Source organism: Heterodontus francisci, chromosome 41 (genome assembly GCF_036365525.1).
Source record: "Heterodontus francisci isolate sHetFra1 chromosome 41, sHetFra1.hap1, whole genome shotgun sequence".
NCBI classification, from domain to species: Eukaryota; Metazoa; Chordata; class Chondrichthyes; order Heterodontiformes; family Heterodontidae; genus Heterodontus; species Heterodontus francisci.
Genome location: NC_090411.1, coordinates 31,781,963 through 31,850,839, shown reverse-complemented (window position 1 = coordinate 31,850,839; position 68,877 = coordinate 31,781,963). Strand labels below are relative to the sequence as shown.

The 68,877-nt window shown below is 41.6% G+C and overlaps 8 protein-coding genes across 8 annotated transcripts; 4 read left to right on the top strand and 4 right to left on the bottom strand.

Annotated features, from left to right (window-relative positions):
• Positions 1-3,400: 3,400 nt before the first annotated feature.
• Positions 3,401-5,244, bottom strand: LOC137353565 (ferritin heavy chain, oocyte isoform-like). Its single transcript, XM_068019931.1, has 4 exons — positions 5,182-5,244; positions 4,255-4,401; positions 3,909-4,034; positions 3,401-3,553 (listed from the first exon to the last, which is right to left on the bottom strand). Exons 1-4 carry the CDS (start codon positions 5,242-5,244, stop codon positions 3,401-3,403), a joined length of 489 nt encoding a protein of 162 aa, XP_067876032.1.
• Positions 5,245-12,823: 7,579 nt separating this feature from the next.
• Positions 12,824-14,878, bottom strand: LOC137353563 (ferritin heavy chain-like). Its single transcript, XM_068019930.1, has 3 exons — positions 14,777-14,878; positions 13,314-13,439; positions 12,824-12,979 (listed from the first exon to the last, which is right to left on the bottom strand). The coding sequence occupies exons 1-3, from the start codon at positions 14,876-14,878 to the stop codon at positions 12,824-12,826; spliced, it is 384 nt and encodes a 127-aa protein (XP_067876031.1).
• A 3,014-nt stretch (positions 14,879-17,892) lies between these two features.
• Positions 17,893-20,673, bottom strand: LOC137353436 (ferritin heavy chain B-like). The gene is made up of 4 exons (XM_068019725.1): positions 20,572-20,673; positions 19,012-19,158; positions 18,316-18,441; positions 17,893-18,060 (listed from the first exon to the last, which is right to left on the bottom strand). Exons 1-4 carry the CDS (start codon positions 20,671-20,673, stop codon positions 17,893-17,895), a joined length of 543 nt encoding a protein of 180 aa, XP_067875826.1.
• Positions 20,674-28,471: 7,798 nt separating this feature from the next.
• Positions 28,472-30,471, bottom strand: LOC137353562 (ferritin heavy chain B-like). The gene is made up of 4 exons (XM_068019929.1): positions 30,370-30,471; positions 29,435-29,581; positions 28,978-29,103; positions 28,472-28,627 (listed from the first exon to the last, which is right to left on the bottom strand). The coding sequence occupies exons 1-4, from the start codon at positions 30,469-30,471 to the stop codon at positions 28,472-28,474; spliced, it is 531 nt and encodes a 176-aa protein (XP_067876030.1).
• Positions 30,472-35,782: 5,311 nt separating this feature from the next.
• LOC137353561 (ferritin, higher subunit-like) lies at positions 35,783-46,052 on the top strand. The gene is made up of 6 exons (XM_068019928.1): positions 35,783-35,884; positions 36,826-36,972; positions 37,567-37,692; positions 44,481-44,627; positions 45,488-45,613; positions 45,897-46,052. Exons 1-6 carry the CDS (start codon positions 35,783-35,785, stop codon positions 46,050-46,052), a joined length of 804 nt encoding a protein of 267 aa, XP_067876029.1.
• A 2,267-nt stretch (positions 46,053-48,319) lies between these two features.
• On the top strand, positions 48,320-50,459 carry LOC137353560 (ferritin heavy chain B-like). Its single transcript, XM_068019927.1, has 4 exons — positions 48,320-48,421; positions 49,451-49,597; positions 49,843-49,968; positions 50,307-50,459. The coding sequence occupies exons 1-4, from the start codon at positions 48,320-48,322 to the stop codon at positions 50,457-50,459; spliced, it is 528 nt and encodes a 175-aa protein (XP_067876028.1).
• A 4,172-nt stretch (positions 50,460-54,631) lies between these two features.
• LOC137353559 (uncharacterized) lies at positions 54,632-62,552 on the top strand. Its single transcript, XM_068019926.1, has 8 exons — positions 54,632-54,733; positions 55,651-55,797; positions 56,018-56,143; positions 56,782-56,929; positions 60,316-60,422; positions 61,287-61,433; positions 61,677-61,802; positions 62,397-62,552. Exons 1-8 carry the CDS (start codon positions 54,632-54,634, stop codon positions 62,550-62,552), a joined length of 1,059 nt encoding a protein of 352 aa, XP_067876027.1.
• Positions 62,553-66,273: 3,721 nt separating this feature from the next.
• On the top strand, positions 66,274-68,411 carry LOC137353558 (ferritin heavy chain B-like). The gene is made up of 4 exons (XM_068019925.1): positions 66,274-66,375; positions 67,362-67,508; positions 67,752-67,877; positions 68,256-68,411. Exons 1-4 carry the CDS (start codon positions 66,274-66,276, stop codon positions 68,409-68,411), a joined length of 531 nt encoding a protein of 176 aa, XP_067876026.1.
• The last annotated feature ends 466 nt before the right edge of the window (positions 68,412-68,877 follow it).

The window sequence follows — 68,877 nt, the reverse complement described above, 5'->3', positions numbered from 1 at the left end:
AGGTTTTGGGAGATTAGGCTTGATGATGTCACTGCTTTTGAGTTCCTTGACCTTCTTCAAATCTGAAAATGTCTCGTTGTTTAAAGTTCTCATTTGAATTAAATGAAAATTTGTTACTTTCATTGAAGTGGCTCTTCATAAACTGGCCAAGTTTGTAACTTGAAGGGAACTGTGGAGCTGATACAATAATCAAAGCAATCAAAACATCTTGAATGAATGGAGTGAACATTACTGAATACAGCGTCACCCACAGACACGTCTCCATTTGCTGTAGTGTGTTTTGGGGCAGGCTTGATGGACTAGCTGGTCATTTCCTGCCCGTCAATTCTGTATGTTAGATGAGTCCTTTTTATAGTCAACTTTTAATGAGGCTAAAGATTATTTGAATCTGTTGGAAACACTGAGACTCAGATCTTCTCTAACTCTCTGGCTCATCATAGATTCAGACTGCACAGAAGGAGGCCATTTACCCCATCCTGCCTCTGCTGGCTTTTTAAAAGACCTATCCAATTAGGCCCACTCCCCCACACCTACCGATAGCCCAACAATTGTTCACCTTTTCAAGCATATATCCTCTTCAAAATTAGTATTAAATCTGCTTCCACCACCCTTTTAAGCAGTGCACTCCAAATCACAACAACTCGCTGTGCAAAAGTCTTTGACTAACTGACGGACATCATGTGGTCACATAAGGGCCACCTAGGTGGACCCCAGAGACTTTGATCAAGGCCTGTAGTTACTGGTTCTTAGGGAACTATTGATTGATCCTTTCCACAGGACCTCTAAATTCAATATCACTTCCTATAGGGAGTAGAGATGTTGATCAGTATGAAAAGCTCAAGGTGATGATAAACAACCTTTGCCATTTGTGAATTTTCACACAACAGCAAAGTTTAATAAGGTGACTGAAATGTCTTGGTGTGTTATGCAACCTACACCAGAGTGTGCTATTCTCATTTTTAGTTTCTTTCGAACCAGAACCCATTAGCGTTACCTTTCCTTTACATGGTTTCTCCCATCACATAATCCATTCAAATAACACAGAAATTTCTACTCCTTAAAAACAAAATGTGTTTTCTCTCACCCATCACTCAGGGAGCTGTTACCACAGCTGAGCTGCTTTGCAGTCAGTCTATAAGAAACTTATCAGCATGGAGTGTGGTGAATATTGACCTCCTAATTTGGTGAGATGTGAACAGTTTACCATTAGCCCAGTTGTGACCTCAGGATGGGGAATGCTTGCACCAGTCCAGCATATTAAGCTTGTATAGAACCTTGGTGCCGAGGGACAATTCTGGGATCCATAATTACAAAATAAGAGGCACGAAAGAAGGTGCAAAGAAGATTTACAAGATGATAGCAGACGTAATACATATCAGGAATGGTTAGTCAGGCTGAGGTTCATTTCTCTAGAAAAGAGAAGACTGAATGGTGAACTGATAGAAGTCTTTAAAATTCTGAAGGTGTTTTGATAGAGTAGTCTTAGGAAAAATATTTCCATTTATGGGGAGTCCAAAACTAGAGCCAGGAATATAAGATAGACACTAATAAACCCAACAGGAAGCTCAGAAGAAATCTTTTAATGTTTAATATGTGGCAATTGCTACCACAATGAGTAGTTGAGGCAAAGAGCATAGATGTATTCAAGGGGAAGTTACATAAATAGTGGGAGAAAGGAATAGGCTCTGCTAATAGGGCTAGGAGGAGACTCATAGAGCATACACACTGATACGGAGCTGTTGGGCCAAATAGCCTTTCTCTGTACTGTAAATTCAATGTAATTCTTAAAACACAGGCACCTGTAAAGCTTTCACATTGTGCCAGCTGAAGATTTTGTTTTGTCTGAAACATGAAGCCATCAAACCCATTAGCATGCAAATCCGACCCAAGTCATAGAATTGTAGCACAATGTATGAAATGTGCTGACAATACCCAAAAAGTGCCTTTAAGAGATGCAAAGACATCTACGTGGAATGATCGAAGACTGAATTTCATTGCTCCCAGTGCAGGACTCAACTAAATTCCTAAAATTGACTTGTAAAGAGTGAATTATTCCATCAACACCATTTGATTCTATTCACTGGGGTGAAGGAGACAAATGGAGATCCAACAGGATTCAGAAAGGATGATTGCTCTTTGATATGAAATGCACAATAGGACTAAACACAAACTGTTCCATTTATGGAGCAGCTGATGTTAGTTTTATAAATTAATGGAACAGGCATGTGGAGGGAAAAAAATACACTTTCCAGGAGAAATATCTATTCACCGTTCTGCTTTGTGCATTTAATGAAAAACATTTATCCTTTCAATAGCATTACATATGTCGGTGTACAGTTTTACAGCTACTCTTCAGCCATCAACACTTGATTCTTGTGGGAAACAAAGATACTGAATGTTGAGTGGGGTGCAGTGGGAGCCCTCCCTCCAGCCCAAACTCAATAGGTATCCATATCTTTCCAATATGCAGATAACCAGCTGATTGGAACTTAGAATTCCTTATTACTGCTGCACCACCACCCCCCACCCTTACCCAATTGTTGGCCCAAGCATTGGAGAGTTCAGATCAGTCCTGGTCTGGATGACTCTTATTTACTTCTTTGCCCATCAAGCTTACTACAACATTATAGAGTAGCCGTATTTTACTTTAGTGAGTTCCCTGCCAGTAACAAACAGGTATGGGGCAATTTACTATCATGTGCTTTTTGATTAGCATGACCAGCTAGAAGTTTTTGTTTACTGGCTTGAAGTGATGTAGCATTAATTTACTGGAAACTGTTTCTCTTGCTGCAGAATACAAAGCTTTGATTTTGTTAGAGAGATTAATGATAGTTGTCATTTATGGACAAAATGTTAATGCAGTGGGACCAGGTGCTTTTGTTCAGTTAAGCCTCAACATCTGAAACATCCCTCAACTTCCTGGAAGATAATCGAGACTTACCTCTGGCCAAGCTTTTGAGTACAGGTGTAATACCTCATATGGCAATGCCAAGGTTTGACTGAATCGCCTTTGAATGCTTGAAGCTACATTATGGCATTAGTCTCGAGTCTGTTTGCAACATAGCAAAATACATGAATATAGTTTGCAAGCTCTGCAGAACTTCAACTATATCAACATGTGTCTGATCAACTACTATTACCCCAGGCAGAAAAAAAAAATAGGCATGACCCCTTTGCAAGTGTTAATTTGCTTTACATTAGACAAGAGTAAGTGTGAAATCAGCAAAATGAACCACTACAAGGAGACAAAATCCAATATCAAGTTTATTTTCAGCTAGTGACAGGTATTACATTGCACAGTCAGAGCCAATGTCTCATTGCTCTTTCCAGTCAAAAGCCATCATTCCCCACTATTGAGATGGAGGACTAAACACAAGATAGTTTCCTGCAGTCAGTTCAGTCACTCTTCCCCCAGTGTGTGCTTGTCAAACAGGTACTCTCCCATGCCATTGTCAGGGGCTCCCAGTCTCTTCAGGTTGGTGATGTGATCTCCAAGCTTCTTGATCATCTTCACTTGCTCATCCAAGTAGTGAGTCTCCAGGAAGTCACATAACTGAGTGGGCAGGAGGAAAAAAAAAAATATTAGTTATGACCAGCAGCAGATACCAAGGAATGTCTGACTTTTGCTCAAAATTTGGATTTTAAAATCCTCAGACTAGTGGATAGTCAAGAGGTGCAATTAATTTTGACATAAAATTTGTTCTGATGCACAGGAATTACTGTATAATAGTTGCTTAGATCCCAGGACCACTGAGACACATTTAGTTGCCCATATTCACAGTAGGTCAACCTCCCTGCCCCCTACTCAACCCCTTAGGGAACCCCAGTGAGACACCCCAACACAACATTGAAAATGGAAATCTGAACAGGAACAAGGTTCCACCACCTCCACTTTATCCAAAACTTACATGAGGGTCAGTGTTGCTAGTGGAGAGTTTGTGCAGATCCAGCAGACTCTGGTTCACATCCTTCTCCATCTGCAGAGCTCTCTGCATTGCCTCCAGACCATTGCTCCACTCATCCTGCTCTGGCTTCTGAAGAGGAAAGTCAGACAATTCACTTACAATGGATTAAAACAAAATACATGAGAAAGTACAAGGAAAACAAGGGGTGGAGAAGTAACCAATCATTCCATGGTTTAATACAGTCACTGTATATTCAAGAAACAAATTGGAACCAATTGCTTAAGAAAAGTTTTTGAAATGTCAGTCAAAGGGGTTCCAAACAGGAGGCCAATCATTCATTGAATCCAACCTTGATGTCCTCCAAGATGATTCGGCCTCCACATTTATTCTGGAATTTCAGCAGTTTCTCAGCATGCTCCCATTCCTCATGTGACTGCTCCTTGAAGAACTCAGCAAAGTGACGCAGGGCAACATCATCCCAGTCAAAGTAATAGGACTGTGGAGAGAATTTAAACAGCTTCATGCTAGACATAGATCATAATATAGAATTCAAGATCAATTGCTCAATTTCCCCAGTTAGCAAGCTCTCAATCTTTGACAAATGGATGTTAAATTGAATTTAGCTAGTTATTTTTTGAACATTCAAGAGAGGAGAAAGCCATCCAAAGGGATGAAGATTAAATGAGTAAAGATGCAAACACTTTGGGATTATATTTCCATATCAAATCAAACTAAATTCCACTGCTGGATAAATCACCCCTCCTCCCAAATCATTCAGATGAGGATACATTAAGCCAAGGCCCTAAGGTCCTCTCTTTCACTGGATATCAGAGAAATTCTTTAGTGTCCTACCATTCATCTCAACCAGAGACACAGAATTAGTGATTAGGTTTAAAACAAACTTCACACATCCTGGAGGCAGAGAAGAGTTTTAAGTCATTATTCTCTAGGCTCATGAAAAAAAAAAGTTACCCCATTGAAACTAAATGTGTTCTAATGTCAAAAGTCACTTGATCAAGTTTGTGCTCATTAATTACAAACTCAGGCAGCAGCTACACTGGTTTCTTATATTAAGCTTCTTAATAAAGAGCAGCTACTACAAGGAGAAGTCCATTAACTCAACATCTTCTCATACCATTTGAACCATTCAGTGCTCAAAGACTTTCCTCCACCCAGCCAGGGAAGGGAGTCAAGAGAAATCTAGTTTCAAGCAAGTTCATTAAATTAGAGAAATTCCAACTTTTCAGAATGCAGTGACAAGGAATACAAGACTCACCATGGACAGGTAAACATAGGAGGAATAGAGCTCCAGGTTAATCTGCTTGTTAACAGCATACATACTCACTCGCCCGCTAGAAACTTCCAGAACTTATACTTTCTAACACAAGCTCTTGTATTTATACTACTGGGAGAGGCTGCATTCAAACAGGGAATGACATTACCAATGATGATTGGCTATCAGGAATTTCCCATGAATCTATGCACCAGTTAACAGAGGAGGGGAAATTGGGGGGAGGGCAGTGATACGCAGAGCCCAGGAATACAGGAAGTTTTGAAAGAATAGTCTCAATGATGTCACAGCTTTTGGGTTAATTGACCTTCAAATTTGAAGATGTGTCTTTGTTTAATGCCTGTATATGAATTATGTGATAATTTGTTACTTTCATTGAGGTGGTTCTTTATAATCTGGCCTGATCTGGTTCTTTTGCCTCATGTTGGTGTTTCTCTGTTGACATCCGGTTTCATTGCAGAAGTTGTCCAGTGCTGGATTAGGTGATGTGTTGTTTTGGATTAAATCTCTGTTTTAGATGGGCAAGACAGGGTGGCAGTGATTCCCATCCGGAACCACTAATCACACTACAGGCACGAGTCTCTCAGGAGAGATGTCACCAATGGGCACAGTTGATCCACCTGAACAGAAAATGTATCCAGGTATTTACACCTGTTCTGGTCAAAAAGTATCCGAGATGCAGTGAATGTCCTGCGGTCACAAAGGGTTTCGACCAAACTGATGGACATCACATGGTCACTCAATGGCCACCCAGGTGGATAGCAGAGACGTTGTATAAGGCCTGTGGTTACTGGTTCTGTGGGAACTAATGATTGATCCTTTCCACAGGACCTCTTTGAATTCAGTATCACTACTTGTAGGGAGTAGGGATGTCGATGGCTATGAAAAGCTCAAGGCATTGACGGCATTATAATGTTACTGTTCCTGGTCTAGTAATCCAGAGACCTTCACCAATGCTGTGGAGACAAGTTCAAATCCCAGCATGGCAGATGGGGGGAATTTTAAATTCAATTAATAAATCCAGAATTAAATACTAATCACATTAACAATAATGAAACTACTACACTTACAAAGCATCCTAGAAAATCTAAAGCAGCTGTTTGGTTTAATCACAAGAAGGAAGTTAGAACAGGATTGTTAGCTTATGAAATACTCAAAACTGCCCTGTCAGCCTTAAAATAAGTTTTATTCTTCAACTTAATTGGTGCAATACCACATCACTGGGAAACATCCATTGCATTTTAACAAAGTTGCAGTCGCTGCTATTTTGAAGAGTTAGAGAAAGTGGTCATCAAGGCAGAGAAGACTCAGTCCCAGCAGTAATACTTACTTAGGTCTCACTCTCTAACATTCGCTCCCTAAAACCTACTTTGACTAAGGCTTTGGTCACCTCCCTACTCATGTGGGCTCAGTATCAAATGTTGTTTGTAAAACATTAAGATTCTTTTAGGACTTTTGCCAATGTTAAAAAAGGTGTTACATAAACCAAGTCTGCTTCACCAATGACCTTCTGAGGAAAAAATATGCCATCCTTGCCTGGCAGCTTACATGCAACTGCAGACCCACAACACTGGTTGACTCTTAACTGCCCTCTGAAATGACCTAGCAAGAGCAACTAGGGATGGGTAAACCTTACAAGTGACCCTCATATCACAAGGATAAAAAATGAATTTCCTTGATAGCAAAGATCAAAGGTGACTGATAACTTCTTTGAGATGCAATAACATTAATATGGACTGACTGAGGACTGTATTTCTCAACTAAGTTCCTAAAATTAACCTGTTGCAACTGTAATTATCCAATGCTTACATTCAACACCGAACACCTAATCCTGCTGGGGGACTTTAATGCCAGGGTTGGGGCCGACCATGACTCATGGCCCTCCTGCCTTGGGTGCTTTGGCATTGGAAGGATGAATGAGAATGGACAGAGACTGCTTGAGTTGTGTACCTATCATAACCTCTGCATCACCAACTCGTTCTTTCACACTAAACCCTGTCACCAGGTTTCTTGCAGGCACCCAAGATCACGTCGTTGGCACCAGCTGGACCTCATCGTCACAAGGCGAGCCTCTTTAAACAGTGTTCAAATCACACGCAGCTTCCACAGTGCGGACTGCGATACTGATCACTCCCTGGTGTGCAGCAAGGTTAGCCCCAAACCAAAGAAGCTGCATCACTCCAAGCAGAAGGGCCGCCCGCGCATCAACACTAGCAGAATTTCTCATCCACAGCTGTTACGCAAGTTTCTAAATTCACTTGAAAAAGCCCTCCAAAACACTCCCACAGGGGATGCAGAGACCAAGTGGGCCCACATCAGAGACTCCATCTATGACTCTGCAATGACCACCTATGGCAATCGTGTGAAGCGGAATGCAGACTGGTTTCAATCTCACTTTGAAGAGCTGGAACCTGTCATAGCCGCTAAGCGCATCGCACTGCTGAACTACAAGAAAGCCCCAGCGAGTTAACATCCGTCGCACTTAAAGCAGCCAGAAGCGCGGCACAAAGAACAGCCAGGCGCTGCGCAAATGACTACTGGCAACACCTATGCAGTCATATTCAGCTGGCCTCTGACACAGGAAATATCAGAGGAATGTATGATGGCATTAAGAGAGCTTTTGGGCCAACCATCAAGAAGATTGCCCCCCTCAAATCTAAATCAGGGACACAATCACTGACCAACACAAGCAAATGGACCTCTGGGTGGAACACGACCTAGAACTGTATTCCAGGGAGAATGTTGTCACTGAGACCGCCCTCAATGCAGCCTTGTCTCTGCCAGTCATGGACGAGCTGGACGTACAGCCAACAAAATCGGAACTCAGTGATGCCATTGATTCTCTAGCCAGCGGAATAGCCCCTGGGAAGGACGGCATTACCCCTGAAATAATCAAGAGTGCCAAGCCTGCTATACTTTCAGCACTGCACGAACTGCTTTGCCTATGCCGGGACAAGGGATCAGTACCACAGGACATGCGCAATGCCAATATCATCACCCTCTTATAAGAACAAGGGTGACTGCAACAACTACCGTGGAATCTCCCTGCTCAGCATAGTGGGGAAAGTCTTCGCTCGTTGCGCCTTAAACAGGCTCCAGAAGCTGGCTGAGCGCGTCTATCCTGAGGCACAGTGTGGCTTTCGAGCAAAGAGATCCACCATTGACATGCTGTGCGCCCTTCACCAGCTACAGGAGAAATGCTGCGAACAACAGATGCCCCTCTACGTTGCTTTCATTGATCTCACCAAAGCCTTTGACCTCGTCAGCAGACGTGGTCTCTTCAGACTACTAGAAAGGATTGGATGCCCACCAAAGCTACTAAGTATCATCACCTCATTCCGTGACAATATGAAAGGCACAATTTAGCATAGCGGCACCTCATCAGACCCCTTTCCAATCCTGAGTGGCGTGAAACAGGGCTGTGTTCTGGCACCTACACTGTTTGAGATCTTCTTCTCCCTGCTGCTCTCACATGCGTTCAAGTCTTCAGAAGAAGGATTTTTCCTCCACACAAGATCAGGTGGCAGGTTGTTCAACCTTGCCCATCTAAAAGCGAAGACCAAAATACGGAAAGTCCTCATCAGGGAACTCCTCTTTGATGATGATGCTGCATTAACATCTCACACTTAAGAGTGTCTGCAGAGACTCATCGACAGGTTTGCGGCTGCCTGCAATGAATTTGGCCTAACCATCAGCTCAAGAAAATGAACATCATGGGACAGGATGTCAGAAATGCCCCATCCATCAATATTGGCAACCACACTCTGAAAGTGGTTCAAGAGTTCACCTACCTAGGCTCAACTATCACCAGAAACCTGCCTCTCAATGCAGAATTAAACAAGCGCATGGGAAAGGCTTCCTCTGCTATGTCCAGACTGGCCAAGAGAGTGTAGGAAAATGGCGCACTGACACGGAACACAAATGTCCAAGTGTATCAAGCCTGTATCCTCAGTACCTTGCTCTACGGCAGCAAGGCCTGGACAACGTACGTTAGCCAAGAGCAACGTCTCAATTCATTCCATCTTCGCTGCTTCCGGAAAATCCTTGGCATCAGGTGGCAGGACCGTATCTCCAACACAGAAGTCCTCGAGGCGGCCAACATCCCCAGCATATACACCCTACTGAGCCAGCGGCGCCTGAGATGGCTTGGCCATGTGAGCCGCATGGAAGATGGCAGGATCCCCAAGGACACATTGTACAGCGAGCTCGTCACTGGTACCAGACCCACCGGCCGTCCATGTCTCCGCTTTAAAGGCGTCTGCAAATGCGACATGAAGTCCTGTGACATTGATCACAAGTCGTGGAAGTCAGTTGCCAGCGATCGCCAGAGCTGGTTGGCAGCCATAAAGGCGGGGCTAAAGCGTGGCGAGTCGAAGACACTTAGCAGTTGGCAGGAAAAAAGACAGAAGCGCAAGGAGGGAGCCAACTGTGTAACAGCCCCGACAACCAATTTTATTTGCAGCACCTGTGGAAGAGTCTGTCACTCTAGAATTGGCCTTTATCGACACTCCAGGCGTTACTTCACAAACCACTGACCACCTCCAGGCGCTTACCCATTGTCTCTCAAGACAAGGAGGCCAAAGCAGAAGACATTTAACATTTGAATTCATCTGTAGGAGTGAAGGAGACAAGTAGAAAACCAATAAGAGAAATGATTCTTATTTGGTATGAAATGTACAATATGCCCAGATACAAACTGACAAATTTATGGAGCAGTTGCCGGTATTGGGTTTATAAATTGGAGAGAATTTTTTTTTTGTGGGGCAGTTAGTGTCAGTTGGGAAGGAGGAGAAATATTTCTAACTCATTTTGGGGAATTTGTGTTTGCTTTGTGCATTTAATGCAAACTCCACACAGGCAGTACCCAGAATTGAACCCGGGTTGCTGGAGCTGTGAGGCTGCGGTGCTAACCACTGCGCCGCCCTACATTACTGAATACGGTGTCACCCACAGCCACATCTCCACTTACTGTAGTGTGTTTTAGGGCAGGCTTAATGGACAAGCTGGTCATTTCCTGCCTGATAATTCTGTATATTAAATGAGTTCTTTTCATGGTCAACTTTCAATGAGCTAAAGAATATTTGAAACTGATCGAATGAGATTCAGATGTTCTCTAACTCTCTGGTTCATCATCGAGTCAAACAGCACACAGAGGTCCATTCAGCCCATTATACCTGTGCTAGCTCTTTGAAAGAACTATCCAATTAGTCCCACTCTGTTCTCTTTCCCCATATTCCTGCAATTTTTTAATGTTTAAACCCAATTCCCTCTTCAAAATTTTTATTGTCACTGCTTCAATCACACTTACAGGCAGTGCATTCCAGATTGTAACAGCAGAGACTTTGTATAAGGCCTGTGGTTACTGGTTCTGATGAAACTATTGATTGATCCTTTCGACAGGACCACTATAAATTCAGTATCACTACCTATAGGGAGTAGGGATGTTGATCAATGTGAAAAGCTCAAGGAAATAACAATATATTATATTCTGAAGAAGGGTCACTGACCTGCAAGGTTAACTCTGCTTCTCTCTCCACAGATGCTGCCAGACCTGCTGAGTACTTCCAGCATTTATTATTTTTATTTCAGATTTCCATCATCTGCAGTATTTTGCTTTTATGTTATATTTATATAGTGCTTTTAATGTAATACTATGTCCCAAGGTGCTTCACAGCAGCATTATAAAACAAAGTATAATGCCAAGCAACATAAGGAGATATTAAGTCAGATAACCAAAGGATTAGTCAAAGAGGTAGGTTTTAAGGAGGAAAGTGAGGTGGTGAGGTATAGGGAGCGTATTCCAGAACTTGGGACCTAGAGAACTGAAGGCACGGCCACCAATGCTGAAGCGATTAGAATCAGGGATGCTCGAAAGGGCAGAAATCTTGGAGTGTTGTGGGCCTGGAGGAAATTACAGAAATGGGGGAGGGGGATGTGGTTTGAGGCTATATAAACAAGAATGAGAAGTTTAAAATCAAGATAATGCTTGACTGGGAGCCAATGTAGGTCAGCGAGCACAGGGGTGATAGGGGCAAAGACTTTAACGTGGAATGACCAAAGACCACCGTTCCTTATAATTCCCTTAAACATCTCTAAGCAGCTATGCATGCATCTTGAAGGGACCACTGCCTGGGCACAACTTATTTGTTCTGTGCACGGCCCACACACAATTGCTGCAGGGCTTATAGGGAACATTGAAGACTGCAATTTGATTGCACTCACTGCAGTTCTCACCTGCGTTCCTAAATTTAACTTGTAAACACTGGGACAATTACAGCTGCAGCATCAACAGATGAATCTATTAATAGGGGTAAAGGAGACAAATGGAGATCTAACAGGATTTGGAATGGATGATTCCTATTTGGTATGAAATGTACAATGTACCTAAATACAAATTGATATATGTATGGAGGAGCTGCTGGTATTGGACTTATAACTTGAAGAGAAAATGTAAGAGGTTGGGGTGTGGTGGTCAATAAAAGGATAAATATCATTTTAATTCTTTGAAGTTATTTGCTTTGTGTATTTAATGAAATATGTTCACACCTTCCAGAAGGATTAAAGTACAGTTCCACACATTCTCCTGTTCCCTACCCAAGCTTCTATTGATATCAAGAACCTAATGAGAATAGAGTAAGAAATGCAAGAATTTTGTTTTCCAGAATTAAGTTCAATCCTTTCCCAGCAAGGAATCTATGCTTTCTCCTCTTCCCCCCTCCTCATGGCCAGTGAAATTATGGCATTTCTGGTTGACTTCCCAGCCACCCAATTGTTATTCCCTTTAGTACTTTGAATTTGCAGAACATTGCCCTTGTGAGCATTACAGCCAAAGCTGACCAGGAAGGCTGACGCAGCAGGTATGCAGCTAGCTGAGTGAGCTACAGCAGGTGTAACCCACAGTAAGAACTCAGACTAGGACTGGTAGAAGTTTACTTGAATACTAAACTTCTCATCCCACAGCATTAGTAGGATCGATCCCAAGTCTGAAATCATACAAAACGAATTTGCTGCAAAATATCCTCTAATAATTAATGCAAAGTTACATTTGCTGATATTTCAGTGTATGAGGTGTTAACAGATGTTCCATTGATAGAGAGAAGAACCATGCATAGGACACATTTCCTTGCATTTAGCTGCCTAGACCCCTAAACTCCAGTGTTTACTCCCTAAAAGATACCTCTGGCTAAGCTTTTGGGCACCTGTCTTATGTCAATTTTGATAAACAACCTAGTCACCTTTTTAAACTATAGTAAGAGATATTAAAAAAAAGTCAGTGTTGTTCACTTCATGGCTGGTTGCAATAAAAATTTGCTCCCACTTGAAATTGGATATTTAGCATATGGCTGAAAATGTCCAAGTCCCCACAGAGATCCCAGGTTGGAACAGAAAACAGTACAAGCCTGAAATCCAAGATAAAGTTACCAGTGGAATTCAGCTTACATCAAGCATCCACCTGATGAATGAAACAAAACTCACTTCAATATTGAACATTTATAGTTATATATCACAGATCGTCTTTAATTCTTAGTTGAAAGTCAGAAGCCATTATTTCCTAGAGGAAGATGATCTCCCACACAATTACATAAACAAGCACTAAATGCAATAAAGTTTGATTTCTGCAGTCAGTTCAGTCACTCTCCCCCAGGGTGAGCTTGTCAAACAGGTACTCTCCCATGCTATTCTCAGGGGCTCCCAGTCTCTTCAGGTTGGTGATGTGATCTCCAAACTTCTTGATCATCTTCACTTGCTCATCTGAGTAGTGAGTCTCCAGGAAGTCACTAAGCTGAAACAAAAAAAAGGGAAAAACTAGTTATGTCCAGCAGCAGAAAGAAGGAGTGCATGATCTTTCATTTTAATCCCATTGCACGAGAGGATAGTCAAGTGATGCAATTGAGATTAATTGCATTAATTCATCAACTACATCAAGTTTAAAACATGCGCAATAGGCACTCAGCATCTGGGTCACATTTGCTCAATGTCCACAAGATGCTAACTAATTCCCTTGCACACCCATCGTTTCCCCAAAATATTCAAGACAGACAACTATTAGGCATACAAATCTTTTGAATAGGCAAGTGTAAACTTAAAAAAGTGCGTGTTAAATATCAAGAACTTACATGAGGGTCAGTGTTGCCAGTGGAGAGTTTGTGCAGATCCAGCAGACTCTGGTTCACATCCTTCTCCATCTGCAGAGCTCTCTGCATTGCTTCCAGACCATTGCTCCACTCATCCTGCTCCGTCTTCTGAAGAGGAAAGTCAGAAACTTCACTTACAATGAATTAAACAAAAACAAACACTTAACAGTACCAGGAAAACAGGGGTGAAAAGCAACCAGAAATCCATGTTGCCAGGAACCAATGTGTCACAAGAATATAGAATTACTGCATTAAACCATCATAACCATGGAATCAAATTGGAACAAATTGCTCTAAAAAGTATTTGAAGGGACCCAGAAGGCAGCCACTCCTTCATTAAATCCAACCTTGATGTCCTCCAAGATTATTCGGCCTCCACATTTATTCTGGAATTATCAGTTTCTCAGCGTGCTCCCATTCCTCATGTGACTGCTCCTTGAAGAACTCAGCAAAGTGACGCAGGGCAACATCATCCCGGTCAAAGTAATAGGACTATGGGAGATAATTTAAATGAGTCGAATCTATATTTAAATACATTGTTCATGATTTTTCTCCCTTCAGTTAACGTTCTCAATCTTCCAAAAAAACCCAAAACATTTTTCTAAAGTACATTCCTTCAGATTTTGGCAGCTTCTTCTTTATATACATAAATGAAGATTCAACAACTAAACAGAAATAAAAAAAGTTTGAGTTGACATTTCATGTCAAGTCAAGGTAAATTCTACAGCTGGGTAGGTACCACTCCTTACTTCCCATCATTCAGTTGAATGAAACTAAGGCCACAATTGCCCTCTCAGTTTGGGATAATACCTCAGCACGGCCTTGAAAACAAGAGTTCTCTCTAGTGTCCTAGAGAATATTTATCCTTTAACCCACACCAGTAAAACAGATGGATCAAATTACTATGCAAGCTGGAATTTTAAAATTTCATTGGCTGTAAAGCACTTGGAACATTTGAGATAGTGAAAGGCACCGTATCAATTCATATTCTATGTTAAACCAAAAAGTCAATAATTTTAGAAGGTTCATACTAAAATTATAATAGAGATCAAAGGTACAGTGAACAAAGCTTCAAACATCAGGATTTCACTGCCAATTAGAAAACAAAAACTAATAATCTGCCAACATTTCATCAGCTCCAATCATCCCAATAAGATTGAACCTTGTTGAATATCAAGAAACACTTGACCAAGTTTATGCGATTCAGTAACAAACTCAAACAGCAGTTGAACTAATTATATATTAAATCTCAATAGAGAGCAGCTGCTACAAGGAACAATCCATTAACTCAACATCACCCTGTCTTACACACTTGAAGCACACGCTGCCCAAAGATGTTTCTTCCCAGGTAAAGAAATTAAGAGAAATATAACTACAAGCCAGTTCATTGAAATGGAGAAATTCCAACTTTTTAAGGATGTAGTAACAAGGAATACAAAACTCACCATGGACAGGTAAACATAGGAGGAATAGAGCTCCAGGTTGATCTGCTTGTTAACAGCATCCTCACAGTCCTTGTGGTAGTTCTGACACACTTGGGAAGCCATCTTCACGATTTCTAGACACAGTTATTGCTCACCATCACCTAGAAAATTCTGGAACTAATCCTTTTTAGTAGAAGCTCTTGTACTTATACTATTGCAGTCAAACAGGGAATGACATCACCATGCTGACTGACAATCCCTGATAGCCACTCAGGAATCTTCTATAAATCCAGGCACCAATTAACAAAGGAGAGGGGATGAGACACAGAGCCGGAGTTTTGGAATATAGGAAGATTTGGGAGATTAGGCTATTTTGGATTCCTTGACCTTCTTCAAATCTGAAAATGTCTCATTGTTTGATGCTCTCTGAATCGCAACTTTGAATTAAATTAATTTGCTCTTTTTGCTGAAGTGGCTTTTCATAATTTGGTCCAGTTTGGTACCGGTAATGAACCTAGGAGCTGATACAATATTCAAAGCTGGTAGAAAGGTGACAGCACAGAACTCATCATGTCTGTGCCAAAGCATAGCAATCAAGTTGTCTTGAGTGAATTTGCAAACCAAACATTGCACAGAAACTGGAAATTCCATCCTGTGGATGGTGTGAATCACCCCTAGCACTAATGTAGAGAATGGGGAGGATTGGCTGCAGGGGGCTTCAACTGTTTAATGGATAGTGGGATGTGGCAGTTTTGCTTTTTATTCTCGTGAAATGTTGTCTGGTAAAATTTAGTGAGAATGAGAGGGAGTGAACATTACTGAATACAGTGTCACCCACTGACACGTCTCCATTTGGTACAGTGTGTTTTGGGGCAGTCTTAATGGACCAGTTGGTCTTTTCCTGCCCATCAATTCTGTATGTTAGATGAGTCCTTTTATGGTCAACTTTCAATGTGGCTAAAGAATGTTGGAATCTGATTAAAATGATATGTGCTTATTCTCTTACAGCCTGGGTCGTCATAGATTCTTACAGCACAGAAGGAGGCCATTTGGCCCATCATACTTGTGCTGACTCTTTCCAAGAGCAATCCAAATTAGTCCCAATCATCTGCTCTTTCCCCATAGCCCCTGCAATTTATTTCCTTTTTATGTACATATCCAATTCCCTCTTCAAAGTTATTGAATCTGCTTCCACCACCCTTTCAGACAATGCGTTCAAGACCATAACTCGCTGCTTAAAAGTAATTCTCATCTGCCCTCTGAATCTTTTGCCTCATGTTAGTGTTTCTCCAAGATCCAATCTGTTGACATCTGGTTTCATTGCAGAGTGGTTCAATCCTGGATTAGGTGATGAGATATATCGGCTGGTATTAAATCTGTTTTATACAGGGTGGCAGTGATTCATATTAAGAGTCATCAATCAAGCTACAGGCAGAGATACAGGAGAGATACCACCAATGGGCACAGTTGACCCACCTGAACAGAAAACGTATCCAGGTATTTAACATCTGTTCTGGTCAAAAATGATGAGATGCAGTGAATGGCCTGCTGTTGCAAAGGGTTTTGACCACACTGATGGATAGCACTTGGCCACCCAGGTGAACAGCAGAGACTTTGATCAAGGCCTGTGGTTACTGGTTGAGGGAACTATTGATTGATCCTTTCTGCAGGACCTCTTGGAATTCAGTATCACTGCCTGGAGGGAGTACAGATGTTGAGGTTATGAGAAGCTCAATGTGCTGAGAAGTATCCTTTGTCATTTATAGATTTTCAAACAATAAAAGACTGAATAAGATTACTAAAAATTTGAGATAAAAGACAAAAATGAAATGATTGAAGACTAATTTTATTGTACTCAATTCTAGTAAATTACTAGAATTATCTTTAACTATTGGATTACTACCATTGCAGTAGCAACAGTTGAATCCATTCATAGGGGCAAAGGCACCAAATGGAGATCTAGTACAATTTCAAAATGATACTTGTCATTTGGTATGAAATGTACAATGCATCTAAATACAAATTGATTCATTTTTGTCACTATTGATGTTGGGTTTATAAATTGATGGAACAGATATGGGAAGGGGCAGAGAGCAGGAAGGAGTGATTTTCCCCCAGGTGTCTATTTAATTTGCTTAGTATCTTAATTAAGCACATTCACTCCTCCCAGAAGGATTTATGTGAAGAGCACAGTGCACACAGACATTTCTCACCATTCAATATCTTACCTAACTTCTTGGTGAGTTATGACAGACAAATTATTCACTAGAGCCAACAAGATCTTTCTCAGAACTAAATTTCAATCTTTTCCCAACAGGCAATCTGCACTCCTTGTCCTCACTCCAACCCCTATCAAAAATTATAGTAGCAGTAATGAGTTTAGTTCAGTGAATTACCATAGTGTATCCCATAGTAGCAACTCAATGGGATTGGTAAAAGCTTACATTAGATACCTAAACTGCTTTTTCCAGGGCAGTTTCTATTCTCAGGTAGAATTGAACATGCAGCAATAGTCACTGGAAAACATCCCTTGTATTTTTACACATTTAATAACTATTGCAATTTAATAACTAACTCCTGCTAACTATAGTGAAAGCAGTTCCTTGTATTTAACTGCCTAAACCTTTCAGCCCAAGACATATTCTAAAACCAGGGCTATGCAGAAAGCTTTGGGCACCCATCTCACCTCCATCAAACTTTGGTTATAAAACATTCAAAAAGGTGTTTCATTTTACATCAAGATGCTATGATAATTCAAATTAGTATATTGCAACTAGATGGAGAAATGCTGTAATTCATTGAAATGAAAGCAAATTTGTTTTGATGCAAGGTATACCCAGAACTAGAATCAGATTTTGAACATCCAATTCAAATCCATCAGAATTTCTCCAGAAGGAAAAAATAAAACTATTAGTGTCATTTGTCTTAATAGCATTAATACATGGAGGCAAACCCAGTCCAATATTGAACATTTTTTTTTTTTTTTTTTTTTTTTTTTTTTTAAGTTCAAAGCCCAAGTTACACAGCTCTGTACAAAGATAGGAAATGGTTCCCTCCAGGATGGGGCAGCAGGGGGTTTCCTATACAAGACTAAATCACATTAAATACAATAGATTTCATCCCTGCAGTCAGTTCAGTCACTCTTCCCCCAGGGTGTGCTTGTCAAACAGGTACTCTCCCATGCCATTGTCAGGGGCTCCCAGTCTCTTCAGGTTGGTGATGTGATCTCCAAGCTTCTTGATCATCTTCACTTGCTCATCCAAGTAGTGAGTCTCCAGGAAGTCACAACTGAAAAGAGGGGAAAACTGGTTATGTCCAGCAGGAGAGAATGGAATGTTTCAGCTACCTCTTGGACTGGAGGAGTCAAACTTACACCACAATGCAGGTTTGCTCCAGTGATGCTGTAATTGCTGTGCAATAGGTGCTTAGTTCCCAGGATCATGGAGACATTGAGCCTCCATTCCCTAAAGTTCTCAAAAGACACCAGCACAACTATCAGGCATGAGATCTTTTGAATCAGCTCAATAGTGATATTCCACCACCCCACATTCAGAACTTACATGAGGGTCAGTGTTGCCAGTGGAGAGTTTGTGCAGATCCAGCAGACTCTGGTTCACATCCTTCTCCATCTGCAGAGCTCTCTGCATTGCCTCCAGACCATTGCTCCACTCATCCTGCTCTGGCTTCTGAAGACGAAAGTCAGACAGTTCACTTACAATGGATTTAACAAATTAAAAAAAAAGATAATACAAGGTTTAGTTTAGACATACAGCACTGAAACAGGCCCTTCAGCCCACCAAGTCTGTGCTGACCAACAGCCACCCATTTATACTAATCCTACATTAATCCCATATTCCCTACCACATCTCCACCATTCTACCACCTACCTACACTAGGGGCAATTTACAATGGCCAATTTACCTATCAACCTGCAAGTCTTTGGCTGTGGGAGAAAACTGGAGCACCCGGCAAAAACCCAGTCACAGGGAGAACTTGCAAACTCTGCACAGGGAGTACCCAGAACTGGACCCGGGTCGCTGGAGCTGAGAGGCTGTGGTGCTAACCACTGTGCTGCCCACAAGATAAACAGGAATGGAAATCAACCAGAGGTCCATGTTACCAGGAACCAATACAAAGCATAAAAAAATGTACTGCATCAAGCCATGAACCAAAAGTGAACTAGTGATCTAGAATGCATTTAAAACAATTAGTCTCAGGGGATCCAGACAGGAGGCCACATATTCATTGAATCCAACCTTGATGTCCTCCAAGATGATTCGGCCTCCACGTTTATTCTGGAATTTCAGCAGTTTCTCAGCGTGCTCCCGTTCCTCATGTGACTGCTCCTTGAAGAACTCAGCAAAGTGACGCAGGGCAACATCATCCCGGTCAAAGTAATAGGACTGTGGAGAGAATTTAAACAGCTTCATGCTGAAAGATCAGTGTAGAAATTCACACACTTTAACTCCCAGTTAGTGAGCTCAGTTGAAAAGTAAATATCATTTGTTAACTAGCAAAATTTTGTTTTACTAGTAGCTTCCTCCCGTTATGCAAAATGAAACGAATTTAAGTCAAAAAACCCAACTACATTTCAGATTAAAACTCCGTTTGATACCACCTCCTACTTCCAATCAAATGGCCCATCAGTCCACATGTGGGCTTAAAATTTCGGTACAATTTCAGACAGGTGAATTCTCCAGTCTCCTGGAGAATGTTTACTTTCAACTAACACCAATTATATGATTGGATCATTCACTCATTGTTCAAGACAGTTTTCTGTGCACTCCCAAATTACAAGGGAATACACTTCAAAAAAGTAAATCATTGGCCATTAAAGCACTCCGACATACCAAAGCAGTGGTGAAGTGTTCTGCAAAAATACAAATTCTTCACATGCTAATGTGGGCATGCATCTACAGAAGAACCCTACATCCAGTAGTTTTCAGGGGACATTAGCATAGTGGTCATGTTACTTGCATTATGGACTAATCCAGAGGTTCAGACTTATGCTCCAGAGACACTAGCTCAAATCCTAACAGCAGTTGGGGAATTTAAATTCAGTTAATAAATGTGGAATAGAACATGACCATGAAGTTACAGCAATGTTGTAAAAACTTCTGTCACCAATGTCTTTCAGGGGAGGAAATCTACCATCTTCACCCAGTCTGGCCTACACATGACTCCAGATCTACAGTAATGTGGTTGACTCAATTGTCCTAGCAAGACCCTCAGTTGTGCCAAACTGCTACAGATAAAGATACCTACACAACATGGACTGCAGCAGTTCAAGGCACCACCACTTCAAGGGACACAATAAAAAAAAAAAGGCTGGCTTTCATTCACATCCCAAGAATAAAAACTCCAGGTTTTACACTGCAATATGTTGCAATGGACATCTAGACAGCAAACAGGCTTCAACAACAGAACTCAGTGCTTCACTTCCAGTTAAAGGCAAGTAAAATGATGAAGGACCTGCCAATATTTCACCAGCTCGTCACCCCATTGAGACAGGACCTTGTTTAATGTTAAGAAGCACATGATCAGGTTTGAAGCTCAGTTACAAACTAAGCCAACAGCTGAACTAGTTTCAGCTATTTATCTTCAGAGCAGCTGCTACAAGGAACAGTCTATTAACTCAACAAGTTTACCCTGTTATGCACAGGAAGCACTCACTCAGCAAAGACTAAACCCCACCCTCACATCACCAACCTTTTGGGAGCAGGGTGGCTAGTCAAAAGAAATAGTTTAAAATCCAGAATATTGAACTGGAGAAATTACAACTATCAGAATCCAGTGGCAAAGGACACAAAACTCACCATGGAAATATAAACATAGGAGGAATATAGCTCCAGGTTGATCTGCTTGTTAACAGCATCCTCACAGTCCTTGTGGTAGTTCTGACAAACTTGGGAAGCCATTTTAACTTATACTGTTCACAAACAATAAGTTCAAACACAACAATAGAATCTCTTCCTGACAAGCTCTTGTATTTATACTATTGGGACAGTCTGCATTCAAATGGTGAATGACATCACCAAATCACCAATGCCTGATAACCAGTCAGGAATCTCCCATGAATCCAGGCACCAATTGACAAAGGAGACGGGATGTGGGGGTTGGGTGAGACCCAGAGCCAATCAGAGCTTTGGAATACAGGCAGGTTTGGGAGGTTAGTCTTAATGATATCACTGCTTTTGGATTCCTTCAACTAACTCAAATCTGAAAATGTCTCGTTATTTAATGCTCTCATTTGAATTACTTTTGCTGAAGTGTCTTTTCATAATTTGGCCAAATTTGTTACTTGCAGGGAACTATGGAGCTGATACAATATTCAAATCAATCAAGTTGTCTTGAGTGAATTTACAAACCAACCTCTGGACAGAGAAATGGAAATTCCATCCTGCGGATGGTGTGAATCACCCCCAGTTCTAATATAGAGAATGGGCGTGTGTTTGAGGATTAGCTGCAGGGGGTATCGACTGTGTCATGGAAGGTGGGATATGGCAGATTTGCTTTTTTTTATGAAATGTTGTCTGGTCAAACTCAGTGAGACTGAGAGGGAGTGAACATTACTGAATACAGTGTCACCCACAGACACGTCTCCATTTGCTGCAGTGTGTTTTGGAGCAGGTTTGATGGACCAGTTGGTCTTTTCCTGCCCATCAATTCTGTATGTTAGACGAATCCTTTTATGGTCAACCTCCAATGAAGCTAAAGATTATTAAGATTATTTGAATCTGATTGAAAAGATGTTACTCAGATTTTCTATAACAGCCTGGGTCATCATAGATTCTTACAGCACAGAAGGAGGCCATTTGGCCCAACATATGTGTGCTGACTCTTTCCAAGAGCAATCTAGATTAGTCCCAATCATCTGCTCTTTCCCCTTGTTCTGCAATTTATTTCCTTTCCACGTACATTTCCAATTCCCTCTTCAAAGTTATTGAATCTGCTTCCACCACCCTTTCAGACAATACGTTCAAGACCATAACCCGCTGCTTAAAAAGATCTCATCTCCCCCTCTGGTTCTTTTGCCTCATGTTGGTGTTTCTGAGATCCAATGCTTTGACATCTAGTTTCATTGCAGAAGTAGTTCAGTCTTGGATTATGTTACGACCAGGTGAGAAGGGGTCGAGGGGTTCCCTCTCAGCCTTTGCCTGGTTTAACCGTAACAGGGTTTAATTTTTTAAAAAGCACCGTGTTTTAGCTCCCCCTTAGTGAGTCCTTGTTCACTGCTTTCCAATTGTAAGGCCAAGAAATCAATTCAGACAGGGTTTCTTAGATTTGAACAAGAAAGGTAGAAGTTTATTAATCTTAAACTCTAATCCGGTTAACGACTAAGAATATGCAAGGCGACCCCGCGAGTATGCATACGCGATAAACACAGACGCAGATAGAGACAGAAAAGTAGAAAAGAATAAAGGGGAAAAGTTTGAGGTAAGAAATGGGTTTCTATTTTTACTGTCCTCTAAGTTCAATGTGGAGTCTCTGGTTGCCGGTCAGACTTGCAATTCATTGGGGCCCAGTGCACGCTTCAACTTGTTTCAAGGTCGGAGTCTTTTCTCTCGTGAAGTTTACCTGTCTTCCGTGGGTTCAGTGGCTTGTGGATTCTGCCATCTTAGCAGTCATCCTGGAATGTGAGCTTCCTCACCTTCAATCTCTGGCGATCACAGCACATTTTGGGTTAAGTGGACCAGGGAATAGTCCTTTGTCTCTCCAAGCACTGTCTGTTAGTATGCAAATGTTTTTCCAGCCAAGTGTATGGTGATTTTTTAACAAGTCCTTTCTTCACTCCAGCAACAGTTTAAAATCAATGTACGTGTGACAAAATTAATATGCCTCATTCTTGGCAGGTCGGGGTCTGCATGACAATTAGATGAGATGTGATGCCTCGCATTAAATCTCTGTTTTAGATGGGCCAGATAGGGTGTCAGTAATTCACATCCAGAGCCACCAATCAAACTACAGGAACGAGCCTCTCGGGAGAGATGCCACCAATGGGCACAGTTGACCCACATGAACACAAAATGTATCCGGGTATTTAAACCTGTTTTGGTTAAAAATGATCCGAGATGCGGTAAATGCCCTGTGGTTGTAAAGGATTTTGACCAAACTGATGGACATCACATGGTCACTCAATGACCACCCCGGTGGAGACCAGAGACAGGGATTCAGGCCTGTGGTAACTGATTGAGGAACTATTAATTGATCCTTTCCACAGGACATCTTTTAATTCAGTATCACTGCCTGAAGGGATTAGGAATGTTGGTGGTTATGAAAAGCTGTGTGGTGAGAGGTATCCTTTATCAGTTATAGATTTTCACAATAGAAGATTGAATAAGATGACCAGAAACTTGAGTGATGTGAAGACATGAGCATTAAATGACTGAAACTTCTTTATACACACTGCAGTTCTCAAGTAAGTTACTAAAATTAACATGTAAACATTTGGATTACCATTGCAGCATCAACATTTGACTCCATTCAGCGGGGTGAAGGCAGCAAATGGAGATCCAGTACAATTTCATATTGATTTCATATCAAATAGCAATGTCCCTAAGTATAAATTGATACATTTATGCAGTTCTTGGTATTGGGATTTAGAAATTGATGGAACAGATATGGGGAGGGTGTAAGTGCTTGGTTAATTGTTTTGCATTTAAACACATTCACTCCTCCCTGAAGGAGGGTGTTTTGTTAAGGGCACAGTGGCAGATGTATACCTCGCCCATCAATATCTCAATTTCTTAAAATGAAGAGAACTATGACAGACATGTTAGTCACTCCAGCAACATGAGATTTTTCAGAACCAATTTCAATCCTCTACCAAGGAGGCTGCACTCCTTGTCCTCTCTCCACCAGGGGAAGAAGGACAGATAGCATTTCAGGCGGCTTGCCAATTGTAGTTACCTTTAGTATCATGAACTCAACTAAGTTCAATCATTAAAATAAAAGCAAAATACTGCGGATGCTGGAAATCTGAGATAAAAACAAGAAATGCTGGAACCACTCAGCAGGTCTGGCAGCATCTGTGCCATGGGACGGGGACGAGGTGGTGGGGGTAATGGAGGAGTGGACCAGGTTGTCGCAGAGGGAATGATCCCTTCGGAATTCTGACAGGGGAAGGGAGGGGAAGATGCGTTTGGTAGTGGCATCACGCTGGAGGTGGCGGAAATGGCGGAGGATGATCCTTTGGATATGGAGGCTGATGGGGTGGAAAGTTAGGACAAGGGAACCCTGTCACGGTTCTGGGAGGGAGGGGAAGGGGTGAGGGTAGAGGTGCGGGAAATGGGCCGGACACGGTTGAGGGCCCTGTCAACCACAGTGGGGGGAAATCCTCAATTGAGGAAAAAGGAGGTTTGGGGAACTGAGGCCTAGGCAGATAAATACAAGGAACTGTTTCCACTAGTAATTGTAACTCCTGTTAACCTGCCTCTGAATCTGCTGTAATTTGTTAAAATACAAGGGATGTTTCTACAGTGATTGTATTGCCCTATTTTGAGTCTGCAGATAATTCTTTCTAAAATAGAAACTGCCCTGTGGGGAGAAAGCAGTTTAGGTATTTAATATAAGCTACCAATCCCATTCTGAGTTGCCGCTATACTCAACCAAATGCATTCCTGTTATCTTTTTGGGGTTTTATGGGCAGAGCACCACAAAACAATGGTGCAGACCAGCAATGATTGAACTTAAACTGAAAGCAAGAAATGCTGGAACCACTCAGCAGGTCTGGCAGCATCTGTGGAATGAGAAGCAGAGTTAACGTTTCGGGTCAGTGACCCTTCATCGGAACTGACAAATATTAGAAAAGTCACAGGTTATAAGCAAGTGAGGTGGGGGTGGGGCAAGAGGTAACAAAGGAGAAGGTGTAGATTGGACAAGGTCACATAGCTGACCAAAAGGTTGTGGCAGTTTTTTGATTTTCATTCTCATAAAATTCAGCACATTCAGTGAGACTGAGAAGGAGTGAACAATACTGAATACAATGTCACCCACAGACATGTCACCATTTACTGTAGTGTATCTTGGGGCAGGTTTGATGGACCAGTTGGTTTTTTCCTGCCCGCCAATGTATGTTAAACGAGTTTTTTCAATGAGGTTGATGAATATTTGAATCAGATTGAAACTGTGGGAATAAAATGTTCTGCAGTAATATGGCTCATCAATTTGGTGTTTGACCTAGATTCAATGTCTTGACATGTGATTTACGAACATATGAATTAAGAGCAGGAGTAGGCCACTCGACCCCTCGAGCCTGCTCCGCCATTCAACAAGATCATGTCTGATCTGATTGCAACATCAACTCCACATTCCTGCCTACCCCCAATAACCTTTCACCCCCCCCTTTGCTTATCAAGAATCTATCTACCTCTGCCTTAAAAATATTCAAAGACTATGCTTCCACCGCCTTTTGAGGAAGAGAATTCATGATCCTCTGAGAGAAAAACATTTCTCCTCATCTTGGTCTTAAATGGGCGACCCTTATTTTTAGACAGTTACCCCTAGTTCTAGATTCTCCGACAAAAGGAAACATCCTTTCCACATCCACCCTGTCAAGGCCCCTCATATGTTTCAATCAAGTCGCCTCTTACTCTTCTAAACTCCACCAGATATAAGGCTAGCCTGTCTAACCTTTCCTTGTAAGACAACCCGCCCATTCCAGGTATTAGTCTAGTAAACCTTCTCTGAACTGCTTCCAACGCATTTACATCTTTCCTTAAATAAGGAGACGAATACTGTATGCAGTCCTCCAGATGTGGTCTCACCAATGTCCTGTATAAATGAAACAAAACCTCCCTACTTTTGTATTTGATTTCCCTTGCAATAAACGGTAACAATATTAGCTTTCTTAATTACGTGCTGTACCTGCATACTAACCTTTTGCGATTCATGCATTCGGACACCCAGATCCCTCTGCATCTCAGAGCTCTGCAATCTCTCACCATTTAGATAATATGCTTCTTTTTTATTTTTCCTGCCAAAATGGACAATTTCCCACTTTCCCACATTATACTCCATTTGCCAGATCTTTGCCCACTCACTTAACCTATCTATATCCCTTTGTAGCCCCCTTATGTCCTCTTGACAACTTATTTTCCTACCTATCTTTGTGTCATCAACAAATTTAGCAACCATACCTTTGGTCCCTTCATCCAAGTCATTTATATAGCTTGTAAAACGTTGAGGCCCCAGCACTGATCCCTGTGGCACACCACTCATTACATCTTGCCAACCAGAAAATGACCCATTTATGCCTACTCTCTGTTTCCTGTTAGTGAGCCAATCATCTATCCATGTCAATATCTTACCCCCTACACCATGAGCTTTTATTTTCCACAATAACCTTTGATGTGGTACTTTATCAAATGCCTTCTGGAAATCTAAGTACAGTACATCCACCAGTTCCCCTTTATCCACAGCAAAAAATGTTACTTTTTCAAGGAACTCCAATAAATTAGTTAAACACGATTTCCTATTCATAAAACCAGCTGACTCTGCCTGATTACCTTGACATTTTCTAAGTACCTTGGTATAACGTCCTTAATAATAGCTTCTAACATTCTCCCTATGACAGATATTAAGCTAACTGGCCTGTAGTTTCCTGCTTTCTGTCTCCCTTTTTGAATAAAAGAGTTATATTTACTATTTTCCAATCTAATGGAACCTTCCCCGAATCCATGCAAAAGAGATTCAGATTTTCAGTCCTGGATTTGATGATGTGATGTGTTCCCTTGGATTAAAACTGTGCCCCCATCACCCAATCCCTTCAAATGTAAAGACAGAAATTTTTCTTCTGGAGAAAAAAACATAAGTTCTAGTCCATCAATTAGGAGGCTTGCTCGGGTCTGGAAAAAAAACCCGACCCGAACCCGGCCTGGCCCGAGTCCTTCCATTTTTTCCCACACCTGACCCAACCCGAGCCCGAAAGTCTGATCCGGAAGAGCGACCCATCCCGAACCCGACACACGTCGTCGGGTCCCGTCAGATTCGGGTCAGGTAGCAGGCCTTTAGCCTGCTATTCTTCGTAGTCACACTGTAGGAAATGTATCAGCATGGAGTGGGGTAAAGATTGACCTCAGTTGCGAACATAGTCCAGAGAATGTTTGCAGCTCATTCAAATCCAAGATCAACACAATGAGTCAGCTGAAGCCATTGCTTTTTCTGAAATATGGATCAGTTAAACCAAACAGCACTCAAATCCACACTAACTTGTAGAATTTTATCTCATCGGTGTATGAAATGAGGTGCTATTAATCTCCAAAAGTGCCTTTGAGAGATGCAAAGACATTAATGTGGGATGACTGAAGACTGCAATATCATTGTACCCAGTGCAGGACTCAACTAAGTTCTGAAACTTCATTGTACACACTGCATTATTACAGCTGCATCCATATTTGAATCACAGAAGACAAATCCAGTACAATTTAGAAACAATGATTGCTATTTGTTTTAAAATGCACACTGGACCAAAATACAAAGTGATACATTTATGGAGAGCCCAAGAATATTGGGATATGGAACCATACAAGCACAGATAGAGGCCATTCGGCCCATCACATCTTTCATTTACCCCTTTGAAATTTTTTATTTCAAGTATATGCAATTTCCTTGTCAAAACTAAATTAGCACCTATTCAAGCAGCCCAAAGCTTTGTAAATTCAATATTTCCAATTCCCTATTGAATTCATTGAGCCGTTGTATGGTCAAAGTGTTTCAGGAGAAATAGCTTTGTGTAACATGCTTGGTGTGTTGAGTTATTTGATGAAATGCCTTTGCTTCCATTTGCTGATGTATAGTTCCATATGCTCTTATTTTTCCTTTAGTACTATAGTCAGTTCCTCAGTCCTGTAGAAGGGTTGTAGGGGGTAAGGAAATAGGAGTGGCTCTCAGCACACATTTCCCCACAAGTTGCCAGTTAAAAGCAAGCAGACATAGCATTTTACCTTGATTTCCCCAATCACAGTGGCCTGCGTGTGATGAGTTTAATAACTTAATGCAAGTGAGCTCAAGTTACTACTGTGAGTAGGTCTACTCTGCACTGCCACCAAGCTTACCAGAGTCTGCAACAGAAGTAATGAGCTGTTTGTAGTAGCTGAGGTACAGAACCAGACTTCAAAAATTAGGTATTGAACTTCCAAGAGCAGGTACTATTCTTAAATAGGATACTAAACCACAGCTTTATGGTCATTACTCTGAAATGGTTTAATACCAAACCCACTGGAAAAACTTTCCTGGTGTTCATGTCTTGCTGTATTGATCAATTAACAAGAGCTTGTTGCCATTTGTGGAAAGGGGCAAGATAAGTATGTGTCAGCAGTAGTGACTTGAATGACAGCATTGGTGGTTATGGCCAGTTGCAACATGATCATTGCTTTGTCAATTACATTCATGGTACACATAGAATCAAGTTTACACCATCGTATGGCTCAGAAATACAAAATCATGTCAATACACCAGAAGGAAAGTACCAGCACATACCACAAGAGTGACGAGAGTGAGGAGCTACTGCAGAAAGTTCATAATTTCTGGTTATTACAGAATAAGCAACCACTCAAGAGGGCCATTTTAAACACTTTATTCAATTATATTTCATATTGGAGAGCCCAGTTCACAGTTCTTCTACAAAACACAAGCAATCAGTCCCTAAAAAGATGACAGAAAGAGCAAGGCCTACATACATTATTAAACAAAACAAGCTTGAACCCTGCAGTCAGTTCAGTCATTCTCCCCCAGGGTGAGCTTGTCAAACAGGTACTCTCCCATGCCATTGTCAGGGGCTCCCAGTCTCTTCAGGTTGGTGATGTGATCGCCAAGCTTCTTGATCATCTTCACTTGCTCATCCAAGTAGTGAGTCTCCAGGAAGTCACACAACTGAAAGAAAAAAAAAAAAAAAAGGGAAATGAGCTACAAAATCAACAGCAGATCAAAAATCTTAGTCCTGAGAGAGTTTGAATTTTATTGCACTGAGACTAGAGGATGTGCAAGTGATACAATGGAGATTGATGGAATTACTGCATTAGAAGATAAATAGATGTATAGTACCCAGAATCACTGGGACACATTTGCTTCCTGTCCACAGGAAGTAAGTCACCTTTTCCTCTCCATCACCTCTTAAAGAATCCAGAGACACCACAGCACAAAGCTATGGATATAGGTTTTCTGAATGACAGTAAAGTTTAATCAATTCTAATTTACCCAAGAGCCCACATTAAAGAGCTTACATGAGGGTCAGTGTTGCCAGTGGAGAGTTTGTGCAGATCCAGCAGACTCTGGTTCACATCCTTCTCCATCTGCAGAGCTCTCTGCATTGCCTCCAGACCATTGCTCCACTCATCCTGCTCTGGCTTCTGGAGAAAGGTCAGACAGTTCACCATTAAGCAAACAATGCAGTCAAACAAACCAATTCCTGTAGAATTGGAAAAAAAACAAGAAATGCTGGAACCACTCAGCAGGTCTGGCAGCATCTGTGGAAAGAGAAGCAGAGTTAATGTTTTGGGTCAGTGACCCTCCTTCGGAACTCCAGCGTTCTCTTTTCACAGATGCTGCCAGACCTGCTGAGTGGTTCCAGCATTTCTTGTTTTTATTTCAGATTTCCAGCATCTGCAGTATTTTGTTTTTACCCTATAGAATTGAAACTGCAGTTCAATCTGTTGAAGGGAGCTGCTTATTAAATCTAACCTTGATGTCCTCCAAGATGATTCGGCCTCCACGTTTATTCTGGAATTTCATCAGTTTCTCAGCATGCTCCCGTTCCTCATGTGACTGCTCCTTGAAGAACTCAGCAAAGTGACACAGGGCAACATCATCCCGGTCAAAGTAATAGGACTGTGGAAAGATTAAAAATAATTAGCAAGGTATCTCACAAGAGCAATTAAAATGCATATTGTACACAAAGTTAAGCTCAATGTTATCCCTTTTAAGGTCAAAGTGTACATTTCCATCATAGGCTTACTAGGGGGCTGTTTGACCCAACTGCTTGTCTCTTCACTAGGCAGTCACACCTGGGTGTCTCTGGAGATGAGACAAGTAATGTCTGCCACTATGCTAGAGGCCTTCACCTAGTGAGCACTAGAGGGACAGGAGTGTTTAATTAAATTTAATATTTTGTCTCTGAAAGGTAAGTTTTAAAAAAAATTGACAAATTCATTGTGCCCCTTGAAATGGGCACTCACATTTTAATTGTGAATATTTATTAATTAATGACAGCTGTTAACATAGGCCTACTTACTTAACAAATGCTAAGATCTCAATAGAAAGTTAGCCATTAAAGTTACCAATTCAACTTTAATTGCAATATCACTTGAACATGTTCAAAATGATAAATTGGTCAATTTAAGTTATAATACATCTAGAAGTTAACATTAAGATTTTTTCACCAGAATTACAAGAGTATTTTTCAGAACTAAACTTCATACAAAGTTTACAACCCAGTAAAAGGGAATCATTGAGATTTAAGACACTCAGTACAGCAACTGCAAGGAACAGAAAAGTTTATTACTGTTCATATAAGTCAGATATGTCACTACATTACAACTTTAAAAACAATACATTCATTGTGCATTTACTACAGTGTGATTAAGTGAGTTGAACTTAGGAGTTGAAATAAAACTCACCATAGACAGGTAAACATAGGAGGAATAGAGCTCCAGGTTGATCTGCTTGTTAACAGCATCTTCACAATCCTTGTGGTAGTTCTGACACACTTGGGAAGCCATTCTAACTTCCTAAATAAACCTAATTCCCTACCAAGCTCCAGTATTTATAGTATGTGGACAGCGCGCCTTAAATACAGGGAGTGACATTCCAGCTGATGAGTAACAACTCCCAGTAACCAATCAGAGCTCTATACTCACAGAGGACACCAATCAAGGATAAGGTGCAGTGGGGATGATACTTCAGACCAGGCAGAACTTTGCTGATGGGCCCCATTGGATGAATACTGCAGACAAGTTCAAAATATTACACGTGGGAAGCAAAAATAAACAATCATGATCATCACGAATGGTATTCTTTTCTAAAGTAACACATAAGGAGACACTATGTTTCCCCAATGTTACTAGATCTGTAGCCGCAGGATGCGAAGGGACGAGTGAGAGAAAGTCAGGATCTTCTTTTGGGCTTGCTAGGCATAGCTAATTCAGCAATTTGTTGTTCCAGGACTGGTTAGGCCCATGGGGTTGGGATGGTGGACAGCTGGTTGGGTGGGGTCATTCTGTCTGCCTGTTTCTCTTCTATCGTCTTGCAGTTGCCCAGATGGCCCTGAGGGAGGGAGCATGTGGTGTCCACTGGTACCCTGGATGCCTTCTGCCACCAGTGGGCACCTCAGGATTTACAGTATCTTGCACGTCAAAAATAAGATCCTGATTTTGTAGGGAAGGTATCTTTTTGTTGCAATGGCACTTGATCCTTATATTTTGAATCTTTTTAGCTGAATTGACTATCTCATATTACTGGTGACCTAAAAGAGGCACTTTTCACTTCAATCCCACTCTCCTGATCTTGGCCACTTGGTGTGGAGGGGAACGGGTGAGAGGACCTCCTTGTGGGTCTGCTCCTGGGGTTGGCCAAGGTGGCTACCCCATCAGGTCCAGGCAGAGCATGGTCGAGGGGACAGATTTGTCCAGCTACCCGCATCTCTTCCATGGCCATGCCTGTGCCCGGTGTCCCTGAAGAGGGAGCATACGGTGACAACCAATACACTCGAGATTTCTGTGATCGGTGGGCACCGGAGGGACTGCAGTGCACAGTGGATACAGAGAGTAAAATTATAATTTGATAGTTTTTTTATATTAGTTTGATTATAATTTATTGTGATTCTATTGTTTGTGGCCCTTTAAAAGGGGGACATTTATGGTTTAAGTATTTCCAATTGATGATTTAATCATCCGAGTTGGCAGCCAAATGAGTAGAACCAAAACACTTTGACTAAAAAAATAAAAGGAGTACATGTTGTGATGACTATTAATTGGTCACTCTGGGCAACCCAGCATCATCATTATTGGACCATCAAAAAAGTTCCAAGCAGTGACATCACCAAGACCAATTGCCAAAGCCAGCCCATTTTCTTTTAATTCATTCACAGGTTACGGGCATCGCTGGCAAGACCAGCATTTATGGCAGAGTGGCTTTCGAGGCCATTTCAGAGGGAAGTTGAGTCAACCACATTGCAGTGGAATTACATATTGGCCAGATCAGGTAAGGATGTCAGATCTATTACCCTAAAGGACATTGGTTAACCAGATGGGTTTTTATGATAATCTGGTAATTTCATGGTCACCATTGCTGATATTAGCTTTTTTCTATTAGTTGATGGGACGTGCACATCACTGGCAAGGCCAGCATTTATTGCCCATCCCTAATTGCCCTTGAGAAAGTGGTGAGCCGCTGCAGTCCTTGTCGAGTAGGTACACTGCAGTGCAGTTTGGAATGAGTTTCAGAATGTTGTATCATTTGGCGGGGAATTTGACGCTGGTTGTGTCCCATGTGCCTGCTACCCTTGTCCTTCTAGGTGGTAGAGGTCGCTAAGTTTGGAAGATGCTGTCAAAGGTGAGTTGTTGCAGTGCATCTTGTAGATGGTACACACGGCTGCCACTGTGCGTCGGTGGTGGAGGGAGTGAATGTCGAAGGTGGTGGATGGGCTTCCAATTAGGCAGGCTGTTTTTTTCCTGGATGGTGTCAAGCTTCTGGGTGTTTTTCTGAATGGAGGGATGTGACTAGTGGTGTTCCGCAGGGATCAGTGCTGGGACTTTTGCTGTTTGTAGTATATATAAATGATTTGGAGGAAAATGTAGCTGGTCTGATTAGTAAGTTTGCGGACAACACAAAGGTTGGTGGAGTTGCGGATAATGATGAGGATTGTCAGAGGATACAGCAGGATATAGATCGGTTGGAGACGTGGGCGGAGAAATGGCAGATGGAGTTTAATCCGGACAAATGTGAGGTAATGCATTTTGGAAGGTCTAATGCAGGTGGGAGGTATACAGTAAATGGCAGAACCCTTAGGAGTATTGACAGGCAGAGAGATCTGGGCGTACAGGTCCACAGGTCACTGAAAGTGGCAACGCAGGTGGATAAGGTAGTCAAGAAGACATACGGCATGCTTGCCTTCATCGGTTGGGGCATAGAGTATAAAAATTGGCAAGTCATGTTGCAGCTGTACAGAACTTTAGTTAGGCCACACTTAGAATATTGCGTGCAATTCTGGTCGCCACACTACCAGAAGGACGTTGAGACTTTGGAGAGGGTACAGAGGAGGTTTACCAGGATGTTGCCTGGTCTGGAGGGCATTAGCTATGAGGAGAGGTTGGAAAAACTCGGATTGTTTTCACTAGAACGACGGAGGTGGAGGGGCGACATGATAGAGGTTTACAAAGTTATGAGCGGCATGGACAGAGTCGATAGTCAGAAGCTTTTTCCCAGGGTGGAAGAGTCAGTTACTAGGGGACATAGGTTTAAGGTACGAGGGGCAAAGTTTAGAGGGGATGTGCGAGGCAGGTTTTTTTACACAGAGGGTGATGAGTGCCTGGAACTTGCTGCCGGGGGAGGTGGTGGAAGCAGATACGATAGCGACGTTTAAGAGACATCTTGACAAATATATGAATAGGAAGGGAATAGAGGGATATGGGCCCCGGAAGTGCCGAAGGTTTTAGTTTAGGCAGGCATCAAGATCGGCGCAGGCTTGGAGGGCCGAATGGCCTGTTCCTGTGCTGTACTGTTCTTTGTTCTCTTTGTTCTTTGTTCTTGAGTGTTGCTGAAGCTGAATTCATCTAGGGAAGTGGAGAATATTCCACCGCACTCCTGACTTGTGCCTTGTAGATGGTGGACAGGCTTTGAGGAGTCAGGAGGTGAGTTATGCACCACAGAATTCCCAGCCTGTGACCTGCTCTTGTAGCCACAGCATTTATATCACTGGTCCAGTTCAGTTTCTAGTAAATGGTAAGCCCCAGGATGTTGATTCTGGGGGATTCAGTGATGGTAATGCAGTTGAATGTCAAGGGGAGAGGATAGATTCTCTCTTGTTGGAGATGCTTATTGACTGGTACTTGTGTGGTGAGAATGTTATCAGCCCAAGATTGAATGTTATCCAGGTCTTACTGCTTGCAGGTACAGACTGCTGCATTATCTGAAGAGTTGCAAATGCAACAAACACTGGACAATCATTAACAAACATCCCGACTTCTAACTTTGTGATGGAGGAAAGACCATTGATGAAGCATATTTGGGCCTAGGAACTGTCCTGAGGAAATCCTGCAGCAACGTTCTGGGGCTGAGGGGAATGACTTCCAACAATGAAAACCATCTTCCTTTGTGCCAGGTATGACTCCAGCCAGTGGAGGATTTTCCCCAATTCTCATAGCCTTCAATTTTACTCGGGTTTCTTGATGTGAAACTTGGTGAAATGCTGCCTTGATGTTAAGGGCAGTCACTCTACTTCTGGAATTCAGCTGCTTGTCCATGTTTGGACCAAGGCTGTATTGTGGTCTGGAGCCAAAAGATCCTGGTGGAACCCAAACTGAGCAGCTTATTGGTGAGTAAGTGCTGCTTGATAGCACTGTTGACGACACCTTATCAATTCCTGACTAGATATGACAGATCTGCAGAGCTTTGATCTGATTCATTGGGATTGCCTAATTCTGTCTTGCATTGTAGCTTCACCAGCGTGGTACTTCATTTTTAGGTTGCCTGGTGCTGCTTCTGGCTTGATGGTAATGTTAGAGTTAGGGATATGCCAGATTGTGGTTGAATACAATTCTGCTGCTGCTGATGGCCCACAGTGCCTCATGGATGCCCAGTTTTGAGCTGCTAGATCTATTCTTAATCTATCCCATGTGCGGTAGTGCCCCACAATACGATGGAGGGTGTCCTCAGTGTAAACATAGGATTTTGTCTCCACAAGGACTGTGCTGTAGTCATTCTTACCAACACTGTAAGGACAGATGCATTTGCAACAGGTAGGTGAGGAGGAGGTCAAGTGGGTTTTTCCCTCCTGTTGGTTCTCTCAGTACCTACGGCAGTCCTCGCCTGACAGGTATGTCTTTCAGGACTCAACCAGCCATGGTGCTGCTGAGCCACTCTTGATAATGGACATTGATGTCCCCCAGAATATATTCTGTGCCCTTGTTACCCTCAGTGCCTCTCCAAATGGTGTTCAACAAGGAGGAGTATTGATTCATCAGCTGAGGTAGGGTTGTAATCAGCAGGAGGTTTCCTTGCCCACATTTGGCGTGATGCCTTGAGACTTCATAGGGTCCAGAGTCAATGTTAAGGACACCCAGACCAACTATATGCCACAATGCTGCCATTTCTAGTGAGTCTGCCCTGCCTGTGGCACAGGCCATACCCAGGGATAGGAATGGGTGAATCTGGGATATTGGCTAATAGGTATGCTTCTGTGAGTATGAGTATGTCAGGCTGTTGTTGGACTAGTCTGTGGAACAGTTCTGCCAATTTTGGCACAAGTCCCCGGACATGAGGGAGGAGGACTTTGCAGGGTTGACTGAGCAGAGTGTGCATTTGTTGTATCTGATGCTATGTCAAAGCTGAGTGATCCATCCGATTTAATTCTTATTTGACATTTTCATTTCATACAACTGAGTGGCTTGCTCAGCCATCTCAGAAGGCAATTAAGAGTCAACCACAGTGCAGAATACTGATATATTTATTAACTGAATTTAAATTCCCCACCTGCTATGAAAGGATTTCAACTTATGTCCACTGGATCATTAGTTCAGGCTTCTGAATTACTAGTCCCAGTAATATAACTGCTATGCTACTATTTCCTATTGGATTGGCTGATTGACTCTGGGTCTCCCCCCCCCATCATCCTCCATCCCCCCCATCATCCTCCCCCACACCCCCTCTCCTTTGTCAAGTGGTGCCTGGATTCATGGGAGATTCCTAACTGGCTATCAGGGATTGTCAATCATCATTTGTGATGTCATTCTCTGTTTGAAGTCAGACTGATCCAATAGTATAAATATAAGAGTTCTAGAATTTTCTAGGTGATTGTGAGCTGCTATAGTGGAGATGGATTCCCAAGTGCGTCAGAACTATCACAAGGACTGTGAGGATGCTGTTAATAAGCAGATTAACCTGGAGCTCCATTCCTCTTATGTTTACCTGTCCATGGTATACTTTGTTTCTTTGAGTCTATTTGGTTTTATTAACTAATGTGGAGTTGTTATCTCGTCAATTAACTTTTTAATGTTGTTAACTGTTCTAATAATTTTATACTTTTTCTTATCATTGATTCTGTCAAATTGACCACAACCTTTGCTCATCACTTTATGAAAACTAATGCAGTCCTAATCTTAAATATTAGCCTGTGAATGCCTTCTGAGTTAAGTGACCTTGCCTATAGTAAGTCTACATGACCCTGTTAGTGAGTTGTTAAGTGAAAATGCATCTATTAGCATTTAACTAGCTATATACACTTGATCCTACATCATGCCCTTTTTTATTAAAGCTAAAATCTTGTAGACAAATCTGCTTAAGCTATTATGCCTGAAGGCAAATTGGTGATTTACAAACTGTGTTCACCTTTCTGAAAAGTTTTATTCAAACTTGAGTGGGAGCATGACTTTTTTTTTCTAAACAATACAAAACTTTCATATTTGGATAAAATATAATTGGGGAGTGTTTTTACTTTTGTGGTTGCCCCCTTGTCAGAAGATACAGCTCATAAAACTAGTACCTAAAGTCAAACAAACTCCAATATCTGTTATTGGACTCTGGGTATGGCAATGTATGCTGCCTCCACTACCTGGGACTGGACAAAGCTCAGCATATCTGTCTTAAATGTTGGGTTTTTTGGATTGCATTCTATCCTATTCTGCACTAAAGTTCTCTGACCTGGTGAGGGCACAGACCCACTTCAAGGCTTCCATTGTATTGTGGGTATTGAAAATCTTTAGTTCTATGTCAGAAATTTATTCCATTCTTTGGGTAAACTTGAGTTGCAAATCAGTAATGTATCATTTGCATGATCAAACTTGGCAATTTGATCCATGTTGACACTATTTCTGTTGCTCACTAATTCATTTTGGTATAATTCACTCTTGTGCCTACAGTCCTTCTATTTTGACCGGGATGATGTTGCCCTGCGTCACTTTGCTGAGTTCTTCAAGGAGCAGTCACATGAGGAATGGGAGCAGGCTGAGAAACTGCTGAAATTCCAGAATAAACGTGGTGGGCGTATCAGCCTAGTGGATATCAAGGTCAGCTGTGGAGAAATACTAGTAATGGATCACATGAGACACAAGGCTGTGGTGGGCTGGCAATATAATTGCTTAGCTATAGGAACATTGCATTCATAAGCAACCAAGCTAGTTAACTTGTACATAACAATGTGGCAGCTGGAACAGTGCTGATAAAGGACATTGAAGCCATAGATGACAAGGTAGATTCAGGATGATTGCAAATTGGAAAAACTAGTTATGAAGTAATAACCCAAAGCAAAGACCATTGGATCTTGTAAGGGAAGGAGTAGATGGACATGGAAGTGAAGAGGATACAGGGCAGCTGAATGAGTGGATTCATTTAAGAGCCAAGATGTGATGGGCAGAATGGCCTCCTTTTTTTTTTTCTGTTGTGAACTTGAATAACCCTGGTTTCTAATCTCTACTTCTTTTGGCTATTAGTTCACAGGATAGTATCTCCTCTGCTGTCAGACTAGGTGGAATCTTTTAAACTTGCAGGTGTTTATTCAGTATTGAACTGAATACTTGCTATTGAGAGAAACCAACTCCTTGACTGCTATTCTCAAAGTTGGCCATAGGAACTGATGATGCATTTTTAAATGTCCTCTTCAGAAGCCAGAGCAGGATGAGTGGAGCAATGGTCTGGAGGCAATGCAGAGAGCTCTGCAAATGGAGAAGGATGTGAACCAGAGTCTGCTGGATCTGCACAAACTCTCCACTGGCAACACTGACCCTCATGTAAGTTCTTAATGCTTTTAATATGAGGTGGTGGAATATCATGAGCTGATAGTTGTGTTGGTGTGCCTCCTGAGATCTTTAGGGAATGGAGGGTAAAGTAGACCATTATTTTTGAGAAGTCAATGTCTCCATGATCCTGGGAACTAAGCACCTATTGTACAGCAATTACTGCATCACCGGAGCAAACCTGCATTGTGGTGTAAGTTTGACTATCCTCCAGTCCAAGAGATAGCTGAAACATTCATTTATCTGCTGCTGGACATAACCAGTTTTCCTCTTATGTTCTAGTTGTGTGACTTCCTGGAGACTCACTACTTGGATGAGCAAGTGAAGATGATCAAGAAGCTTGGAGATCACATCACCAACCTGAAGAGACTGGGAGCCCCTGACAATGGCATGGGAGAGTACCTGTTTGACAAGCACATGCTGGGGGAAGAGTGACTTTGGGTGTACTAAAGTATTGGCATTACTCTGAACTAGTAATTGTCTTGAGGTTAACTTGTAAATGTTGTATTTGGGTGTTTTGTGGCAGCTGAAATAAAAACATTTTGGTGTTTAACAGAACTGATTTTCAGGTCAGTTGTTTGAGCTTGCATCAAATAAGAATTACTTCGAAGAAATGGAATCAAGCTAGATTTGGTTGGTAATGGGGATTATTTAACCTTCTTTCCAGAATACTGACTTTGGTTCAGTAGTGGCCTAAGATGATCAAAGCTACAAGTCTAATCTTGGTCTCTTAGCTGGTTTAAATGTTTGGTGCACTAAGACTCCAATGTGATTTTGGTTATGGTAAGACCTTGCTCCTCACTTGAATCTCCTTTTTGTTATGGATGTTTTGCAGTACAAGCTGCACTCTGAATAGACAAACCCCAACCCACCCCTTGAATTGCTGCTGATCCCTGATGCAAATACTGAGTGCAAAATGTCAGGTGAGGCCTCATATAATTGCACTCAGTGGCAAGGAGGGACTGGTAATGTAATTGGCTGACTTGATGTAATTGCTAATCTATATAAACATAGTTCACAGCCTCTAGGCCAAAGTTCATTGAATAGTTTAATGTCTTTCTCCCTTTTAAAATATCTTTTAATCTAAATTCTCCATTAATTGCTGGCTATAATGAATGAAAAATAGTCTATTTGCAATTGGGTGTGAGCCTTTACCATCAGTTACAACTGAACTAGTGATATTTAGAATTCAAGTAACAGAATTTTATCTTGCATTGCCTTAGTCTCAGTGTAGACTTTGCACTTTCTCCACTCTAGGTGAGCTAAGTTTCAAGTTGAGGGTACACAGTGTGGTTATTAGACTTCTAATTCAAAAAATAAATTCAAATATTCCCATGACTATTTTAAAGTTTGGATTCCTCTCCATGAAAACTGACCTCTGTAGCCACGGACTGGTTGGATTGTAAAAATCCAACTAGCTTTTTTTGGTGGGGGTGTGGTGGAGAAAACCTGCTATCCTTGCCCAGTCTGGCTTAAATGTGACCATTTGAGCACCTTCATGTGGCCTGCAGTTCAGGGAGGCACTAAGCCACTACCTTGTGGTAACTATCAGCAACAAATGCCAGCTGTGCCAGTGATCTCCAAACTTGAGCATGTTCCAAACTTGGGTTGCTCTAAAGACCAAATCTCCAGTCATTCTTACTTTATATTTTTCAGCCCTTCTGGATTCCATTTTTAGCAGCTGTTGTAGCCCAGACTCCACAGGTTTCAACTTTTCCCTTTTCTTGTCATTTGCAATCTTGGAAGCCCCTTGGGTCTCCTGTGCTGATTTTCTTTTTTATATATTGGTCTTGCTCATGTCCTTTTTTTTTAACCTTATGAGTACTCTAAGTCCTATTGCTCTGGTACAAAATTGCACTGGATTCTAAATGTTTAACGCTGCTGCTTCTAAGTGTAAATTGGCAAATAGACCCTGGTAACTATTGGGTAAACAGAGACTTAGTCTGTGTTTAGTGCTTTCAGTTTGAACATACTGAAATGTAGAGGTTTTCAACACATGAACACACCAGTTCATTAACCTCCTTACTACCTTTCCTTCAATAATGCTCCACTTTTATGCTTTCAGAACACTGCTATTTCCAGTGTTCTGATCAGGTCTATGACTGATATCCAGGGAACCCTAACATTTGCCACTTTTAGGACAACGTCAACTTTCCTTTCAGTTTGTTGAAACAGTTCATCTAGTAACTAAGGGCGGCGCAGTGGTTAGCACCGCAGCCTCTCGGCTCCAGGGAGCTGGGTTCAATTCTGGGTACTGCCTGTGCTGAGTTTGCAAGTTCTCCGTGTCGGTGTGGGTTTTTTCTGGGTGCTCCAGTTTCCTCCCACATGCCAAAGACTTGCAGGTTGATAGGTAAATTGGCCATTATAAATTGCCCCTAGTATCAGCAGGTGGTACGGAAGTATGGGACAGGAGATGAGTCTGAGGAGACTAAAGACAGATAATGGGGTGAATCTACAGATGACTGCTATAAATATTGACACAGTGGACGACGCAGAGCTTTTAGTTTCAGGGATCAGTCAGAAGGACTCTGTGGGTAGCACTATTGTCTCTGAGTCAGCAGATTGTGGGATCAAGTCCCACTCTAGAAACGTGAGCATAAAATCTAGGCTGACATTTCTAGTGCAGTACTGCGGGAGAGCTGCTGTGTCAAAGGTGCATCTTTCAGATGAACCATGAAACCAAGGCTCTGCCTGCCCTCTCAGGAGGGCGTTAAAAGATCGCATGAAACGATTTCAAAGAAGAGCAGGGCGGCACAGTGGCGCAGTGGTTAGCACCGCAGCCTCACAGCTCCAGGGACCCGGGTTCGATTCCGGGTACTGCCTGTGTGGAGTTTGCAAGTTCTCCCTGTGTCTGCGTGGGTTTCCTCCGGGTGCTCCGGTTTCCTCCCACAAGCCAAAAGACTTGCAGGTTGATAGGTAAATTGGCCATTATAAATTGTCACTAGTATAGGTAGGTGGTAGGGAAATATAGGGACAGGTGGGGATGTTTGGTAGGAATATGGGATTAGTGTAGGATTAGTATAAATGGGTGGTTGATGTTCGGCACAGACTCGGTGGGCCGAAGGGCCTGTTTCAGTGCTGTATCTCTAATCTAATCTAAACTTTTCCTGGAGACCAATATTTATCCGTCAACCAACATCACTAAAACAGAAAATCTGGTCTTGATTACATTGCTGATTGTGGGAGCTTGCTAAGGGTAAACTGACGACTGCATTTCCTACATTACAACAGTAACTACACCTCAAAAAGTATTTCATTGGCTGTAAATCACTTTGGAACGTCTTGAGATCATGAGAGACACGATAGAAATGCATGTTCTTTCATTTTGAACTGCAGTCTATATCATTGCTTGTAAATTTCATGATAAGAATTCAACATCCCTGGGTCTCCTCCATATTCTAGCTGATGTATGCAGGGAAATGTGAATGATTCATTTTGGTAGGAAGAACATGGAGAGACAATATAAAATAAAGGGTACAATTCTGAAGAGGGTGCAGGAGCAGAGGGATCTGGGTGTATATGTGCATAAGTCACGGAAGGTGGCAGGACAGGTTGACAGAGTGGTTAATACTGCATACAATATCCTGGGCTTTATTAGTAGGGGCATAGAGTACAAAAGCAAGGAAGTTATGTTGAACTTGTATAAGACACGAGTTTGGCCTCAGCTGGAGGGCGCTGCACTTTAGGAAAGATGTGAGGGCATTGGAGAGAGCACAGGAAAGATTCACAAAGAATGGTTCCAGGGATGAGGAACTTCAGTTATGAAGATAGATTGGAGAAGTTAGGACTGTTTTCCTTGGAGAAAAGAAGGCTGAGATGTGATTTAATAGAGGTATTCAAAATCATGAGGTGTCTGGGACAGAGCAGATAGAGAGAAACTGCTCCCACTCGGAACAGGACCAAGAACGAGAGGGCACAGATTTAAAGTATTTGGTAAGAGAAGTAAAAGTGACATGAGGAGAAACATTTTCACGCAGCGAGTGGTTAAGGTCTGGAATGGGCTGCCTGAGAACATGGTGGAGGCAGGTTCAAATGAAGCATTCAAAAGGGAATTAGACAGTTATATGAAAAGGAAGAATGTGCAGGGTTACGGGGAGAAGGCAGGGGAATGGGACTGAGTAAATTGCTCTTTTGGAGAGATGGTGCGGGCACGATGGGCCGAATGGCCTCCTTCTGCACTGTAACAATTCTGTGTTTCTATATGCAGGTGCTCAATAAGTTTGGAAGTGATGGAGTATCTGAAAACTTGACATTCATCTGTCCCATTGTTGGTTGCTTTACAGATCCATTGATCCATCTGGATGTTGCATCAAAGCTACAGATAGCTGCAAATACCCAACTCACTGAACCATCCAGCACTATTAAAAAGACACTGATTCACAAACAACAGAGGATTTATTTAACCAAGCCAGGTGGCTATTAACAGGTCCAGGTAGTATGCAGCTGAGGAGGCCGTTCAGTCCAACTGTCTGCCTCTCATCAGCGGCTACATCCATGCTTGGATGTCCCCGGAGAGGGGGCGGCACACTGTGTCTGGCGGTTTGTTTGTGGCCTCCTACAACTGGTGGGCACCGGAGTGTATCGTCAACACCTCCCCCCCCCCCCCCCCCCACTCAAAAGAAATGTCATTTTAATTTGAATTGCTAAGTTTCCTTTAGAGTTTTGGTTTCTGTTACAGTTTAGATTTTTTAGATTTAGATTTTAGATTTAGAGATACATCACTGAAACAGGCCCTTCGGCCCACCAAGTCTGTGCCGACCATTAACCACCCATTTATACTAATCCTACACTAATCCCATATTCCTACCACATCCTCACCTGTCCCTATATTCCCCTACCACCTACCTATACTAGGGGCAATTTATAATGGCCAATTTACCTATTAACCTGCAAGTCTTTTGGCTGTGGGAGGAAACCGGAGCACCCGGCGAAAACCTATGCAGTCACAGGGAGAACTCGCAAACTCCACACAGGCAGTACCCAGAATTGAACCCGGGTCGCTGGAGCTGTGAGGCTGCGGTGCTCACCACTGCGCCACTGTGCCGCCCTTTTTTAGTGATGTCCTTTTAAGAAGGGAGCACTGATTACCTCTTTTAATTGATAAAGATATACATCCGTATAAAAGCGCTAAAGAATTCGCTTAAACCACTGATTCTGGATATTTGAATTATGTTTGGGGGAAGTGCAGGGCAATTGAGATCCTTATTGAGCTGTCAGCCAATGATGCTCAACCTACAAAGCTGTGAGTGGCTCTTCCCCCCCTCCCTTTACTTGATTGGTGTACTGAGGGAGGCTGCAATTTCTAATAGGGTGTTGAGGATTGTCGCTCATTACCTAGACTGCCACGCCCTGGATTATCTAGCAGAACAAAAACAGCAGTTCGGGCAGTTGAAGTTTTAACTTTTTGTTTCAACAAAGCTGTTTGGAAGTTAAAATAAATAAGATGGCTTCTCAAGTGTGTCAGAACTACCAGAAAGGCTGTGAGGATGCTGTCAACAAGCAGATCAATCTGGAGCTCTATTCTTCCTATGTTTAAATATGGTGAATTTTGCATTTTTCGCTATCTCAATGGAGATTATAAATTTACTAAACTGAGATATATCCAACTCTGCTATTTTCCTGCAATCTATGTACAGTGATTTTTTTTTAAAGCTGTATGTAATTTATCATGTGTGTTAATGAACAAACTTTTTCTCTCCTGTGCAATTGCTGAACCATTTTTTGAGTGTGTTAAATCTTAACTCTCTTTCCTGTGAGTTTGTTATTGTAGATTTATTGGAATACCCTCTCATTCCAATGAATATATTTGGCAATTCTTAATTTGAAATTGCCCAAAAGCTTTTCCCTGTCTTGCCTTTCGTAATGAAGGAATCTAATCTGAAAATTAAAGTTGGGCCATTTGGGAGGGAAGTCAAGAAGTGCTTTTCCACATAGGATGGTAGCAATCTAGAACTTTTGCTTTTGTTTCTCTCCTCTCGGCCAAAGGCTGTTGGGATAACGGGAACTTTTGAGGCAAGGGATTAAAGCTAAGTGATAGAACAGTATGATCAAGGCTGTTCCATTCAATTTGAAGGGCAGAATGGCCTGCTCTTGTTTGTCTATTGGCTTTAAGTACCAGGCTGTAACCTTCTGTCCTTTCTCATACAGTCTTTTGCTTTATTGGTAGCAAGCCTTCAGTTACTTTGTCCCTAGTCAGGGGTGCTCTCCCTCAGTCCTGCTGTTTTCCTATGCCTTGACCTTCGAGTACTTCCCAGTCATACAATTAACTTTTTTTTTTATTCCTTGGTATCAATTTCTCCTCTGAAATACTTTGTATTGAAGTTTCCAAATGCTGCTTGTAGTTTTGACCTTGTCCATGGGATGAATGTAGCCAGTAAAACTCAGACTTGTTTATATCATCATTGTACTATGTGAATTGTGTACTGTAACTACATCTCTACTTTAAGGGCTTTGCCTCCAGTTCCAGTCGTGCCCTTTAACTAACCTGTACAAAACAGACCTGGGTCAATAGTTAATGATTGAACATCAACCTAGTTGAAGGATCCAAATCTTGATAATTAGATAATTTCCCAGTTCCTTTGCCAATGGCCTAATCTTCCACTGGCTAGTTTCACCATGACTTGGAGTGAGACTATCCAATCCATGTCGATTGAAGTGAATAAGACTGTGCATTTTTAGTGAGACTGTGAAGTCTTGAAAGAAAAATATTGAAATTGGCTTTATGTACGCAATGCATGATTGATCTGCCATGGGAAACAAATGCTACTTTAATCTCTCCACAGTCCTATTACTTTGACCGGGGTGATGTTGCCCTGCGTCACTTTGCTGAGTTCTTCAAGGAGCAGTCACATGAGGAACAGGAGCACACTGAGAAACTGATGAAATTCCAGAATAAACGTGGAGGCCAAATCATCTTGGAGGACATCAAGGTTGGGTTTAATAAATGGCCTCCTGTTTGGATCCCCTTTAAACTGATGCTTTAGAAAGTATCTGAAACAACTTATGACCGGTGGTGTACCACAGGGATCGGTGCTGGGACCCTTGCTGTTTGTAGGGCACATTAATGATTTAGACTTGAATGTAGGAGGTATGATCAGTAAGTTTGCAGATGACACTAAAACTGGTGTTGTAAGTAGTGAGGAGGAAAGCCTTCGAGGTATACAAAATTGTGGGGCATTGATAGGTTACAGAGGAAGAAACTTTTTTCGTTAGCGGAGGGGTCAAAAACCAGGGGGCATAGATTTAAGGTGAGGGGATTTGAGGAAAAGTTTTTAACCCAGAGGGTGGTTGGAATCTGGAACGCACTGCCTGAAGTGGTAGAGGCAGGAACCCTCAACATTTAAGAAGTATTTAGATGAGCACTTGAAATGCCATAGCATACAAGGCTACAGGCCAAGTGTTGGAAAATGGGATTAGAATAGTTAGATGCTTGATGGCTGGCAGACACAATGGGCTGAAGGGCCTGTTTCTGTGCTGTATGACTGACTGACTGTAACTTGATAAAAGGCACAAATAGGCCATTTAGCCAAGCTGGTTTATGCTAGTATTTTATATTTCTCCAGTCTCTCCTCTCCTTGCTTCACTAACCTTGATCAGCATATCCTTCTGTTCCTTTTCTATGCACATTTCTAGCTTCACCTTAAATAGATATACTATTTACCTCCTCAGTCCACTTGTGATAACTAAATGCAGTCATTTATATTCTAACAGTGGTTTATGGTGACAGGCAATTTAATGTGTATTTTTTGTTAAATCCATTGTAAGTAAACTGTCTGACTTTCCTCTTCAGAAGCCAGAGCAGGATGAGTGGAGCAATGGTCTGGAGGCAATGCAGAGAGCTCTGCAGATGGAGAAGGATGTGAACCAGAGTCTGCTGGATCTGCACAAACTCTCCACTGGCAACACTGACCCTCATGTAAGTTCTTTTAATGTGGGCTTTTGTAGTTCATGAATCTTGGCAGCTCTGGAATCCATTCACAATATTTCAATGTCCAATATCTCCCTGTTGGTGTCTTGAGTGTTTTGGAGAGGAGAGTTTGATCACAGTAGGATAATTAATCTATATACCTCTTTTGAGCAGTACATTTAATCGTTACACCATTTCTCTACCCACAAGTTCAAGAGGATTAATGTCCAAACCGTTGTTGAGACACTACTTCATGATTTCTACAGCTGGACCTATCTGGTTTTTTTTTCAGTTGTGTGACTTCCTGGAGACTCACTACTTGGATGAGCAAGTGAAGATGATCAAGAAGCTTAGAGAGCACATCACCAACCTGAAGAGACTGGGAGCCCCTGACAATGACATGGGAGAGTACCTGTTTGACAAGCTCAGCCTGGGGGAGAGTGACTGAACTGACTGCAGGAAACCAGCTTGTGTTTAGTCCTCAATCTCAATTGTGAGGAATGATGGCTTCTGACTAGAAAGAGCAATGAGACATATGGCTCTTGCTGTGTAATGTAATAGCTGTCATTAGCTGAAAATAAACTTGATATTGGATTGGATTTTGTCTCCTTGTGGTTCATTTTGCTGCTTCTCATTTAAATTGCTTGGGTGGGGTGGTGGTGAGGGGGGGGTGTTGAGTCCTGCACTGGGAGCAATGAAATTCAGTCTTCGATCATTCCACGTAGATGTCTTTGCATCTCTTAAAGGCACTTTTTGGGTATTGTCAGCACATTGTGCTACAATTCTATGACTTGGGTCGGATTTCCAGGCTAATGGGTTTGATGGCTTCATGTTTCAGACAAAACAAAATCTTCAGCTGGCACAATGTGAAAGCTTTACAGGTGCCTGTGTTTTAAGAATTACATTGAATTTACAGTACAGAGAAAGGCTATTTGGCCCAACAGCTCCTTATCAGTGTGTATGCTCTGAATTCCTCCTAGCCCTATTAGCAGAGCCTATTCCTTTCTCCCACTGTTTATGTAACTTCCCCTTGAATACATCTATGCTCTTTGCCTCAACTACTCATTGTGGTAGCACAAGGGATTGTGTGATGGGAGAAACCATGTAAAGGAAAGGTAACGCTAATGGGTTCTGGTTCGAAAGAAACTAAAAATGAGAATAACACACTCTGGTGTAGGTTGCATAACACACCAAGACATTTCAGTCACCTTATTAAACTTTGCTGTTGTGTGACAATTCACAAATAGCAAAGGTTGTTTATCATCACCTTGATCTTTTCATACTGATCAACATCTCTACTCCCTATAGGAAGTGATATTGAATTTAGAGGTCCTGTGGAAAGGATCAATCAATAGTTCCCTAAGAACCAGTAACTACAGGCCTTGATCAAAGTCTCTGGGGTCCACCTAGGTGGCCCTTATGTGACCACATGATGTCCGTCAGTTAGTCAAAGCCTTTTGCACGGCTAGTTGTTGTGATTTGGAATGCACTGCTTAAAAGGGTGGTGGAAGCAGATTTAATACTAATTTTGAAGAGGATATATGCTTGAAAAGGTGAACAATTGTTGGGCTATCGGTAGGTGTGGGGGAGTGGGCCTAATTGGATAGGTCTTTTAAAAAGCCAGCAGAGGCAGGATGGGGTAAATGGCCTCCTTCTGTGCAGTCTGAATCTATGATGAGCCAGAGAGTTAGAGAAGATCTGAGTCTCAGTGTTTCCAACAGATTCAAATAATCTTTAGCCTCATTAAAAGTTGACCATAAAAAGGACTCATCTAACATACAGAATTGACGGGCAGGAAATGACCAGCTAGTCCATCAAGCCTGCCCCAAAACAAACTACAGCAAATGGAGATGAGTCTGTAGGTGACGCTGTATTCAGTAATGTTCACTCCATTCATTCAAGATGTTTTGATTATTGTATGATTTGATTATTGATTATTATTATTTGATTATTGATGCTTTGATTATTGTATCAGCTCCATAGTTCCCTTCAAGTTACAAACTTGGTCAGTTTATGAAGAGCCACTTCAATGAAAGTAACAAATTATTTATATTTAGAGATACAGCACTGAAACAGGCCCTTCGGCCCACCGGGTCTGTGCCGACCAAGAACCACCCATTTATACTAACCCTACAGTAATCCCATATTCCCTACCACCTACCTACACTAGGGGAAATTTACAATGGCCAATTTACCTATCACCTGCAAGTCTTTGGTGGTGGGAGGAAACCGGAGCACCCTGCGAAAACCCACGCAGTCACAGGGAGAACTTGCAAACTCCGCACAGGCAGTACCCAGAATTGAACCCGGGTCCCTGGAGCTGTGAGGCTCCGGTGCTAACCACTGCGCCGTCCAGTTAATTCAAATGAGAACTTTAAACAACGAGACATTTTCTGATTTGAAGAAGGTCAAGGAACTCAAAAGCAGTGACATCATCAAAACTAATCTCCCAAAACCTTCTGGTATTCCAAGGTTCTGATTGGCTCTTGGTCCCATCCCCTCCCCCACACCCCCTCTCCTCTGTTAATCTGTGCCTGGATTCATGCAAGATTCCTGACTGGCTGTCAGGGGTTGCAATTATCATTGGTGATGTCATTTCCTGCTTGAATGCAGGCTGACCCAGTGGTATAAATACAAGAGCTTGTGTTAGGTAGTATAAGTTTTGGAAATTTGTAGGAAGTAGTGAGCAGTTATTAGTGCACAGAAATAGTGAGGATGGCTTCCCAAGTGTGTCAGAACTACCACAAGGACTGTGAGGATGCTGTTAACAAGCAGATTAACCTGGAGCTCTATTCCTCCTATGTTTACCTGTCTATGGTGAGCCTTGTATTCCTTGTTACTGTATTCTGAAAAGTTGGAATTTCTGTAGTTTAATGAAATGGCTTTTAAACTGTTTTTTGTGACTTCCTTTCATTTGAAGTGGCTTTTCATAATCTGGCCAAGTGTGTAACTTGCAAAGAATTGTGGAGCTACTACAGAATTCAAAGCAATTGAGCTACCTTGAGTGAATTTGCAAATCGAGCATTGGGCAAAAAAAATTGATAGATGGAATGGAAAGTATTTTTGGGCAGTAAATGCTTCCAGTATGTAACTCAAGGTGATATTGAGTTAATGGACTGCTCCTTTTAGCACCTGCTCTGAGATTTAATATATGAAACTAGCTCAGCTGCTGCCTGACTTTATAAGTGATGAGCACAAACCAGGTCAAGTGTTTACTGATATTGCCCAAAGTTTAGTCTCAATGAGGTGACTAGTTGGTGAAATGGTAACCAGTCCTCACCAATTTAATTGCCTTTTTTAGTTGAAAGTGAAGCACTGAGAATCCTGCTGCTGTTGCCTTGTGCAGGGTAACTAGAATCTTGGGCCATATTGTAGAGTAAAGCCACTAGAATGAAGCATTTTCTCTTTTCATGACCTAAGTATTAGCTTAACATGGGAAGATCATGTAGTTCCTGAGTAGCCAATCCCAAGATAGTGAAAGGTAATGTAATTTATTGATCATAAACCCTTTTTGAAGTGTAGTCATGGTCAAATGCAATGTGTGCATTGCAAGCTCTTACACAGTGATATGATCATTGGTTTTAGTGATGCTGAGGGAGGAATGTTGACCGCTTTTTAAATTCTGAAAACATGAGGGCCTTGGTTTAACATATCTGAATGATGGGGGAATAAGGAGTAATGTTAATCCAGCAGTATTAATTTTGCTTCATGAGATGTAATCCAACCTTTTTTTAGTGTTTCTTTTTGAGCTCTTGAACATGTTCAAGATAAATGAATAGTGTTTGATCTTGGATCTAGATCATTAATATAGAATTCAACATGAAGCTGTTTAAATTCTCTTCACAGTCCTATTACTTTGACCGGGATGATGTTGCCCTGCGTCACTTTGCTGAGTTCTTCAAGGAGCAGTCACATGAGGAACGGGAGCACGCTGAGAAACTGATGAAATTCCAGAATAAACGTGGAGGCCGAATCATCTTTGAGGACATCAAGGTTGGGTTTAATGCAGGCGTTGCCTCCTGTTTGGATCCCATGGGAATGACTGATTGATTAAATCAAGAATACTTTTCTTTTTAAAACAATTGGTTCTGATTGGTCAAGAATAGTTATTAACCATGGAGTAATTAGGTCCTGTTAACATGGATCTCTTTGTTTTTTTTCACACCTGTTTTCCTTGTACTTTCTGATGTATTTTTCTTTAATCCATTGTAAGTGAACTGTCTGACTTTCCTCTTCAGAAGCCAGAGCAGGATGAGTGGAGCAATGGTCTGGAGGCAATGCAGAGAGCTCTGCAGATGGAGAAGGATGTGAACCAGAGTCTGCTGGATCTGCACAAACTCTCCACTGGCAACACTGACCCTCATGTAAGTTGTTAATGTGGGCTTTTGGATAAAGTGGAGCTGGTGGAACCTTGTTCCTGTTCAGATCTCCATTCTAAATGCTGTTGTGTTGGGGTGTCTCACTTGGGTTCCCTAAGGGGTTGAGTAGGGGGGCAAAGAGGTTGACTTACTGTGAATATGGGCAACTATTATACAGCAATTCCTGTGCATCAGGACAAATTTTACATCAAAATTAATTGTGCCTCTTGACTATCAACTAGTCAGAGGATTTTAAAATCCAAATTCTGAGCAAAAGTCAGACATTCCTTGGTATCTGCTGCTGGTCATAACTATATACTTTTTTTTTTCTCCTGTCCACTCAGCTTTGTGACTTCCTGGAGACTCACTACTTGGATGAGCAAGTGAAGATGATCAAGAAGCTTGGAGATCACATCACCAACCTGAAGAGACTGGGAGCCCCTGACAATGGCATGGGAGAGTACCTGTTTGATAAGCACACACTGGGGGAAGAGTGACTGAACTGACTGCAGGGATCAAAGCTGTTTAGTACTAAGGTTGTGTGTAAGTCACCCCCTTCCCTTCCTGGTCATTGTAGGGAATGATGGCTAATGACCTGGAGACCTCATCTCATGATGTGTAATGTTAACTAAATAAACTTCTCCATATTGGACTGAGTTTTGCCTCCTTGTTTGGTTCATTTTTTTTAACAAACATTCTTGCATTGAACAAAAATTACACTAGGCTGTGTAACAGCTTTATCATGTCCTCTGAAATTGAAATCCTTTTCAATTTGTGATAATTCTTTGCTTTTTGTGTATTCAGGATCACAGTGAAGGGTGATTAGTAATTGTAATTTAGATGAAGAAATGTAATACAATAATGGTTTATATAATACCTTCAGCATTGCATGATGGTTAACTGAAGCATTCACAGACAATAGTGACACCCTCTGAGAAGGCTGATGCCACAGCTTAGCCATAGAGGTGTTGAGGATTGTTTTAAAAGGCAGATTCCTTTTAGGGAGGGAACTCCAGAGCTTGGGGCCGAGGCTGATTAAAACCAAGTGAATGTCACCACTGGTGCATGCTCCTGCTCTTGTGCTGCTGCAGCTGTTTGGAAAACATTCTTTCATATTTTAGCAGTGACTTAATATTCCATCATTTCAATCTTGATCAATCCTATTTAAGGATAGTATCTGTCCTGGCCTGAGCAGTCCCAGTAACAAGAAAGCTTCTACCAATCCAGTCAGAATTCAGTATGTAAAATATACCTAGGGTAGTTCTCATGGCCAAATTTATAACTCTGGACTACCTGGTAAGCTCTGTGGGCAAAAAAGCCATAGGAACTTGATTTCCCATAATGTACAAAAGGGAATTACAACTGCATGACTAGGAAATCAATTGGAAATGCCATAATTTTACTGGCCTTTGAAGTGTTTGGCAGGGGCCTGTGAAGGAGGAAAAAAAAATATGGATTTGTTTTTAGAGATGACTGACTTTAGAAAGTCTTGCACATTCTGGCGTAATCCAAGAAACTGGGTATGGTATGAAAGGCAGAGGAATATCTGGTGCTCTACTCCAATCTCCTCATTCTGGAAGGAATGAATATATTTCATGAACTGCATGAAGCAAATTAAACTGAGCTATTTCTCTGCTCAATATTTTCCTGTCCTTCAATTTATAAACTTAATGCTTGAACTGCTCTATATAAATTTGTGCTTAGTCCCATTGTACATTTCATACTAAATAAAAATTATCCATTCCAAATCCTAATAGGTCTCCATTTATTTCCTTCAGCCCATCGATGGATTCAAATGTTCATGCTGCAACTGTACTTAGCCCAGATTTAACTTTATCTTCACTGCAGTTCTTAAGTTCCTAATGAAATTCCAGTCTTCAGTCATTCCATGTTAAAGTCTTTCCATTTCTTAAAGAAGCTTCCAGTAACCTTATTTGATCTTTGCTAGTGTGAAAATTCACGAACAGCAAAGGATGTTTCTTATCACCTTGAGCTTTTTCTACTGATCAACATTCCTAGTCCCTACAGGTAGTGACGCTGAATTCAAAGTTGTCATGTGGAAAGGATCAATCAATAGTTCCCTCAGAACCAGAAACACAGGTCTTAATCAAACTCTCTATTATCCACCGGGGTGACCATGGAATGTCCATTAGTTTGGTCAAAAACCTTTGTGGCCATAGGACATTCACTGCATCTTGGATCCTTTTTGACCAGAACAGGTGTAAACACCTGGAAACTTTTTCTGTTCAGGTGGGTCAACTGTGCCCATTGGTGGCATCTGTCCTGAGAGACTTGTGTCTGTAGTGTGATTGTTGGCTCTGGATGTGAATCACTGCCACCCTGTCTGGCCCATCTAAAACAGATTTAATCCAAGGAAACACATCTCATCAGCTAATCCAGGACTGAACCACTTCTGCAATGAAACCAGATGTCAATGTTTTAGATTGCAGAGGAACACCGTGAGGCAAAAGAACCAGAGGGAGAGATGAGAATTATTTTTACACAGATCATGCAAATAGTAAACTTGGTCAGATTATAAAAAGCTACTTTAGCAAAAATAGCAAATTATCATTTAATTTGAAATTGAGATGCTACAACATTAAACCACGAAACACTTTCAGATTTGAGGAATGTCAAGGAACCTTTAGGAAGGTGTGATGGAATGTAGGTATAATAGGCTTAATTAGGTAGAATTTAGATATAGTTAAAATGTTATACCTTTTAGAATTAAAGATTGAATAAATGGTCAGTTTTCATGACTCATTGATATTTCCCTTTAAGAAGGTAGAGTTAGAAATTTCAAGGTCTTTCAAGGTCCCTGTCGCAATAGAATGTGAACCAGAAACAACTTTTAAGTTGGGAAATCCATTTCAGTGTCTCTGTTGCCAAGGACTTGGAGGATAAACACACATTGAAATATTGTGTGTGACATCAGTAAGAGGTAGCAATAGACTTAATTGATAGTCTTGGTTGCTGATGTAGACAGATCGGCTCAAAAGGTTGTTACAAGGTACCATATAAAATACAATTATAGATAATAAAACAATAAATGGAATAGTACTTACAGGAACAAGAGGTCAAGTAAACACAATTATAAATATTTTGACCAGATAAATGCTCACAACTTTAAGAGCAGGGGAATTCCAGCAAAACATTAAGTGGAGATGTCAAATATGGATTTCAATAGCAAGGAAAACACACAGAAAAGTAACACCTAAATGTTAAAAGGTCAGATGATACCTTAGAAACAGTATAAACTGGAGACTTTCTGAAGCAAAAATTAGAAATGTTGAATCCTCATCAATACTTCTCACTCCATGGCTTACTGGGGGAATTTAAGGTAAAAGTTGGCTTTAAATTTTGATGGATATTCTAAGATATTTTGCTGTAATATTAGCAAAGTTAAACTTTTGGATTCTATGTTAGAAATAAGATTATGTGTTACATCTCTTCGTAATATTTGATAATGTGATATACTTATCCACTTGAAAGTGTATTGCATGGTAAATTCTTTAATAAATATTTAAAAGTTAATAAATCGTCTCATGTAGTATTCTGTATTCAACTACAAGAAAAGCCTCTCTGTGTCTCTTTAAGTGGAAAGATATGTATTAAAGAGGGTTTCCCAGACCCTTATAATATCTGGGATATTTATGACTTAGCCATAACTATTAAAAAATAGGCTATCCGAAAGATGGTAATATTCTCTGTTAGTTTTCTTTCTTTGAGGGAAAACTAGTTCAATTCTTTGGACCCAAATAAGTGTCTATAGGAATTTGTCTAGTTTGAACTTAAAGGAGATTCATAGGGATGTATGCCCGATTTGGTTTAGTCCCTATAAGTGATTAAAGTCATAAATCATTTCAAAGGGTGCAGAGAAGGTTTACCAGAAATTTACCAGGGATGAGGGACTTCAGCTATGAGGAGAAGTTGCAAAAGTTAAGACTGTTCTCCACGGAACAGAGAAGGTTAAGAGGTGACTGAACATAGGTCTTCAAAGTGATGACAGGGTTTGACAGAACAGATAGAGAGCTATCATTCTCTCTGGCAAATGGACCAATAACCAGAGGTCATAGATTCAAAATCATTGGCAAAGAATCTGGAGAGGAGGTGAGAAATCTTTCATTGAGAAAGTTCTCGGGATCTGGGATGCTTGACCTGAAAGGTGCTGGAAGCCGTTTCCATAAATAAGTGTAATGGGAGTTGGACAGGTGCCTGAGGATCAGAAATGTAATGGGGTATGGACAAAAGTCAGGGATGTGGCATTAAGCATAACTGCGCCTTCGAAAAACTAGCACAGTCACAAAGGGCCGAATGGCCTCCTTCTGTGCTGTAAGTTTCTTTGACTCTGTAATCTTCTTTGACTCTGTAATCCAAAAGCAGTGACATCATCATGACTAAGCTCCCAAATCTGCCTGCATGTCAAAGCTCTGATTGGCTCTGGGTCTCACCCCCTCCCTAATAGCCCTTTCCCTTTGTTAATTGGTGCCTGGATTCATGGGAAATTCCTGACTGGTTATCAGGGATGTCAATCATCATTGGTGATGTCATTCCCTGTTTGAAATCAGGCTGTCCCAGTGGTATAAATACAGGAGATTGTGGCAGAAAGGGTCATTGCTGGAATTTACTAGGTGATATTGAGTAGTAATAGTATATAGTAATAACTAAGATGGCTTCCCAAGTGCGTCAGAACTACCACAAGGACTGTGAGGATGCTGTTAACAAGCAGATCAACCTGGAGCTCTATTCCTCCTATGTTTACCTGTCCATGGTGAGTCTTGTATTCCTTGTCACTGCATTTGGAAAAGTGGGAATTTCTTTCAGTCACTTCTTAACCAGTTTTAAACAATGTTTATCTCTTCTATCCTCTGAAAAGTTGGGGGATGGGTGGGGAGAGGAGCAGTGGAGATTCTTTGAACAGTGAGTGCTGCAAATGTATCATATGGATTGGGGAGGGGTGGTCCTTGTGAGTTAATGGACTGCTCCTTGTAGCAGCTGCTCTCTATTGATTAGTGTGAAACTAGCTGTTACTACCTGGGTTTGTAACTGAGCACAAACCTGATCTTTAGATTAAGAAAATATTCAGTTTCAATGGAATAGCTTATTCTCCTGCTTTAAAAAAAAATCAATGGGACACCCTTTACTGCCTCCAGTTGTCCTGAGTACTTTATAGTCAATGAAATGCAGTTTTTCTAGTGTAAATCCTGTTTTACTATAGGAAATGCAGTAGCCAGTTTGTGTACAAAAAGCTCCCTCAATGGGATAGTAATAGAACTAACTGGTTTAGTGATATTTAGTTGAGGAATGATGGCAGGACACTGGAGAGAGAGTTTCCATGTTCTTTGAAGTAGTGTTGTGATGTTTCCCATCCAGCTGATGGGACCTTGGGTTGACACATCCTCATGTGTAAACCTGGAAATAGGAGGAGGGACAGCTTGGAGATTAGTTTGACCAGTGATGAAATGTAATTTCAATTGTGTTTCTATCCTTGGTCATTGAATCCTTCATTCTTCCTTTGGATAACTTCCCCTCTTGAACCTTCAAAACTAATAAATTGAATTTTGCTAGTTAACATAGTATCCATTTTCAAAGATTGAGAGCTCATTAACTGGGGAAATGTAGTAAATGATCTTGAATTCTATATTATTGTCTAGATCTAGCATGAAGCTGTTTAAATTCTCTCCTCAGTCCTATTACTTTGACCGGGATGATGTTGCCCTGCGTCACTTTGCTGAGTTCTTCAAGGAGCAGTCACATGAGGAACGGGAGCACGCTGAGAAACTGCTGAAATTCCAGAATAAACGTGGAGGCCGAATCATCTTGGAGGACATCAAGGTTGGATTTAATAAATGATTGGCCTCCTGTCTGGAACCCTTCTATTTGAATTGGTTCCCATTTAATTCCACAGTTGTGGTGGTTTGATGCACTAATTCTATATTTGAAGATTTTGTTTCCTCGTAACATGGACTTGTTGCTTTTTACCCCTATTACTTGTACTTTCTCATGGTGGTTTTTTAATTCATTTGTAAGTGAATTGTCTGACTTTCCTCTTCAGAAGCCAGCGCAGGATGAGTGGAGCAATGGTCTGGAGGCAATGCAGAGAGCTCTGCAGATGGAGAAGGATGTGAACCAGAGTCTGCTGGATCTGCACAAACTCTCCACTGGCAACACTGACCCTCATGTAAGCTCTTTTTGGCTAAGATGGAGTTCCAGAACCTTGAATCTATTCAGAGCATCTCTCTGCCCACTGGGTTTGTTGTGTTTAGGCAAGGGACAGAAAAGTGAGGACTGGGAGGTTGGTCTACTGTGGACATTGACAAGTCAGTGTGTGAAGGTGATTTATTTAATTTAGAGTTATAGCACTGAAACAGGCTCTTCAGCCCACTGAGTCTGCTGACCAACAACCACCCATTTATACTAACCCTACAGTAATCCCATATTCCCTACCACCTACCTACACTAGGGGCAATTTACAACAGCCAATTTACCTATCACCTGCAAGTCTTTGGCTGTGGGAGGAAACCGGAGCACCTGGCGAAAACCCACCTGATCACGGAGAACTTGCAAACTCTGCACAGGCAGTACTCCAAATTGAACCCAGGTCCCTGGAGCTGTGAGGCTGTGGTGCTAACCACTGCGCTGCCCACAGATTCTGGGATCTGATCACCTATTGTGCAGTATATTAACTTTAATGATATAGTAATGCCATTACACTCAATTGCATCACTTGACTATATCTAACAAGAAGATTGAAATTGTAACCTTGAGGGAGAGATCCTTGTATAAAGCTGGATGTAACTGATTTCCCTCTCTTGGCAGCTGTGTGACTTCCTGGAGACTCACTACTTGGATGAGCAAGTGAAGATGATCAAGAAGCTTGGAGATCACATCACCAACCTGAAGAGACTGGGAGCCCCTGACAATGGCATGGGAGTGTACCTGTTTGACAAGCTCACCCTGGGGGAGAGTGATTGAACTGACTGCAGGGTTCAAGCTTGCTGTGTTTAGTGCTCATTTTTTCTACAATTGTGGAATTGAGACCTGGTGTCCTAGTGTGTAGTGCAATGTTAACTGTAAATAAACTGCTCCATATTGGACTGGGTTTTGCCTCAATTGGCTTGTATTTTGCAGATTTCAATAGTTTACTTTGGATAAAAAGAATTAAACTAGTTAAGCAGCATCTCATTAGGTTTATCTGATAAATAGATCTGGAATGTCTTTCTCCACAGCTCCTGACCTGAGTATTTCCAGCATTTTCTGTTGTCTTTTCAGTATCCAGTGGTTTTTCTTTCAAATTACACCTGGCCTGTGCAATAGCTTTTATTACCAGTCAACCCTATGACCTTTGTTTACTCCCTTCCCATTTATGAGTAATTCTGATTGCAATGTTCAGGGTCACATGTTGAAAGTCTTTGCTCAATTGTGTACTGAGTTGTAATTGGTAACTGCAATGACTACTGCAGCCATATGTAAGACATTCTAATACAATGTGTTTATATAGCACCTTTTTTTTAATGTTAGTAATGCTCCCTTGGAGCACTCTTCAAACAGAAGTGACACTCTGCCACATAAGGAGAGAAGGCAGGTGCCCAAACTCTTAGCCAAAGAGATGGGTGAGAATTGTTCTAGAATGCAATAACATTTTAGGGATGGAACTCCAGAGTTTGGAGCCTAAGTGAATACTACCACTGGTGATCAGTCACTCTGCTTTAATGACATCTGACCTTCAATCCATGAAATATCAGCTGCTGCAACTGTTGGCTTAAATTACAAATGATGCTGCGTGATGTAATGTCCCACTATTTCCATCCCATGCTCAATACTATTTAAGGTTAATATTGGCCTTGGCCAGCACTGCTTCAGGATCTACCAATCCCACTGAGTTTGTTTTTCACTGTGGGAGAGCTAGGGTGGCTCTTAACAAAATTACATTCAGATTTCCTGATGAGCTTTGTGGGCAAAAAGGCCATTCAGCGTTTGTCGTGTTGGTTTCCCTAAACACCAGTACTAAATAGAATTACAGTTGGCTGATGTGGACAATAAATCTGAAATACCATAATTGCACTGGACTATTAGGAGTTGGGGGAGGGGTGGAGAAAGTATGGATTCCTTATTGGGAAAGGATTGAACTTTGGTTCTGAAAGTCCTGCACTTGTTTCTTCTACTGAACAATATATCCTTCAGATTATTTTTTAAAAAGGGTTTGTAGTTGAAGCTGGAGGGATGGTGGGGCACTCACTTAGATTCAATCCTTCTAGAAGAATTCAATTGGATTTCAGTAAATGCATGAAGCAAAGGTAGTAAAGAGCTAAATAGCTATTTTTTTCCTGCACCAATTTATAAAGTGACTATTAGCAGCTCCTTCACTATTGTATCAATTTGAATTTAGACACATTGTACATTACATACCAAATAAGAATCATCCTTTCCAAATCCTACTGGATCTCCAATTGTCTCCTTCATCCCTATAGATAGAATCAAATGATGTTGCAACTGTAATTATCTAAAGTTTACAAGTTAACTTTAGGAACTTAATTGAGAATTGCATTAAGTGCAATGAAATTGTAGTCTTCAGACAATCAAAAGTTTCCTGTTACTTTATTTGGCCATTACTATTTATGAAAATTCACAAATGCCAAAGGATACTTCTTGTCACCTTAAGCTTTTTGTAATCAACATTTCTACTTCCTACAGCTACTGTGATAATTCAAAGTGGTCCTGTGGAAAGGATCAATCAATAGTTTCCACAAAACCAGTAACCACAGGCCTTAATCAAAGTCTCGGGTGGCCATTGAGTGACCACGTGGTGTCCATCGGTTTTTAGTCAAAACCCTTTGCGACTGCAGGACATTCACTGCATCTCGGATCCTTTTTGACCAGAACAGGTGTAAATACCCGGATACATTTTCTGTTCAGGTGGGTCAACTGTGCCCATTGGTGGCATCTGTCTTGAGAAGGTTGTACCTGTAGTGTGATTGGTTGCTCCAGATATGAATCACTGCCACCCTGTCTGGCCCATCTAAAACTGATTTAATCCAGATATTGTTTAATAAATCATTTATCTTTTAATCCTATGAGAAAATCTGTTTGTTTATTTGACCTCTAAAATACTCAGGGAAGAAAATGAAATTTCTTTTTTAAAAAAACACTGTCCACAGTCAGGTGAGAGGTGCAAAGTGGAAATCACCCACACAACACCCTCTCTCTCAACACCCACCACCACCCTCCCACACCCCTGCCCCCACGTTCTGTAACAACACTGAATTCAAAGAGGTTCTGTGGAAAGGATACATCAATAGTTCCCTCAGAACCAGTAACACAGGCCTTGATCAAAATTTTTGCTATCCACCTGGGTGGCCATTGAGTGACCATGTGATGTCCATCAGTTTGTTCAAAACCCTTTGCGACTGCAGGACATTCACTGCATCTTTGATCCTTTTTGACCAGAACAGGTGTAAATACCCGGATACATTTTCAGGTCAGGTGGGTCAACTGTGCCCGTTGGTGGCATCTCTCCTGAGAGGCTCGTGCCTTTAGCGTGACTGCTGGCTCCAGATGTGACTCACTGCCACCCGATTTGGTTTATCTAAAACAGAGATTTAATCCAAGGCAACACATCTCATCACCTAATTCAAGACTAAACCACTTCTGCAATGAAACCAGATGTCACAGCTTTAGATCTCAGAGGAACACAAACTTGAGGCAAAAGAACCAATGGGGGAGATGAGGAGAATTATTTTTACACAGATCCTTACAAGTAGTAAACTTGGTCAGATTATAAAAAGCTACTTGAGCAAAAGTAGCAAATTATCATTTAATTTGAAGTTGTGATGCTGGAATGTTAAACCACGAGGTATTGTCAGATTTATAGAGTGTCAAGGAATCTTCAGGAAGGGTGCAAAGGAGGTTTACCAGAAATTTACCAGGGATGGGGGACTTCAGCTGTGAGGAGAAGTTGCAAAAGTTAAGACTGTTCTCCACGGAACAGAGAAGGTTAAGAGGTGACTGAACAGAGATCTTCAAAGTGATGAAAGGGTTTGATAGAACAGATAGAGAACAAAAGCAGTGACATCATCGAGACTAAGTTTCCAAATCTGCCTGTACTTCAAAGCTCTGATTGCCTCTGGGTCTCAGCCCCTCCCTAATAGCCCCTCCCCTTTGTTAATTGGTACCTGGATTCATGGGAGATTCCTGACTGGCTATCAGGGATGTCAATCATCGTTGGTGATGTCATTTCCTGTTTGAAATCAGGCTGTGCCAGTGGTATAAATACAGGAGATTGTATTAGAAAAGGTAAGTGTAAGTTGTAGAGTGTTTTAGGTGGTAGTGAGCAGTAATAGTGTATAGTAAAAGTGAAGATGGCTTCTCAAGTGTGTCAGAACTACCACAAGGACTGTGAGGATGCTGTTAACAAGCAGATTAACCTGGAGCTCTATTCCTCCTATGTTTACCTGTCCATGGTGAGTTTTGTATTCCTTGTCACTGCATTCTGAAAAGTTGTAATTTCTCTTGTGTAGTTAACTAGCTTTAAACAAAGTTTCTCTTTCCTCTAAAAAGCTGTTGTGGGGGGAAAGAGGGGGATGGCAATTCTTTGAACAGAGTGCTGCAAGTGTGTAATACAGGGGGGTCCTTGTGAGTTAATGGACTGCTGCTTGTAGCAGCTGCTCTCTATTGAGGCTTAATGTGTGAAACTAGTTTAGTTACTACTTGAGTTTGTAACTGACCATAAGCCTGATTTTTTTTTTCTCCAGAAAAATGTTTAGTCTCAATGGAATGATGTATTCTCTTTTTAAATATCACCTTGACACTTTTCATTGCCCCAGGATGTCCAAATACTGTACAATCAATGAAATGCTGCTCTGTAGCGTAAACACTGATGTAGGAAATGCTGCAGCCAGTTTCTGTGCAGAAGTTCTCTCGACAATGAGACAGCAGTTAGATTATCCAGTTTAGTGAATTATAGTTGAGAAATGTTGGCAGGACACAGGAGAGAACTTTCTTTTTTTTTTTGGAGTGTTATGTTTTACATCCAGCTGATGTGGGTGGGGTGACTATCCTATCCTGTGAATACCTGGAAATAGAGAGATGAGTTTGACTGGAGTTGATGTGTAATCCAAAAATCTTGTCATTTGAATCTTCCTTCCTTTGGATAACATCCCCCTCCTTGAGCATTCAAAAATAGTAAATTGAATTTGTTGCTAGTTAACATTGTTCCATATTCTCAAAGTTTGAGACCTCCCTAACTGAGGAAATAGGGGTAATTGATCTTGAATTCTATATTATGATCTAGATCTAGCATGAAGCGGTTTAAATTCTCTCCTCAGTCCTATTACTTTGACCGGGATGATATTGCCCTGCGTCACTTTGCTGAGTTCTTCAAGGAGCAGTCACATGAGGAACGGGAGCACGCTGAGAAACTGCTGAAATTCCAGAATAAACGTGGAGGCCGAATCATCTTGGAGGACATCAAGGTTGGATTCAATGAGTCACCTCCTGTCTCTATCCCTTTAGATAGAATTGGTTCCCATTTGAATCCATGGTTGTGATGGTTTAATGCAATAATTCTATATTTGAACACACTTGGTTCTTAGTAACATGGACTTCTTGGCTTTTTTTCACCCACCAACCACAATTGTTAACCTTTTTTATGCTTTCTCATGTGTTTTTGTTTTAATCCATTGTAAGTGAACTGTCTGACTTTTTTTCCTCTTCAGAAGCCAGAGCAGGATGAGTGGAGCAATGGTCTGGAGGCAATGCAGAGAGCTCTGCAGATGGAGAAGGATGTGAACCAGAGTCTGCTGGATCTGCACAAACTCTCCACTGGCAACACTGACCCTCATGTAAGTTCTGAATGCAGGTGATTGGATTAAGTGGAGGTGGTTAAAACCTTTCCTGTTCAGAAGATCTCCATTGTCAATAGCTTTGTGTTGAGGTTTCTTCTGGGAGTGGGGGTGGTGGTGTTTAGGTGGAGGGCAGGGAGGTTAGTCTACTGTAAACATTGACTAGTCAAGTGATCCTGTGGCTTAAGCAGCTACTGAATAGCAATTGCTGTGCATCGGAACAATTTTTACATCAAACTCTGCACCTCTTGACTATTCCCCAGTCTAAGAGGGAGCAGATTTCTGGTAAGAAGCAATAGTGATGTGAAAAATATCACACCAAGTGGTTGGAATCTGAAATCCACTACCTGTGGTGGAGGTAGGTTTAATGGAGGGAATTGATTTTTCTTCCAAAAGGAAGAATGTGCTAGGCTACAGGCAGGGGAGTGGCTCCAGGTAAATGGCTCTTTTGGAGAGCCAGTACACATGACTGGCCAAATGGCCTCCTGTGCTGTACCAATTGACTTTGAATTAAAATCCAAAGGCAAAGCTCATTGCTTGGTATCTGCTGCTGGACATAACTAGCTGTTTTTTTTTCCCCTTCCACCCACTCAGTTGTGTGACTTCCTGGAGACTCACTACTTGGATGAGCAAGTGAAGATGATCAAGAAGCTTGGAGATCACATCACCAACCTGAAGAGACTGGGAGCCCCTGACAATGGCATGGGAGAGTACCTGTTTGACAAGCACACGCTGGAGGAGAGTGACTGAGTCAGTCACTGCAGTCAGTTTATTGTGTTTGGTATTCCTGTTACTGTAATGGTGTAAGAAGATTCCCCTCTGTTCTTTAGAGAGTTGTCTTTGTACAATGAGTTGAGGCTCTTGTGGGAGTGTAATGTTAATTGTAAATAAACTGCTCAATATTGGACTGGATTTTGTCTCTTTAAGGAATTGTTTAATTTGTTAATTCTGAATTAACATAATGTGGTTTGCATCAGACAGGAATTCCACTGGGCTATAGAACAGCTTCATCATGAGGTTCAGCTGAAGGTTATTTAATTTTCCCATCTGGAATAACACTTGATTTTTAGGCATGCAATTTCCTTTTTATTACATTCAATTACTGTTGAAAGTAGATATCTGCTTGCTCTTACATCTTTTAACATTGTAAAGCATTCCATAATGCTTAACAAGACTGTTAAATAGAATATGACATTGAGATACAAGGAGAGAAGACAAGTAACCAAAAGCTTAGTCAAAGAAGTGGGTGTTTTTTCCTTTCTTAAAAGGAGTGATTGGAAGAGGTTTGAGAGAACACTAGAAGCTTAAGTACAAAGAACTCTTCCCACTGGTGCTGAATATTCTCTGCATCACTGACAAATTTCACTAATGCCTAAATACACAAATATTAACTGCAACTCCTTTTAAAATGGAAAAGGATGCTTTGGAATGAGTTAATGTTGTACTATTTCAGTCCCGGTCTCTGCCCTAGGAATGAGCAGTTCTGGTATTTAATAAGCTACTAGTCTGAGTTCTGATGGTGGAATACACATGCTCTTGCTCACTCAAATTCAAAACTGCTGCTTCAGTCTTCCTGTTATGGCTGTTGTATTTAAAGTCGGAGCTCCCTGAATTCCAAATATTGAGATGGATTACAATTACATGACTTGAAAATTAACCCAAACTGCCATAATTTCACTCCTTTCAGGAGGGAGGAAGTGTGGACTTGGTTCTGAAAACCTTACAGCAACTCTCTAGTGAATAGGTTTATCTAATCTTCTTCCAACAAAGCTTGGATAAGGTGGTGCAGTCAGAGGAGAGTGTGTGGAAATGTACCCTAATCTAATGCTGCTGGAAGCAGTGAACATATTTCATTAAATGCATGAAGCTTAAACTACATGTTGGCATCCTTCCATCTATGAAAGATGATGGACATGAAGTGAACAAACCATTTAGTCATTTACAGTACAGAAGGAGCCCATTGAGTCCATATCCGCTCCACAGAGCTATGCTGTCAGTCCCAGTCCCTGGCTTGATCCCTATCGTTGGGGTGTCTTCTCTTGGTGCACCTTTGCTGATGGTTGTGAAGGGCAATCCTTGATTGGCACATTCTGCCACAAGTGCTGCACCTGAAGTTACCAAGTGATGCTAAGTTGTTTTTGGAATTGGCACCTGTGTCAATCTACTCTGGCCATTTGTTGGCATGGTAGTGCATGCCAGTCCACTGGATGTGTCACCATTTCCCTCTTGTGCCAGCTGGTGCCTCCCAGGTGTGATATTCGACCTTTAGGGTCTTCATATCATGCTTACAAGCATCCTTGAAGTGGAGCTTTGGCTGCCCCACTGATCTGCCTCTGGCTATCTCACCAGACCTTGGGTATGTGACCATCTTCCATCCTGCAGACATGTCCGATCCACCAAAGCTGCCTCTGTTTAATTGGTGCCAACACATTTGGGAGCTCTGCCTTTGAGAGGACTGCCACATTTGTGATTTTGTCCTGCCATCTAAAACACAGATTTAATCCAAGACAACACATCTCATCACCTAATCCAGGACTCAACCACTTTTGCAATGAAACCAGATGTCAACACATTGGATCTCAGACAAACACCAATGTGAGACAAAAGAACCAAAGGGGAGAGATGAGAATTACTTTTAAGCAGCGAGCTGATATGATCTGGAATGCACTGTCTGAAAGGGTGCTGGAAACAGATTCAATAATAACTTTGAAGAGGAAGTTGGATATATACTCGAAAAGGAACTAAATTGCAGGGCCATGGGGAAAGTCCAAGCCAATGCGACTGATTGGATAGCTGTTTCAATGAGCCAGCACAGGCACGGTGGGCTGATTGGCCTCCTTCTGTGCTGTATAAACCTACTATAAGTCAGAGTATCATCATTTTAATCTGATTCAAATATTCTTTAGCCTCATGGAAAGTTAACCATAAAAGGACTCATCTAATATACAGAATTAATGGGCAGGAAAAGACAGCTGGCCCATCGAGCCTGCCCCAAAACACACTGCAGCAAATGGAGACGGGGCTTATTTTTTTCTTTCATGGGTTGTGGATGTCGCTGGCAAGGCCAGCATTTGTTACTCATTCCTAATTGCCCTTGAGAAGGTGCTGGTGAGCCACCTTCTTGAACCTCTGCAGTCCGTGTGAGGTACACCCACAGTGCTGTTAGGGATGGAGTTTCAGGATTTTAACCCAGCGACAGTGAAGAAACAGTGATCTAGTTCCAAGGCAGGATGGTGTGTGACTTGGAGGGGAACTTGCAGGTGCTGTTCCCATGTATCTGCTGCCTTTATCCTTCTCGGCGGTCGGGGTCGCGTGTTTCGAAGCTGCTGTGCAAGGAGCTTCAGTGCATCTTATAAATGGTACACACTGCTGCCACCGTGTGGACAGAGTGAATATTTACAGTGGTGGATGGGGTACCAATCAATGGGGCTGCTTTGTCCTGGATGGTATTAAGTTTCTTGAGTATTGTTGGAGCTGCGCTCATCCAGGCAAGTGGAGTCACACTCCTGACTCGTGCCTTGTAGTTGGTTGACAGGCTTGTGGGAGTCAGAAGGAGAATTACTCGCCACAGAATACCCAGCATCTGACCCACTTTTGTAGTTACGGTATTTATATGGCTGGTTCAGGCAAGTTTCTCTTCAACGGTAATCTCCAGGATGTTGATGGTGGAACATTCAGTGATGATAGTACCGTTGAATGTCAAGAGGAGATGGTTAGGTTTTCTCGTGTTGGATTGTCATTGCCTGGCACCTGTGAATGTTACTTGCCAATTATCAGCTCAATCCTGAATGTTGTCCAGGTCTTGCTGCTTGTCGACACTGTGAGTTTCAGTATCTGAGGAGTTGCGAATGGTACTGAACACTGTGCAATCATCAGTGAATACCCCCACTTCTCAATTTATGATGGAGGGAAGATCATTGATGAAGCAGCTGAAGATGATCTGTGGGTGACACTGTATTCAGTAATGTTCACTCCCTCTCATTCTCTCATTTCCATTTCTCTGTCCAATAGTTGGTTTGCAAATTCACTCAAGACGACTTGATTGCTTTCAATATTGTATCAGCTCCACAGTTCCTTGCAAGTAACAAACTGGGCCCGATTATGAAAAGCCACCTCAGTGAAAGTAACACATTATCATTTAACTCAAATGAGAGCGTTAAACAACAAGACATTTTCAGATTTGAAGAAGCTCAAGGAACCCAGAAGTAGTGATATCATCGAGACTAATCTCTCAAACCTGCTTCTATTTCAAAGCTCTGATTGGCTCTGGGCATCACCCCCCCTTCCCCACAACTCCTCTCCTTTGTTTATTGGTGCCTGGATTTATGGAAGATTCCTGACTGGCTATCAGGGATTGTCAATCATTGGTGATGTCATTCCCTGTTTGAATGCAGTCTGACCAAGAATATAAATACAAGAGCTTGTAAGAGAAAGGTTTAGTTTCAGATAATAGCGTATAGAGATAGTGAAGATGGCTTCTCAAGTTTGTCAGAACTACCACAAGGACTGTGAGGATGCTGTTAACAAGCAGATCAACTTGGAGCTCTATTCCTCCTATGTTTACTTGTCCATGGTGAGTCTTGTATTCCTTGTCACTGCATCTGAAAAGTGGGAATTTCTCCAGTTCACTGTTTAAAGCTTTAGTTCTCTTGACTTTCTGTGCTGGGAGAAGAAACCTTTTGGGAAGTGAATGTTTTGAAGTGTGTAATACAAGGGGATGATAAGTTAATGGACTGTTCCTTGTAGCAGCTGCTCTCTATTGAAGTTTAATATATGAAACAAGCTCAGCTGCTGCCTGTGTTTGTAACTGATGTGCACAAACCTGGTCAAGTGTTTGTGAATTTTGGCAAATGTCAACAATGGGGTGATTGTAGTTGGTGAAATGTTGGTTGGTTCTCACTAGTTTGTTTTCCTGTTTGTGTGGATAAGAACTACTGAGAATCCTGGGGTTGAAATCTTGTTTACTGTTGAACTATATTGTGTAAAACTACTGGCATTAGAGATTTCTCTTGTTCCATGCCCAATATTTAGTTTAGTATGGATCAATATTAATTTCTAATGTCTTTTGCTACCTTGATGTTTCAAAGTACTTTGCAGCCAATGAAGTACTTTTTGTTTTAATCAGTGTTATCATTCTAATATTGAAACAAAACAGCCATTTTGTGCACAATGGGGTCTTGCCAAGTGAGGTGATCAGATTATCTCTTGGTGGTTTTGGCTGAGGGATAAATATTGGCCTGGACCCTGGGGAGAACTTGCTCTGTTTGAAATAGTGCTGTTATGTCCTATCCCAAGAGGACAAATGGGAGCCTTGCTTTAACATCCCATCTGAATGGTGGAAAGTAGGAGGTTCCACTTATCCAGCATTAAGGTTGTTTGACTTGACATGAAATGTATTCCCAAACTTTCTTTTAATTTGCTGGTTCCCTTTCTGTAGAGAAAGGAGGTGGGGCTATTAAGCATGTTCAATGATAATGAAATGAATTGAATTCTTTGCTAGTGAACTAACAGTGAGATCAGGATCTAGCATTAATTCTATGCTTCAAATTCTCTCCACAGTCCTATTACTTTGACCGGGATGATGTTGCCCTGTGTCACTTTGCTGAGTTCTTCAAGGAGCAGTCACATGAGGAACAGGAGCATGCTGAGAAACTGCTGAAATTCCAGAATAAACGTGGAGGCCGAATCATCTTGGAGGACATCAAGGTTGGGTTTAATGAATGTATGGCCTCCTGTCTGGAACCCTTTAGATAGAATTGGTTCCCATTTGAATCCATGGTTGTGATGGGTTAATGCAATAATTCTATATTTGAACACATTGGTTCTTCGTAACATGGACTTGTTTTTTTTTTTTGCCCCTTTTTCTGCCCGCCCCAATTGTTTACCTTTTTTATACTTGTGTTTTTGTTTTAATCCATTGTAAGTGAACTGTCTGACTTTCCTCTTCAGAAGCCAGAGCAGGATGAGTGGAGCAATGGTCTGGAGGCAATGCAGAGAGCTCTGCAGATGGAGAAGGATGTGAACCAGAGTCTGCTGGATCTGCACAAACTCTCCACTGGCAACACTGACCCTCATGTAAGTTCTTTAATGTGGGCTATTGGCTAAGTTGGAGTTCATGGAACCTTGCAGTCCTTGAGCCTGTTCAGAGGATTTCCATTTGCAATAGTTTTGTGTTGATGTCTATCTTTGGTATTTTGGAAAGGGACAGTTGAGGAGGGCTGTGAGGCTGATGTACTCAATGTCCACAGTACATGGATCCCAGTGATTGTGGGATTTAATCCTTTTTTTTTTCCCCTGCCACACAGTAGGTGAACTTTATGATGCATAATCCCATTGCTCTCTGTTGCATCACTTAATTATCCTGTGGTGCCAGAGGAATAAAATTGAACCCTTGAGGGCAGCTCGTATTCCTTGATCTGCTGGACATAACCCATTTTCCCCTTTTTTTTTCAGTTGTGTGACTTCCTGGAGACTCACTACTTGGATGAGCAAGTGAAGATGATCAAGAAGCTTGGAGATCACATCACCAACCTGAAGAGACTGGGAGCCCCTGACAATGGCATGGGAGTGTACCTGTTTGACAAGCTCACTCTGGGGGAGAGTGACTGAACTGACTGCAGGGTTCAAGCTTGCTGTATTTAATGCTCCTGTGAATTTAATTGTACAAAGATTGAAACCATTATTGCTGGCACAACAGGAGTGCCTTAACAGAGTTGGGGCCTGGTCTTGATCTGGAGTGTAATGTTAACTATAAATAAACTGCTCAATGTTGGACTGGATTTTGCCTCCTTTGGTTCCCTTTTTCAGATTAACATGTGGCTTCTGTTGGATAGAAATTATACTGGGCTGTACAAGAGCTCCATCATTTCCCATTTGAAAGTTCTTGAGTTTTCTTTTGGCTATTCAGGGTGACATGTTGAAGGGTTAACATCAATTGTAGAAATGCTTTAATACACATTATTGTACATTGGTGATCACCTTTAACATTGTAAAACCATTGCAAGAAGCTTCAGAGCATTACTGAAAGTGACACTAAGTTACAGGAGGAGAAAGCAGGTGCCTAAACTCTTGGTCT

Excerpts from the sequence above, each read along its gene's own strand:
- LOC137353565 (XM_068019931.1), bottom strand. The coding sequence starts at position 5,244 with ATGTATGCTGTTAACAAGCAGATTAACCTGGAGCTCTATTCCTCCTAT. Across the intron at positions 4,402-5,181 it reads CCTATGTTTACCTGTCCATG|TCCTATTACTTTGACTGGGA; the intron begins GTGAGTCTTGTA and ends TTCTCTCCACAG. Across the intron at positions 4,035-4,254 it reads TCATCTTGGAGGACATCAAG|AAGCCAGAGCAGGATGAGTG; the intron begins GTTGGATTCAAT and ends TTTCCTCTTCAG.
- LOC137353561 (XM_068019928.1), top strand. The coding sequence starts at position 35,783 with ATGGATTCCCAAGTGCGTCAGAACTATCACAAGGACTGTGAGGATGCT. Across the intron at positions 35,885-36,825 it reads CTTATGTTTACCTGTCCATG|TCCTTCTATTTTGACCGGGA; the intron begins GTATACTTTGTT and ends TTGTGCCTACAG. Across the intron at positions 36,973-37,566 it reads TCAGCCTAGTGGATATCAAG|AAGCCAGAGCAGGATGAGTG; the intron begins GTCAGCTGTGGA and ends TGTCCTCTTCAG.
- LOC137353559 (XM_068019926.1), top strand. The coding sequence starts at position 54,632 with ATGGCTTCCCAAGTGCGTCAGAACTACCACAAGGACTGTGAGGATGCT. Across the intron at positions 54,734-55,650 it reads CCTATGTTTACCTGTCCATG|TCCTATTACTTTGACCGGGA; the intron begins GTGAGTCTTGTA and ends TTCTCTCCTCAG. Across the intron at positions 61,803-62,396 it reads CTGGCAACACTGACCCTCAT|TTGTGTGACTTCCTGGAGAC; the intron begins GTAAGTTCTGAA and ends CCACCCACTCAG.
- LOC137353436 (XM_068019725.1), bottom strand. The coding sequence starts at position 20,673 with ATGGCTTCCCAAGTTTGTCAGAACTACCACAAGGACTGTGAGGATGCT. Across the intron at positions 19,159-20,571 it reads CCTATGTTTATATTTCCATG|TCCTATTACTTTGACCGGGA; the intron begins GTGAGTTTTGTG and ends TTCTCTCCACAG. Across the intron at positions 18,442-19,011 it reads TCATCTTGGAGGACATCAAG|AAGCCAGAGCAGGATGAGTG; the intron begins GTTGGATTCAAT and ends TTTCGTCTTCAG.
- LOC137353560 (XM_068019927.1), top strand. The coding sequence starts at position 48,320 with ATGGCTTCCCAAGTGTGTCAGAACTACCACAAGGACTGTGAGGATGCT. Across the intron at positions 48,422-49,450 it reads CCTATGTTTACCTGTCTATG|TCCTATTACTTTGACCGGGA; the intron begins GTGAGCCTTGTA and ends TTCTCTTCACAG. Across the intron at positions 49,598-49,842 it reads TCATCTTTGAGGACATCAAG|AAGCCAGAGCAGGATGAGTG; the intron begins GTTGGGTTTAAT and ends TTTCCTCTTCAG.
- LOC137353558 (XM_068019925.1), top strand. The coding sequence starts at position 66,274 with ATGGCTTCTCAAGTTTGTCAGAACTACCACAAGGACTGTGAGGATGCT. Across the intron at positions 67,509-67,751 it reads TCATCTTGGAGGACATCAAG|AAGCCAGAGCAGGATGAGTG; the intron begins GTTGGGTTTAAT and ends TTTCCTCTTCAG. Across the intron at positions 67,878-68,255 it reads CTGGCAACACTGACCCTCAT|TTGTGTGACTTCCTGGAGAC; the intron begins GTAAGTTCTTTA and ends TTTTTTTTTCAG.
- LOC137353562 (XM_068019929.1), bottom strand. The coding sequence starts at position 30,471 with ATGGCTTCCCAAGTGTGTCAGAACTACCACAAGGATTGTGAAGATGCT. Across the intron at positions 29,104-29,434 it reads TCATCTTGGAGGACATCAAG|AAGCCAGAGCAGGATGAGTG; the intron begins GTTAGATTTAAT and ends ACCTTTCTCCAG. Across the intron at positions 28,628-28,977 it reads CTGGCAACACTGACCCTCAT|TTGTGTGACTTCCTGGAGAC; the intron begins GTAAGCTCTTTA and ends TTTTTCTTTCAG.
- LOC137353563 (XM_068019930.1), bottom strand. The coding sequence starts at position 14,878 with ATGGCTTCCCAAGTGTGTCAGAACTACCACAAGGACTGTGAGGATGCT. Across the intron at positions 13,440-14,776 it reads CCTATGTTTACCTGTCCATG|AAGACGGAGCAGGATGAGTG; the intron begins GTGAGTTTTGTA and ends TTTCCTCTTCAG. Across the intron at positions 12,980-13,313 it reads CTGGCAACACTGACCCTCAT|CTTAGTGACTTCCTGGAGAC; the intron begins GTAAGTTCTTGA and ends TTTTTGTTTCAG.